The 72,089-nt window shown below is 38.8% G+C and overlaps 1 protein-coding gene and 1 long non-coding RNA gene across 2 annotated transcripts in view; both read left to right on the top strand.

Moving 5' to 3' along the window:
• Positions 1-16,621: 16,621 nt before the first annotated feature.
• On the top strand, positions 16,622-44,755 carry LOC116715601 (uncharacterized). The gene is made up of 4 exons (XR_004338205.1): positions 16,622-18,269; positions 19,507-19,511; positions 33,994-34,005; positions 44,743-44,755. It is a non-coding gene; the product is annotated as an uncharacterized LOC116715601 (long non-coding RNA).
• A 20,314-nt stretch (positions 44,756-65,069) lies between these two features.
• Positions 65,070-72,089, top strand: part of slitrk5 (SLIT and NTRK like family member 5) — an 11,707-nt gene continuing 4,687 nt past the window's right edge. The window contains exons 1-2 of the mRNA XM_032556798.1: positions 65,070-66,022; positions 67,380-72,089. The exon at positions 67,380-72,089 is cut by the window's right edge and continues 4,687 nt beyond it. Of these exons, the coding sequence (XP_032412689.1) occupies positions 67,439-70,063 (2,625 nt within the window). The 5' untranslated portion in view covers positions 65,070-66,022; positions 67,380-67,438 and the 3' untranslated portion in view covers positions 70,064-72,089. The remainder of the gene's footprint in view (positions 66,023-67,379) is intronic.

The following is a 72,089-nucleotide window of genomic DNA, read 5'->3' as shown; positions in this document are numbered from 1 at the left end:
GGTCTTTTGAGTCTTAGTGTTGTCAGTGTGCACCAACAGTTGAAGGAGGACCTGTACTTATCTACAGATTTTGAACTTTTCACACGTCTCCTTCAATAATCTGGAGGAAGCCATCGATGTTGTGAAATACAACATTAACGTGTCGGATCCAAGGATGGAGGAAAAGCTTTTAGTTTTATTGCAACACGTATCTGGAACAAACCTCCAGAAAACTGCATAACTGCTGAAACACTGAGTACCTTTAAATCAAGGCTAAAAATTCACTTGTTCAGAGTTGATTCCCAACTACTGGGACATTGATCAATATATTTGCTTAATGGTGGCATTTAACAAAATGTAACATTTTTTGCTTGTTTCATAATTGTTTTTTTATGGTGTAATGCACTTTGATAATGATGGACATTCAGAAAACCGTCTTTTGGAATGCATAGTTGGTCTTATCTAATCATACATTCCATCTGATTTCTTTCTAAATGTCATCCTGCAATACTGGGCCGTCCTGGGGTCGGCCACAACACCCATTTCTGTCGAAAACATCAAACAGGATTAATTACCGAACCTACTTCTGCGTTTCTCTCTCCATTTCACTCGTCGCTTGAATATTCCAAAATTCCTTTCATCTAGAGCTTCTTGTCATTCTTGCCAAAAAAACATTGAACGTGTTCGCTGGTTTTTCAAATCTAAGCCACGCAGATCAAAAGGCGATAAAAATAGCCTGGAGATCAAGGTGACAGATTGCATTGTATTCTGTATTATACATTACAAAAGAGCTGCAGCGCATCCTTTACCTTCTTTTGCATCCAGCAGGCATACCTTCGCAGTGGGCGGCAGAGAAGGACCCAACCTATGCATGTTCTTTATCTTTGATACACAGACACCAAATGCATTTGTGATTCCCTTTGACATGAACATCACAAACAAAGAAAACCTTAAGAGATTCTTCTTTGCACCACTGAGAAATGAGAAGCCTGCAATGAACAAAAAATTACCAGTATTGGGATTTCTTAAACCTCTCCTTTTTTTTTTACCCACTAGGAAAAACAAGCATAAGAAGGAATGAACTAAACTTGTGGAAACAAAATTAACTTTAACCAGAAGTTGGTAGTCATGTAATCATTTGATTAATCACTACAGTAATTACAGGAAATACTTTGGTCCTCATATGTTTTTTCACCAGTAACTTTATGGTGGATGTCATTTCTTGAATTTGAAGATGTCTTCCAAAACGGATTGACTGTAAACATAAAGTTTTAAAGGGATTTTAAAACCTCTCAAACTAGTTCTAGATTTTTTTGTGCTTCTGACTTAAGTAGAGCAGTGAAAAGGCAATGCCAGTAGGGGGCAGCACCAATTGACAAGGCGCTAGAAACGATAACAAAAAAATCATCAAATAAAAATGTTCTTTAATTCTTTAACCAAATTTACAATTTTGTGAATTTGTAGAAGCTTTTATTCACTTTAAAACAAGCTCTAAAATGATTATAATCACAAGAATCTTTTCTATTTTTCCATCTACATTTTCTCTTTTCTTTTGGGTTCCTCATACTTTCTTCTCCCAAGTGCTGAATAATTATCCTCTCAATAAATCTCATGGTGTATCAGTAAAGGTGGGTGTGATCCAGATCTTAGAATGTGGCTCATACCTTTACTTGACTGAACCAGTTACTGCGGATGTTTTCACAGTAACTGTAAAACTGAAGTTTTCTTCTTTCATTTATTTATTTTTTTATTTTATACAACAATGTATGTCATCACCAAGTTGTTCCAATTTGCTTTAGGAGGTAGGATGCACTTGCGACACAGGGCTTCTCTTTGATAGAACAAACTGATACTATTATTCAATGAGGCAAGGCACATGTGAACTGTGGCGTATCAGCAAAAAAAGAAATGTGCTGCCTGCGCTACTTTATAGATTGCCTAGCAAATATTTCAGGGGGCCATTATACGGGCATGAATGTACAGTTGATACTGTCCAAAAAACAGAAACGGGACGTGATGGATTTCCTCACTCTAAAACTGCACCAGATATGAATTTCGGATGCAGCTGTGCGCGTACTGCTGAAGTGGTTACCTCGGCCTGATTTGCATTTTATTTGAAAGCGCTTCTGCATTTAGCGATGGATGTAACTCCGGCGTGTGAAACACCGTCGGACGAGTATCTGAAATGTTCTGTGAAGAAATCCCATTTCAGGGTTCAATGGCTCTTCTGAAGCTGCCCATCCGGGAAGCCATGAAATATGTGCTCGTGTAAAGCTTGTCTATTTAATCAATTCACCCATTTTCAATTACTGACATTACTGCTCTGTATGCTACTGTTTTCCTGCATAAAATGTATCGAACAAGCATCGGGTCGATAGAGCTTGAGGGCCATAATGGTGGCGGATCATTAGCTTATGTGTTACGCTATTAAATACATGCAGAAGGTGCTCAAACTTTCTTTCTTTCCATCCTTGAGATGATCTAACAAAGTGAATAACATAAACGGGATTTCGATTTTCAATATCCGGATTAATGATCATTCTTGTTCTGTACCAATTTGTTTCAGGTTTGAATCACTAAAAGCAAATATCATAAAAAAAAAAAAAAAAGTTTCTGGAAACTTTGACATACTAAACTTTGATAAAATGTGTAATATTGTCTTTGTCCTCTTGAAAGGTGTCCAGAAACGATGGCTCTAAACGCAGTGAAATTAACAAACTTGTTGAACACTTTGTCTTGGAAGTTCAGATGTTTCTTTTGGTGTGCTCTTGATCTGAGTGGTGCTTTTTTTAATACGGGGATCAATAGCGTGAAATTTTGAGTTTTTCTCGCAACTTTACTTGATTTTACACACATACTGAAAAGGTGCGTGGAAGTTTTGCTTACAAAATGATATAACTGTTTTTGAACTAAATTTGTTGTAAAATGTGGTGCAGTATTATTATTATTATTTTTTTGCATTTTAATAAGATACAGCATTTCAATGCATATTTCCACTTATTTCAATAATTTGTTAAAACAAAGGTTTACTTGCTTCTTATCATTGCTGATCAGTCTTACAGATGTTTCTGTATGTTCTGGTATTGTGAGAATTTATCTTTGGTGAGGAAATCCATTTCTTTCATCACCCTAATCTTTATCACAGATTTTCTATTAGATTCATGTCAGGATTCCGGCTGGGTCCACTCTAAATGACTTACACCCACTTTCAGTTCACAGAAAAAATGCTGGTGAAATTAAAAGAAAAGCCAAAATCTGGCAGGATTCTAAACATGGAGCAGAAAAAAAGAAAAACATTGCTTGTACAACAAAAGCTGCGACTGGACAAACTGAACTTTGTCCTTTTGGAGGCACAGTAGGGTATTTATTTTTAAACCAACACAGTAAAATGTCAGAGAAAATTGACAAGAGTTCAGTCCAGACTGATGATGGATGGTTAGTGTGGACTCTCCAGCTCCAACGCGTCTGTCTGGCGTGATGTACTTACTCACAACTGCCTGCTAATCTTTCAGCAAAAGTCGTTAGAATCCCTTTTATGCTGAGTGAGTTCCTTGTTAGGTGTAAAAGAAGGCGTTATTATTTAAATTAATATGTAATTACATCTTATGGATTGATTTGTTGTACTCATGATTACTCATGACAATTAGTTGTATTGAATCACAGCAGACAGGGACAAATGACGGTGGACATTGTAATGTTTTGTTTGCCGTCTAAACTTTCTGCAGCGTATTCCAAAAGGGTTTCAAGTCACTAAACAGAATATTGACTGAAATCATGGCGCAAATTGTATGAAAAGATGCCTTATCTGGAGGAAAGGGAGAGGCAAAGAAAGCCAGAAGAAAGAAGAAGCTCCAGCAGCGGTTGCCAAGAAACGCAGTAAATGTTTCGCACTTGACATGACTACTTTTTAATTTCTGACCGCCACAAATGTATTCTGATTTAAAACATATGTTAATATTTTAAGCCTTGAATAGTTTCACTTACTAGAAGAGCTCTCATCATGTCTATAACCTCCATGTTTGTTGGTTCAACTTGAATCCTGAGGAACTTTACGTTTTAATTTTACGTTAAACTTTACGTTGACCTCATTTTAATTAGAGATGTTTACCACAAAATGTGAGCTTTTACGAGCAATTTGTGTTGATGAGCGCATCGGGAGGAAGAACACGACAGTCGGTGTGCCAAAGCAACTTAACTGAGACACAAAATCTCTGCTGGTTCTTTCCAGTTTACAATGGTTTGTCAAGGGTTTGGTAATGTGCCAGTTGATCCAAGCAAACCATATGTAGGAGCAAGTTGGGTTCTATCAGAAAATGTGGAATTTTTCTTTCTCTCTTTTTTTTTTATGCCAAGAGCACAGTACACCCAGTTATAGATAAGTGATGAGGTTGGTCAGCCTGATGGATAATGAGAGGCTTTTTGATGCAGTGCGGACTGGCTTATCGGAGGTTACCCCAGCGGGCCGGATGGAGCAGATCCCCAAAGTGACCAGGTTGACTGGCTGTGCGAGGACGCCGCCGGTGGTCCATATGGTCGGCTGTCGTTTTCTGTGTGTGTCCGGCTGACTCACGCAGAGCGCCACCGACGCTGCGGCTGCTCCCACCGCAACAAACCGGATCAGATAGCGGTTTTCCTCTAATGCTCGAGATCCGCTTCAATCTACAGTGTGCTGCTTTAAATTTCACAGGCAAGATGCACAGTAAGAATAGTTGTAGAAGAATATGTTGGTAGAGAGGCTCACTCAGCTTTTCAAAAATTGGGGCTAATTATGATGTAACAAAAGAAGACATTTCACTTTTTCTGCAACAGAAAGTGAAACAGTTTGAAAATTGCTGTCTGTGTTTACTCAGGTTGTATTTGTCAAATAAAATCTGTTAGATATGAAATATTGAAGTATTAAAAAGAAGAGAAAATCTTTAATGATTTAGAGATGCTTTTACAAAGCAACATGCTATGTAAAAAAGGACAGAAAGGAAAAAGTTATATATTGATTTATTTTTTATTAAAATAAAAAAACTGTTAGTTTTTTATAAATTGTTTTGCTACTTAAATCACTTTTTTTCTGGAATAAATTACCAACAATTCTATTTGAGATACTCCGGTGTGTAATTTTTTTTAAAGTACATGTTTCATCTGTTAAAGAACAAATACTCAGGATGTCTTTTTTTTTTTTAGTTAGGACTTGTTGCCAAATGTTTCTTTCTCCGTTTACGACGTAGCAGTGAGCTACATGCTTCTATAAAATTTAAGCGTCCACATTTGCCTCCCATCCAGGCCCTCCTACTGTCGATAACAACAGAATTTACCGCGCCTCCCCCACCAAAATCAATTTTCTACACTCTGCGCAGTCACTGCCAGGCCAGAGGAAGACGTATGCACTGTCAGTATCAAATCTAATCAAGTCCGGGGCTCCGTACCTGTTATGGTTGCTCGCATTCAGAACGGTCCTAATGGCACTGTTGGTGCTGTTTGCGTGTCAGTATTCAGACTCCTAATGTGCGTGATATGCACAGTTGCACTTTCGCCGGGACACATTACATTTTTCACACAGTAGACGGTCAATACGTTTCCATGTAATGTCATTTTGTCTTGCCCGTTTTCTCGTTTCCTCGGCGATGGCTATCTGTTGCGTTCCATAAGGATTTTGGAGCAAAACTTAATCATCGGCGCTTGCACACCCCCCTTACTGTCGATCTACCACTTTGTCTTTTTCCCTCTGTATCTCCCTCCCTCTCCATTTCTCTTTCCGTCTCTAAATAATTACTTAAATGAATCTATTACCGGCCTGGCCTCGGCATTAACTGAAATGCCAGCCTCTGTGGGAAAGTGATGCATTCCACTGCAGGTGTAATGCTCGAGGGGGCGCAAACTGTAGAGAAGATCTTATCTAAGATGACACGAATGTGCTGGGGCTCACAACATTTTCTGCTTAAGACAATTTTTTTTTACTTGTATTAAAAGAAAAAAAAGATTTTGCACATCTGAGGAAAGTGCAAAGGCCTAAAATGAAGCCCAGTGATCACTGTCAAAGTGATTGATTAGTTGCTCAGGTGTTGTAACAGCATCAAAGTTATTTTTTTCTATTAAATGGCGAAGCTTTGATCAAATGGATGTTAAGGCTGACGAGTGCTCAGCGCCTGCTTTGTTCACATTCCTGTGTAGCTTCTTGATCTCATTTTCAACCACTCGCGATGCACACAGATTCCTTTATTGCCTTTGTATCACTTATAAAAGACTCCACAGTCTGAACTGTAAAGAAAAAAAAACCAAGTCTTTCAAGTGAACAATAAGGTGTTGTTGGATTTTCCTTTAACGTTGACAGAATTGGTGCGACTCTTTTTTTTTTCTTAAGCATTTGGAGGATAGAACAAATTATTATGGTGGTATTTGCAATGTATGCAGTGGACAGTTTATTGAAGATCTTAACTGTAATGTGCCAGGTCTCTGGCAACTCTACTGTTGCCTTTAATCATAGCCTTACCCAGTCAACTGTGTGGCTGTTTGTCATCAGCAATATTTCTAAGTTGCGTCCTATTTTTCTGCTTGGCTTTGAAAATTGTTATATATGTTGTCCAGAATAGAGCACATTAATCTGGGGTTTCAGTCTTTTTTTCCCCTTCATGTTATTAGGAGAAGGAGAACCACAAAAAGATATTTGCTGTTAATTGAACTAACTTTTTTTTTGTTTTCGTTCATTTATTTTTCTCTCCACAGAAGCTGCACCTGATGAGGCATTCAGTTTCGGCTGTGGGGCCGTACTGGAAGAGGACATTGGTTGATATAATGCTGTCATCAGCAAATCCTTCTTCATATTCTGCTCTTAACTTTTTATGAACATCTAAAATAATCCAACATCAGTTCTGCTTTTTTTGTTTGTTTGTTTGTTTTTTTCGGGTGTGTGTGTATCTGCTCCAATCCCCAGTCGGTCGCCATCGCTTGTATTGAGCCGGGTTCTGCTGGAGGTGTCTTCCAGTTTAAGGAGAGTTTTTCCATTCCACTGTCACCACTTGCATGACGGACCACTTTAAAGTCAACAACTCAATGCAAGCGGTTTCCTGCTGTTGCTACGTGCTCATCCAGGAGGAGTGAATGATGAAAATCAATAACTCAATAGCCTACCATCTGCCAAATTAACCTTACTGTATTGTTTAACTAGGATCAATTGAAATGTATCTGTGATAGAACTGAAATGATTGATGTACTTTTTGTGTTGCAGATGCTGCCATATCACAGTGCAATTGGAGCTATCTGAACATTGCACTGATCAGATGGAAATAACTGGGGAGCAGTCTGTAAATATCACCAGAAACACTCCCACTTGAAAACAACCGATGCTTATCTGCTCAAGGACAAGTTTAGGCAAATGAGTTGGTCCTTTCTGATCAAATAAAAACATAAATTTCTTCTTTTTGTAAGCAGAACGAGCAATGTAAAACAGGCAACTAGCAATATACTGCTAAAATCGGAGTCTGTAGCATATTTTATGTCACATGGCTGCAGGTGGGATGGGAACTCGGGTGCCAACACTGCAGCTTGAGAGAATAAGGTGATGCCTGTGCCTGGCTGGTTTTGTCTCTCCAAAGACAAAAACTAAAGCTGTTTGAGAATATTTCTAATTGTTTCACACCAAAGAAAAAAACTGCTGCGCTCTTCAGTTAAGTTTGATTCTATGTATGTATGTAATCAATGCTTGTTTTTTTTTCTTGGTGCAGGGGATCATACCCAAATATAGCTTTACCAACCTTCTTTTTACGATGACGTTTCATAGAATTGAAGATGCTGCATCCATCGACTTACCCAATGCTGGAGCCCTTCATCATGTTGCTGATGGATCCGCTACCAACATCAATAATCTATCTACAAATCAATGTCACAGACGTTTGCCATATAGAATATTTTTTTAATGTTTTCTCATGTTGAAAAACCTAAGGTTTGTGCTAACCATAATATGTACACAACCCACAACCCTGTGCATGTTTTGTTCTAACTCTGAGTCACCAAGAAACCAGGCCATACATGTCAAAATGAACTGCAGAATAGCATGGTGCCTCTCAACTTTGCTGTGATAATAATATCAAGTCTTTTTTAGCAATTACATTGGCTGCTTTGAGTGTGGTAAGTACCAGAATAGCAGTGGTTGTCAAATTTGCTACTTAAGGTATTAATGAGCAGTGACTTTTCTCTCCAAGATAAGTGCTCAACCATAGTTACAACTTAAATGTTTAAGCACATGTACACACAAATGCTCCCCACTTTTTGTGAACGTAAGTGGGAAAACAAAAGGTAATTTGTTGTTTAGGAATGGTGCAGTATGAGCATACTTCAGCCAGGGATAGAACTTTAAATTTTTCCAGTGGAAAGCAACTTAATGAACAAAACTATCCTAACTTGGAGCACCTAGATTGCTAGGTGCTTGGCTGGCGCAGTGGATTACATATGTGCTTAGTACCTAAAAACACTAGGTTCAAGTCCTGTTTCCGACAGACACCGACCTTTAAAAGTTGGAGTTCTCCCAACTTTTTTGTAAACAGGACAAACAAAAAGTCATGTTTTCATTAGAAATGCTCAAATTTGCACTCCCAACATTGTGGAAAATATTTTCAGGAGAGATGAAGATGTAACGGGTGGGTCAGTGACATTAAGCATTTGTTGTAAAATTGGGTGTTATCTGCATTGTAACTAATGTCATAAAGAGTCTAATATCTTTTTCTACAACCCAGGATGAAAAAAAAGTCAATGTGTAGTGAAACTTTACGAAAAAATACAAAACCTTTATACTTGCTGTTAATTGCCATGAAAGCATTTCAGCCAGAAAGAAAATCAAAGGATGACAGTGAATCACATTTGTGGTATTTGTAGAAGTTTGAGCATCTAGGTTCCCAGGTGCTTGGATGGCACGCTGGATAAAGATTGTCCTTTGGTCCCGATGATTCTTAGTTCAAGACCTGCATGGTTTTAAAATTTCACAAGGAAAACTGAAGAAGTGGAGATGGTTGAGGAATATGAATACCCTGGTGTTCACCTGAACACCAGACTGCAGATGCAGTAGGGAGGCCGTCTACAAGAAGGGGCAGAGGAGAATGTAATTTTTGAGGAATCTAAAGGTCTCATCTCTTCTCCAGGCAGCTGTTGGTGTAGCAGCATCAGACCCAGAAACATAAAAAGGCTCAAAATCCTGATAAAGAATGCTGGTTATGTTTTGGGGTCGACTGTATAACGTTTGGAGATAATGCAAAGAAGGATCAAGAAAATTATGGACAACCATGACCATCCGCTTCATGAGTGTCCTGGAAAAATGGTGTCTTCAGTCAGAGGCTTCTTCAAATTCGATTTCAGACATACCGCTAGGAAAGATCTTTAATGCCAACACCCAACTCTTTGAAGAAGTTGAATTAATGAGGTAAGTTTAATTTCCCTTTGGAATCAATAAATAATTTTTGAATTTCAATAAGGGATGGCTGAAGATGGTTTTTCAGTGTTTCCAGCCGCCTTCAGCTAATCACATTTATTGAACTGCCCCCTTTTATGATAACTCCCGGCACAAGGAGTTATATTTATGGTGTCAACTTGGTAAATTTTTAGTAAAAGCCTTCACCAGGTAAAAAGGTTAACTTACGTTAACAATCTACTTTAAGTATTCTCTGTTCATTAAAAAGTCTGTATGCTAGATGCATGGTGTGGTCATGATTCCCAGCATACATTATGCCAAGAAAGATTTTGCTGTGTCAGAAGGAAAGCAAAACAAAATTTTAATTCAGGAATTTAACCTCTCTGATGGTCAGATTGGTTTTTTTTTAAATAGTCATTGAATGGAAAAAATATATACATATACAGTACCTATTGCAACATTTTCATTCTCTGATGTGTGTTGCTTCCGCATCATTTTAATACTAAGTACACATGACCAAAAAAAACAAAAAAACAGTGATGTGTCTGGAAGGAAGAATTAAAAACAAATGCCATCCTATTTTTCAGAGACACTTTAAACAATCGATGGCCCCTCCAGAGTAATCCATATTCTCCAGATCCATATTTGCAAGTCCTGAAACATCAATTATCGTGTTGAATTAGTATTCAGAAGCCAGAAATGACGAGTAAGGCCTGCATATAGCAACACACACAGACTCCTCTCCAAATACTGAAGCTTTTAATCATGTATAAATCACACACACACACACTCCAAAGCAAATTCACATTCACCCCAAATAGCAATCCTTTTGTGAAAGGGGAAGTAAGGGCCCGAGACGGGGCGTGAAGCGCCGCTCGCTACCTAACGTACATAATGAAAAGTGCAAGCTCCGTCATTTTCTGGAGATAAAAGTGTTCTGATGAGAGCTGGAGACAATAGCAGGACATTAATCTCCTTGACGTACCAAGCTTTTGCTTTAAAACACTCGCTTCCCCCATTCAGGCCCGCTGTACGCTCCAAAAGCATATCTGGTTTTGTCACACACACACACAGAATAACCTCTTGCAAATAAGATGGGAAATTGTTCAAGAGACAAAATACATGGACTGACTTACATCATAAACACATGTGCACCCCATCAGACTTGGATGACAATAGACATATTCACATGGACAAACTCATATGCTCCTGGAATCAGCAGAAGTTTTATAAAGCACAAGAAAAAAAAAACTCTTTTAATGGGAGAAATCAAGCCATGTGGATTTCACTTCATTTTCAACTGGAAAACATTATCAACCAGTTTGCTCTGTTTAGTATGGAAAAATGTCAGGCAATTCTGATTGGTCTCCAGGTACTTCAAGCTTGAATTGAGGTACCTTTGAATTGGGACATTTGGAAAGACTGAGATAAACGACGGCCGTCTCTGAGCTGCCAAACGCTTCCCAACTTGGAATAATGAACTGAATTAAAGGTTTAGAAAGTAACAGGTCAGACATTTTCTGTACACTGCTTCACAAATCAACAAAAAAGACAGAAAGAAAGAAATTCAAATCCAGACATATGGTAGCCTGGTAGCACAATAGAACCCTGCTAAATCTGAAAAGTGGGTTAAAGGCATGATTGGTGAGTTTTACAGGTCTTCATGGACCAACAACACTTTCTAAGTTATCACTGAAATATGCATCATGTATGAGCAGCAAAAGTTTATCCAACAGGCCAAAAATAACTGCATCTTCCATAATTCAAGTTTCATCAGTTTGGATGTGAACCCATTTCAGTCCAGATGAACAGTTTTTTTTTAAGGTTTTAAAACATAATAACTGTATATATTGTATATATACACACAATGATACATCAGATGACTGATGTATGCAAACCCGATCTACCAAAAACAGTACAGAATATCTGTGTACAGGAATATCTTAAAACATGAATGACGCAGAAAATCCATTTTTCAAACGACAGTGTTACATGACCCAATGTTCTGTAAATCACCTTGAAATTGTCCTATTTACTTTTGGAACATGTACAGTATGATAGACAAAAAAAAAATGCTAACAAGACAAGTCATTTTCTGCCGTTTCCCTTTTCTTCTCGAACATTTGAAGCTCCATCTCTTCCTAAGGTTAAAATAAGCTCAAAATGATGAGTTTGACCTTTATATTTCTGAGTTGTTTTGTTTTTTTAAATGTTATGCAGGGCAGATTTATCGTAATATTGCAGGACAGCATACAGTATGCGGTGCCTGAGAAGCATCTCATTCTTCCACCTTAGAAAATACTCCTTCATATCACCCTAAATATGAAGGTACAGTATACAGCTTTTTCTAATATTTTGCCAAGTGATTGATGGTTTGCTTAGCTGTACAGATCGCTGATTCTTGGGCATAAAGCGACGTGACGGTTTGACAAGCTTGAATAGCTCATGATCAGATGTTGGTATGAAATCTCTTCAGTTGGAAATTGCTTCTTCTCCATGTGGTTCCTCCTCCTCTCCCCGGACCCTGAGGTTCAGCACTGCTTTGCATACTCTGGACATTTTCCTGCTGATTTTGCAACACACCGATTTGTGCTGGTGCCCTTTAGTTGTGCGGACCAGATAGAGTGTAGCCTTTGTGAGCAACTAGCCCCTTCGCAAAGTTGAGTACAAACTAAATACAGACTTCCATTTTATGTCCTCATGCGGGGTGAGGTGAAAAAGTTTCAGGTCTCATCAAATGGAGAATGATCAACTTACACTGGAAGAAAAAAAAACACACACAAACAACACATGAATTATTCATGACTCAGCAGAAGATAAGGACCTCTTTGGCTGTTAAGTCATCCCTCTAGATGCCAGGCAACATCTGTTTGAGCAATTGGTCCCTTGCTACCTGAATGGTTAATTACCCAATGATTAAACTGGTTGACCGTATCGACACGGGGGTTTTTAGAGCCTCAAAAAGCAATTCCCAAGAATTGCTCAGCCTTTGACCATACATGGCATCAAAAAGCCCTCCGACCCATCCGTGAATGTCTTTCTGACTGGCAGAGGCAAAGGAGAGTTCATTGGAACCTCCTAATGGGGCCCCTGACAAGTGCGTCCAGGCCTGCTAACGATGACAGAGGAACTTCCCACGCAATCAGCCACTGCATCAGTCTCCCAGGGAGAAAGTGGTGGCGGAGGGTGAGGGTTGGGGGGCGAGCAGGCATGAGGTAGCAGAAGGGAGATTGTGCATGCGTGTGCAAATGTGTGTGAGAGCTGGAGGGATGACGGCAGGCAGTTGACATTTGTCTGGCGGAACACACAGGCTTACGATTTGAAGTAAGCAAAATGTGACATGTTTACCCAGCATGTTTAGTTATATCAAATCATCTCTTTAATAACACTTGAAACAATGAACCAGTTTAAAAAGAAAATGGCAATTTTCCATTTTAAGTTAACATGAAGAAGTCTTTAGTATTAATCCATTTTATTTGCATTTTGGTCAACCAACCAAGTTGACCAACCATAGACCAGTTGAAGAAAACGTTGTTTTCTACGTGTGTGTGACTCACAAAAGATCAACATCACAACACAGCAGCAAAGCATTAGAATGAATGAGCAGTTTATCTGTCCCTGCAGGCGAGTTCCAGCAGACTTTTGAAGCTCAAAAGTCAATGAGAATTACTATGATGGTCAGTTTCGACACCAATAGCTGGGTGACCATGTCTTGGTAGGTTTCGTCCTCCCCAACTTCAAAACTTCCACATAAAAAAGCAAGCCACACTTTTCAGAGTCTTATGTTTAACTGTCTGAAATTCATTCAGATTTATGGTTGCAACCCTGTCAAATATATACGCAAATCAAAAAATATATTAATGAAAATTTAGCAGGTACTAAATATGATGCAAGGCAAAGTAAGAGCTAAATGTACAGGGATTGTAATCAAGAGTCAGGCCTACTCACACACTTTTTAACTCGGTTCCTATTTTTGGGTCAGCTCCCACAACTGCATGTGTGTGTGTGTGTGTATGTGTATAATTTTCAGTCGCAGAGCTTTGAGGAGACAAATGAGGCACAGCTGATTTCTGTTTTACTCAGACAAATTCGCCACGATCCCGGACATCCGATTTGCTTGCATCACACGGCAGCGAGTTAAAAAAAAAAAAAAAAGAAAAGCTTGAGCGCTTCCGACGACTGTTGGCAGCGAAACCAGAAAGTTTGTTTTCACTCGTCTTCCGCTGTCTGCTCTCGTTTATAAATCAATGTGAGAAACCAGCCGTCATGCAGCCTATTGCTGTTTCGTAACAGGCTTGTCTTGCTTAGTCAGGCTGCATATTTTCCCCCTCTCTGCCTTACTGTTTTTCATCTTTCTCGCCTGGCTTTTGATTCCTCTCCTCTCACTCCGCTCCCCTCTTTCTCTTTTTCTCCCTCTCCCTCGGGTTTTGATCCGATCATTTGCGATGATGTCAGAGGCTGCATGCGATGCGTGCGCGTGCCCTTTGATTACTCGCCTGGTGTGAATCTATCCATCCACGCCGCTGGTGAGGCACTGCAGCTAGTTTGCGTTATCTGTGATGTTGTAAGTGATGTTAATAAGAGGAACCAGCCACAAAATAATTAATCATGTGTCAGCTTTAGTACAAGGCAGGATCTGAGTGAGTAAGGCTTTAACACACACATACACACCAGCAGTGATATTTAGATACAGCAGGGTGCAGTCATTCTGCCTCTTGGAGCCTTGGAAGATTGCGATTGGTGGTGCCGCAGACTTCAAGGCAGTGTATGTCTCCCTGTGGGATAGGGCCATGCGACAGTCCACGCGCGCGCATGTGTGTGTTTGGGAGAGAGCGGGCAGCACGTGGCAGAATGAGCGCGTTTGTCTGCGCTAAGACCTGCCACAAATGTCAAATGTGAATTTTCTGCCCCTCTGGTCAGTCAACACACATTTATGTTTCCTTTCTTGTCAGTCCATCTGAAAAGTAGCGAGGCTGTTTATCACAGCTTTCACTCTGACCAATCCTTTATGCCCTTTTTTTTTTTTTTTTTTTTTGCCCTGGCTAGGTCCGGAGCAAAAAGAGGAAAATAAAAAACATATTTGCATAACTTTCACTGCTAATCTCAAAGCTGCTCCAAGCAGAGGGCGGAAGGAACAATGAGCGTTAAATTTGCCTCAAATAGAGGCTGACCGCTCTAAACTCCTGTTTGCAATCCTTGCAATAAAAGGCATACATTAGTCCCTTTCTATTCTGCTGGCAGAAGCATAAAGTTGGCAACGGCCGGGTCTGTGGGTCCAAATGTGGAAACGTACTGACACGGGGCATTTGTTTCCTGCCAAAACAACATTGATCCTTCCCTTGGTGACAAGGATTTTGCTCTCCAAATTGTAAGGCACCGGCTTCTCCAAAAAGTGACATAACTGCAGATCTATTATTCCATTTCAAGCTTTTGACAATCTTTCCATTTTAACTTCTTTTAAAGCACTACCAATGAACAAGATTTCTTTTTAATCAGTTTAAACTTTTATAGATCTATTGGCATTTATTCAGAATTTTGGACCAGAAAGAGTTGGACAAAAGAAGGGGAGCATTGCAGGAACGCTCCCAAGCGTTCAAGGTGCAGGAGTTATTTTTATCCTGTGTTTTACATTGTGAACCTCGTTTTCACCAAAGGAACCATGGCAAAGTCGCCTTTATAGGGCTGATAAACATTAGAAATTTATCTGGTCAAACTCTTGTAGTAAGCAACATAAATTACTAATTTGTTTGCCCTTCAAACACTCAAATGTATATCGGCAAAATTTGGGTATCACTCCACAAAAGATCTAGACCAGGGGTGTCAAACTCCGGTCCTCGAGGGCCGGTGTCCTGCAACTTTTAGATGAGCCTCTGCTGCACCACACCTGAATAGAATAATTAGGTCATTAAGGCTCTGGAGAACTGATCTACACAAGGAGGAGGTAATTAAGCCATTTCATTCCACTGTTTTGTACCTGTGGCACATCTAAAAACTGCAGGACAGCGGCCCTCGAGGACTGGAGTTTGACACCTGTGATCTAGACTGTCATAGATTCAATCAATTATGTCCAAGGTCTTTCTCGTCACAAATGACATCCGATTCTTAAAACTCGGTTTAATAGTTCAGAGAGATCTAGTCAAATATCAGTGACTATTATTTCTATGAAACATATTATGACAGAATCTCACGGAGGCCATCAGACTTTTTCAGGCCACCGAACCTTTGAAGGCAAGGAATTTTTCAAAGGATCATCTATTAACTAGGACACCAAATCCATCATAAATATAGCCCCCCAAAAAATGCTGCAACAAGACATCTCTGTTATTGAGGCTTCCTTTTGGAAACCCATTATGTCTGACGCTTATTATTTTCATTTTGAATCTGTCAGCATTTGTTCCCCAATGGTGCAAGGCTGACTGCAGCTCAGCCATCAAATAAGATATCCTGCTTCTCTTTCTGAAAGTGCTGAAACTGTCGGCAATTACCTTTCACCGAGGATTTATTCCTCAGCCTTCAACTGGAACAAGGCTTTTGACTTATTCGCATGCTGGTGTTGTCGGGGCAATTTAGCTTAACTGGTTCTTGACTTCGTTCGGTAGAAATTAAACAGAGGTCAGAGGAATCTGTTAATATCCCCCTGTCGCCTCTGCACCTTAAAGCCTAATGAATGCATGATGATGCCAAAGCAATAGCAATTTTGACCAATTTTTGAATTAGCAGCCAGCCAGTTTCCATTTCTAATATGTGATTGTGTCATCAAGACCCCTCTGCCTTTAGGTGACAGTGCATTTACAATGGTGTTAAATTGTTTTTGCTGTTCAAACAAGTATTTGTGCCCAGTTTGACCATTTTTATGTTAGAAATATTTCTGAGTAGTTGCTTACAAGCTAGTAGTTAGGCATTGAGTGTCAGCTACACAGATCACTGCAAAAGTATTTCTAACCAAAGCTGTGAATTTTAGTATTTGAACACATTTCAATGTTCTATTCAAATTTATTTGTATAACACATTTAAACAAAAAAATCTGTTCAAAGTGACTTCATGCAGTCACCAACTGGTAAATGAGCAATAAACAGTACATCTAATCAAAATGTAATTACAATATAATTACAATAATTACTGAGCTACATAAAAACCCACGAATATCAGATTTTAATTTAGAAAAGAATTTACTCCCACTTTACAAGTGCCTGTCATAATGATTATATATTATACAATCCCGATATACTTTGTACAATCTTCTTTTACTACTTTGGAAAAAAAAAAACATACGGGGTCTACATAGTGCGTTTTTGAATTATCTCCCCATCAGACAGTGTTTAGATGCTTTTCTGCTGAATTTGTAAAAGAACGCATGTTGGGTTAAACAGTAAAAGCAGAAACATTTTGCATTAACGCAACCTGGGAGTTCATTGGAAAGCAGGACAACCATAAACCTTTATAAATCACCCAGCCAACCCACACCTGGGATGCAGGTGTAGTTGGAAAACTTGTGGTGTAACAACTGAATGTGTAAACAGTTCCATTAACAGCTATTATACTTTATTTGCACTCCACATTTTATCTCTGCACATTTTCAGCAACTAGGAAATTGACTTATATATATATATATATATATATATATATATATATATATAAAAACAGTATGAATGACCCATCAGTGTCGAGGCGACCTGTTAAGTGCCACCTGAACATCTTTTCTGGTTCTTTTCAGGGGCTTTACTTCCTTTAGCTTCTCAAGGTCACTCATATCACACAGTGCCAAACAGCAGATGCAGGGGATGCAGCAACCAGCACCTGATCCAAGAGTCCAATTTTATTCATTTAATCAATTGATTAAAACAATGCACATTAGTCAGGACAGGAAAATGTACTTTTTTTTACATATATAAAAAATGACAGGCGAACGTGGCAAAATACATCACTAAAGGTACAAAACTGTCAGTAATGGTGTTAGTGTTTAAAACCGTCAGAAACAGTTTTGGCTGTTATCTGAGTTTGTAAGGTTCTGTGGCGCCCTTACTCCCTATATCAGCTTTTGGCTTCGGGTATCAGCCTCACAAACCTGTGCATCATTCGGCTCACAAAAGAAATAGCTTGGTTTATATCTCTCCCATAACCATTTTCCAAGTGTCATATGTATTTTTACAATGAAGAGAAATGCTTGAGGGTAGTGGAACTGCCCAATGTTCTTGCTGGCCTCAGTGAATAATGGAATTTACTGGAGAAAATTGACTTTTTGCCTTGTTGGGCAGGAAAGCGCATAAATGTAAATGGCCACAGCAAATAGTGAATTTGGGACTCTCACACAAGAAGTGGACAGAGTTACCCCAGGGAGCCACACGGAAGAGGGATATTAGTAAAACACACCGGGAAGTGATTAACTCTAAACTCAGTCAACAAGGCTTTGATTAAAACAGGTTTTGAATAATCCGTAAATGTCACTCTTGAAAGCATCAAGGTGAAGCAAATGCTTCACAGCGAAAGTTACAGGTGAACGGGCCACAAATGAAAACTGCTTTATTTCTGCCATGATACAAAGAGGGGAAAAAAATATATATATATATAAATTTACAACACTGATTTCTCAGAATTCTTCCTCTAGAACCTCCAATTGGTCCAGAAAACAAGTTCATTTCTTAAAACATTTTAGATTTTCTTATTTCCTGTCAGCAAATTAAGCTAACCTGGCTGTTTTCTTTGACTGTTCAAGGTTTTAAGATTTTAGCTCTTAAAGCCTGAATCTTTCTTGTTTCTGTGAAATGTTAAAACACTCCAGATTTAAAAGTTTATTTTTTTCCCTCCTTCAGTTATTGTTGAAATCTTTTCTCATAGCACACCGTAGACATTTTGGAAATTAAATGTTTGAACTGTATTTTTTTATCAAGTTAGAATAATAAAAGTTGTTGGCTACAAAAAGGACATAATGCCTTCACCGAGAGTGGCATTACATTAAAAAAACTACAAAAAGGAAAATGAAAATCTTTAAAAGAATAAAATTCAATATCATAAAAAAGTCCTTGTATTTATTATTTTGCCATTTTACTTTGTGAATTATTTTCTGGTATCTTCTCTGGTATACCCAAAGAAGATAACAGATCTGGCCTTTGCAGTTGAAGTACCTGTAGTAATGAATTAAGTGAACAATTGTTCACTTAAGAACAAATTTTCTTTCACTTTAGAGTAAAAGCACAGAGGTAAACCAAAATAAATAAATAGATGCAGTTGTAAGGTCTTTTGCATAACAGTAATGTGATGTTGGTCTTTGAAATCTAATTGTATTTCAGAAATACTGCAAAAATTGCCCATTTTCTAAATTGTGTCTATAGACGTTAAAAATCGTGATTGGCCAAACAAAATGCAAACGGTACGCCGCTACTGTCTCATAGGAACAGCAATCATGCTGTAAAACAATTGATTTGTGCAATCAATGTAGCGACTATTAACACAAGTAAAATCAAACAGTTATTGAAGAGCTTGGTGTGTTCAATTTCTACATATTTGACAGAACATTTAACAAAAACAAAAAAAAATACATTGTGCAGCGTTTAAAGTGGATGGAGAAACAGTTCAAGGGATTTAAAAGCCAAGGGTAGATTGTGTAGCAAATTTCAACAACAAGGTAATTCAAAGATGATGAAAACATCAAACAACCAACAAGTGAGAAACATAACATTGCAAATGTTGACTATATGCCAATGTAATTACAAAACGGCATTAAAAATACCATTCCTACAATTATAGGCTACTTACTAATTTCTGAGATGTTACGTTGTTAGATTATCCTCTGCACTGGAAGAATGTCTTCCTGAAGTCAGTGTTTGTATGTGGCTTAATTTGTGAGAACACTGATTTGCATATGCTTTTCATCCCATTGCATAGTTTAGTGTGTTTGATGTACTACACACCAACTGCATCGCAAAAAAACAAAAGTAGATCAAAAGAATCCGACAGTAAACACCACACAACATACTGCTTAATGGGATGCATTAAACTAATAGCTCGCAAATGTCAAACGAGAAGTCCGGCTCGTTCTGACAATAGATCACAAATCCAAAAGCACTCCTGGACAAAGTTCAGAGGGGGCAGCTACAGAGGAAGTGTCAATTTAGCCCTTCATCCATCTTTATTAGCCAAAGCAGCAGTGCCAAGCAATGTTCTTTACCACCTGGACCAGCTCCTTCTGCAGGAGAGGTATTTTATTTCCCGGTCCTGAATCTGTTTGTTTTACTTACGGACGTGCTAACTGTCAGTTTGTTGCAAGCATTTGCTGCAAAAGAGAATCTCAAGGTACAATTTGTCAACAAGGGGAAAAAGAAAACTTTACTACTCTGTCCAACAGAGCAAACAGGAACAGGTGGGGGAGGGGACACTACTTTACATTTATGAACGGAGAAAACCCCACAGCTTTTGGAGGCCTACTGACAGAAGTTTACATTTGAGAAACCATTTGGGCACAGGCTTTCTAAAATGTTGGTACACCTTAATGGCCATGAGTAGTTCGTACTGATTGCAACAAGCCAGAACTGTAGCCGTGTGCATGTGTAATCAGAGCAGCTATTTAAATTGCCTCTTTTATTTAAACTTATCTCCGCCTTACTTTAAGCAGACTCTCAAGGGCTCCATTGTGCATTAAACAATATGTGCCAGAGCATAAAAACAACACACTTCTCATCTGCAAAACCCAGGCTGATGCAGGTTATTACTCTGCTGTAAAAGCCGCAAATACTTGACCACCCACTCGGCACGTCTATGTCAAGTACACAGGTAAAAAATATTGATGCTATGTAAGGAGGAGTGTTGCCCCCACACACCGCGTGCACAATCTAATGCAATCAATATAGTTTAAAACCCTTTTGCTGGTAATCTTTATGTTCATGACCCAGAAATATTTCTCCCTTAATTATGAGCCAAGCAGAATCTTAAGTGTGTTCTCCTGCCCAGCTCACAGGTTGCACCCTTTTATAACGTTTTTAATAGGAGAGTTTTCACTCCTGGGTAATCAATCTGTAATTCATCATTATTTATCCAGCACAGAAAAAGCCCCACAGGACCTCTATGTACACACGCAGATTTACACACACAGACCGAGTTCAATTCGCCTGGGAATGGACGTGAATGAGCGCGTGCGTACACACACTCACACAGGCCCAGAGGTGTCTTTCTGCACTCTGAGGTATAAAGGGATCATGGTTGAGAGGTAATTACAAGCACAGAAGAGGAGAGAGGAAGACAAACAGAGGAGAGAACAACAGCAGACTGTCTCTTTTACAGACCTGCAGACAGAACCGATAGCGAGCCAGAGAAAGGATTTAAGACCTCCTTAGTCTTAACAAGTCAGAATGCCAGCACAGGGAAATTGGCTTTTTATTGAACATAGACTGAATAATTCCTGTGACATCAATGCAGTTGTGCTTCATTTAAAGTGGAATGTGTTTAATTGTGTTAAAAAGGCAAAAACAAAGATCCCTGTATGAAGAAGCAGGTATTTCCTGTCAGCAAGTCTAAAATCTAGGCCAGACTTTTGACTTGAGGTGTTTTTACACCCGTTTCATCCATAGATCTGTTGGATTGAGGACCAAAATTGCAATATTTGTTGCATTTTCAGCTGGTGCAGTTTGATTTCACACTGCACTGTGTCTAGGGGAAAAAAAATCCTTTGAAAAAAACAGTTTCCCACCTCATCTGTGGGGGCGATGCACCAAGAGTCACTACAGGAAACAATATGAATACCTGTGAAAAAGACGCTAAATGCAACTTTCACCTTCACAAAATGTAAACAAAAGTGTTATGGGATCAGAATTTAGCTGGGCAAGTGAAAATCCAGCTACAATCCATCGGCCTGACTACGAGGTGCCTTTAGTAGATACGACAGAAATCAAGTGTTTCTCTCACACCCATTGGCAACATCAGTTCAGCTTCTGCTGTTTCCTTGAGTTTTCTCTTACCACACAGTAATCCATGCGTCCCAGGGATCCAGTCCTGGGCCTTGCAGACCAACCATGCCAACGTGAGATTGTCTTGGTTCCATTCTTACCTGCTTGCTATCCGTTTGATCATCCACAGTTTCTCTGGATCTCCAAGAGTCTGTCGTTCTGAATCTGCACTCGCTCACTCACCTGCCTTTTCACCCTCCCATGGTTTGCCTTTATCATCCATTGCTGTAGACGCTCTACACTCAGTCACTTACCCACTCACTGCCAGCCTCCGAACTTTGTGCATTGCCATACTTCCTGAATCAAGTTCTGTCTCTGAAAGTAAGACCGTTTCACCCTTCGGTCATGCCTGTGTTCATCTTCACTAAATCACTTACCTCTCTTCATTACAGTGAATTCCCCTCCACAGTTCCTTGCTGACTAGGCACTCAAAATAAAACATTACTTACCATTATTTGTGTGTGCGCATCAATAATTGAGTCAAAACTGCAAGCATGACACCATGAGTCATTCCTCAGGCTACCACTGGTTGTATTTACCCAGAATGGCTTTCTCCATAGTCCACTTCTTGCTTTTGAACAGTCTCTGGTCTGTTTGGCAATGACAAATGCATTCAATCTGGATCAAAGTTTACCTTTATTGGCCTGCCTAGGTTTTTAGGCAGATCAGAGTTCAATTGAGCATTCGCACCTCCCAAACAAACCTGCGTGTCTAGACAGACAAACTATAATTTGAATAGCAGAGTTTATGTGAATGCACCCTTAAATAGGGATGCACTGATATGAACATTTAGGCGGATGTCAATATCCAATATTAACATTCCTGTTATGGCCGATAAACCAAAATTATAAAGTTGACATTTCTTTACCCATTCAGCACCGTTACAAAACAACCAGTTAAAATCTCCACAGTTTTGTGCTGTATCACAATCACCGTCACATGCCCAGACAAAATACTAAAACAAACAGAAGTGGCAACAAAATAGAATTAAACATTGATTGTTGAGATCAGCTCGGTTTTACTGATGGGGTCGATAACAATATGTTAAAAGCGACTAACGTCAATACCAATGCAGATCCATTGTGTATCTCGAGAGTCAGACCACAGACAGAATCAACCAATCTAAGGTACAAATATTGAACTTTGAGTATGTCAGTCCAACAATGTCATATACTTGTTTTAAAGGAGATTGTTTTCTCCATCAATTTGGAGTTGCCATCATAGAGCCCTCATATCAGTCCCATAGAATAACTTGTTGTGTTTTGGAAAGAATTACTAGAGTTGGTGCTGAGGGAAAATAGAGCATTGGACTTTAAAAGTTTGTTAGAAATTCACATTGTGAATTAATAAGAACCGATACAAAAATGTAAAAGTAGCACTGTGATTTAACACCAAAAACAATTTTCTCTTCAAATTCTTGCAGGGTGAAAAATAACATGCTGTAACATTTATTTGATATGCTATTACAGCAGAAAGGTGTATTTGCTTAAGTTACAATAATTAGAAGTGCAATCTGAGAGAGGTGTCTGAGTCAGTTTAGCTGAGTGTGATTATTCGCAAGGAGTGAGTCAACCACTGTGATATGCTGTGAAGTCAGAGTTATTTATCTGGCATCCACACAGAGGATTTCAGCAAAACACACCAACTACAAAGAGAGAGTGAATAAAAATCCGGCAAGCACAAGTATAGGCTCCTTAAAAATAAAAATAAAAATACACACTGGATCAAAAAAGCATCCAATTTAAGGCCATCAGAGCACAGCTAAGGCATCAAAAACATTTCTATCCCATAAATTATCCATTGAGCAGAAAGCTTACTGCTGTTCTTGATTTTTCAAAAAGCAAAAGAAAGTAGTTATATGGGATTAAACAGGCATATATAGAGAGGGAGCGAGAGGAGGAAAATGGCTCCAACTGTAATGAAGCATGCATGGAGTTAGCCATTAACTACAATGAGATAACAGAGCTGCAGTTGGACTAATGTCATGATATTAGTGATTCACCATTAGACATTCCCTGCTACGAGGGGGTTTCACTTTTCGAGGAGCTGTTGCACAACGCAGCAAGCCAAACAGTGTCTTTAAGAGATGTGATGATTCCCGAGGTCAATGTGTCATTGATTTATCGGACAGGGCTGCCGCTAATTTGGGACAGAATGTGGATGAGGTGAAGGAGTTGTTTCTTCTTGTGCTGCCCAGCAGCTGTGCCAGCATAACTGACAGGAAGAGGCCAAATGCACAGTCTGCCACTGTCCACTGTGATTATTGATTTCCTCAGGGTCCCTGCCTCTGTCTCGCTGCTTCCTCTGAACAGCCTTTTCACACCATGCGAGCAGCCATTGTTTGTGGCCGTGGCTGTTCCAGTTCCTCTCCGCTCAGTTCAACTTGTTGCTTTAATTCTAAGGACTCTCTAACACAACGCCCATGGAAAAACACTTTGATTTCCAATTGATCCGAGTGTGGAGGAACTTTCAATCAGTAGCCCAAGACTTTCCTGCTGGTGTCAGTTTCTCTTCAAAATGGAAAAGAAAAGTAAACATGGCATTAATTTGAACCAGATGTGTGCCAACAAGGCTGCACAGATAAGGTTAAACACTACACAATCCTGTTGGAAAACTGCAACCATGAGCAGAATATAGGACTCACCAAATAACAATAGCTACCAGTAAAAGCAATTGAGGTTTTTATGTGGTAACTGATGCAAATTCAACAGCAGGCTTTGTACTTCTGTGACATAAAATCCAAATAAAATGAGACTGAAATTTGTAATTTTTGAGGACATATTAACACTAAAAAGGCGCTATATGTCCTGCTGGCTCAGAAAAATCTATAGAGAGAAAAACACAGAAACAGTAATGGGGAAATGAAGGCCAGAACATTTTTGCTGATGTGTAAAGCTGGAATATTTAAGACACAACCCCATCATGAATACCTCTATTTAAAGTAAAATCCTCAAAGTTAAACCTAAGTTCCTTCAAAAAATCTCTATCCATTTGTGACACTAAGTTAGGAATAATTCAAATTTTATTTAAATGAAAAAAACCTATATTACCGAGTCACAAACATCTCCAGATAAATCTAAAACTTGTATTTTTGTCTGTGTAGGCCATGACAGAACTTCTATCATACGTTTCGTCCATAAAAAGAAAAAAAAACAGATCTCCCAACAAAGACTGCGCTTGCTGTTGTGAAAACTTTCTAGATGGAAGAGAGTTTAAAAACTTGTTTTCCTATAATGGAGATTTCACAGAAAGAAAAAGAAGGAGAATGGCTGCCGCACAAACCCTCTCCATCGCTTTCCATCATCCATCAGCCTTGAGATGAAGACTTTTTCCGGAGATGAATCGCCGTCTTTCAGCTTTCGACAACAAGCCTCTCCATCCTCTACACTTTTTTTTCTTTTATAAAAATAAATCAATTTATTTTATTTTCCCTTCTATCTTGGGAAGGACTTCTCTCTGTCTGCCTTTTGTTTGCGAAACAGAAGTGTGTGGCATCTCTTCTGTACACAACCGTGTTTAAAACAGAGACAAGAAAATATGAATGATAGAAGTACCATCCTTACTTTGAAGAGCATATTTGTCTTCCAAATGTTCAAGTAAACAGCTTAATGGCTTGGCAGAACAATTCTAAAACTGTAGTTGATTTTAGATGTTTATTTTTATTCCATGATGTTTAAAAATCCAAGTAGAATTTCGACAAACCTCTAAACCTTTCTGATGTTTTCCTCTCTTGTACTCTTCTAGGTTTTCCATCATTAAGTACTCATGTGAAGTTCACTTTGACCAAAAAATTAATTTTCAAGATTTGTCATTACTTGCCTGGGAAACGATGTCTGTCCAGGTAAAACTTAAATCAAAACTCCATAAAAGCAACAGGTAGATAGAATTCCTGCTAAAATAGCCTTATAAAATGGATTCCTTCTAACTACTTCAGTAAAATGCTTCGTTTTTATCTCGTCGAATAAGTTTACGTCACAAGCGAATACGCCTTTGACCTCTGATCTCCCATTGTAAAGGGAGTCATAAAAAGTTACTTTTTGCATCTAATGAGTTAAATTCATACAAGATAAACACATTCAAGCAACAAAAAAACCTACATTGTGTAATGTTTGTTACACAAAAACGACTCACAGTTTTTACATTTTATAAAACTAGTAAACCCATCCCTAAGGCTGAGTCAAAACTACGTAACTCCTTGCTGCTTTCTTAGAATTAATCATGTTTACTTCTATAATGGATTTTGTGAGACCACCTTTCTAATCGCAGCATGCAGGTAAATTTCCACAATGCAAAAATGCAAAGACAACAACAATCCTCTTAGTAAAACAACCGTTACTGTCCCTCCACCTGGTTAGAGTTATAAGACCACAAGCTATTAGTTATACAGTTAGAGTCAGAATTATTAGCACCTCTGATGAAATCCCACAAAACTATATTCCCATGGAAATTACCACATTAACATTAACAACATTGAACTGTGAGATGTTGAGAGAAAAAGAGCTCCATCTCAGACACTACACTGTTCAGCAGGGGTCTTCAAATCCAGGCCTCTAGGCCGGTGTCCTGCAACTTTTAGATGCGTCTCTGCTGCAACACACCCGTGTCAAATAATGAGGCCATTAGCAGGACTCTGGAGAACTCGACTGCATACTGAGGAGGATATTCACCCATTTGATTCCAGCATAAACGTCACAGGTCATCGGACCTTGAGGATTTTATTTGTAGAACCCTGCTGTACTCCATGGCTAGGAGTGTCCCATTGCCTTTTTCTCAGTTTTGTGGTTTTGTTTGTTTAGTGCTTCACTTGTCTGAGGGCAAGAGCGAAGTGGATTCTGATAAAATGGCAACACATTTTATCACAGGGGGTTTAAATAGGTAAAATTACCCAGAGCTCCACAAATACCTCAGATCAGCTGCAAAGGTTGAGGGGTGATGATTTGGGCTTCTTTTTTCAATTAGAATCTAACAATTAGTTTAAATGATCTCCTTCATGAAACTTTCTCTAGTATGACTGTTTTAAAAGGAAAATACCATTAAAAACACGTATTTTTAATGGTATTTTAATGATATTTGATGGCCATAATATTAAGTGCTTGGTTAAACATGGATAACCTCAAGCACTAATTACGAGAAGCAACTCTAATTTGAATTTTTTAAAAAGATGATTATGTCTTTGCATGCAGATTGACACAGATAGAAACAGATTTTAGGGAGTACCACAATTGTAGCTAGAGTTCTCCCTATTTTCAGCACTCAACAGATATTGACCATTTGCTACTACGTCACTTAATCATGTGAGGCGCCATTATGGATGTCAGTAGCAAGGAATTGGAGCATTGACTAAAGGAAAAAATGTTTTTATGATGATTTTTGCCTGAATTCATGTCACATGATTCATATTGGCACAAAAGCCGTTTCCCCTTACGCTGGAGCAGGCTTGAAATCTGACGCCATGCTTACTAATGATTTGACACGTATCTTCACTATAATGTAATATATGATTGCATCTGACTAATCTTAAGTGAATGAAGGTTAATCTTACGTTGTAAAAACTGTTCACTGTATATCCATGAATATATATTAAGGCTGCAAGTCCTTATGATTGACACGACCTATCTATCACCATCTTCTTTTTATCAAAAGTAAAAGCAAACTTCTCCGTGTCACCACCCTATGACCATTTATTCAGTGACATCAACAAAATAAAAGCAATATTAGGCTACCGACCTTTTGTTTTTTGATGTGTGTGTGACATATGGTCATTCTTAAAAGGGATCTCAATAACAGACAACTAAGTTTAGGTGGGCATTGAAAATGAAAAGACTCCTAAAAATCATAAACTCGTCAAGATTTTCTGATGTGTGCCTCGGAGTTGAGCTTATGCTGGTTACTGCAGCACAAGTGTTTCAGAAAATGTTTTTCACAAACATCATCTGGGCAGAGCGAGTCTTTAACACACCACATGCATTTGCATGCACACCCATACCTTCCTATGCTCGATGGAGAAGGGGGTGTTGGGGAAAACCAACACCTGACTTATTTCTTGCAGCCGTTCAAATGCCTGGCTCCTTGGCTGATGTGTTCTTCCTTCTGACTCCCTGCCGAGCACGCTGGGAGAGAAACAGGTCAATGCAAATGAGATACAGACTTTGTAAAAAAAGGATATTAGGCTCTAAAACAAACAGCTAAGACAAAGCAAAACCAATAACATTTTTTAGGTTTAACAATACTCTTAACCTTTTTCATCACATGAAAGCACAAACTAAATATATTCATTTGCATTTGATCCAATAGACCAACACCATAAATGACTTAGTTGGTATTGAAAGCTCTATTGTTCAAGTCAATGCCAAGAATAATGCATAATATCAAGTTTCATAATTGTAAGAATGGTTTTATAACTCACTGGGAGTTCAACAAGGAACAGAAAACGTGCTCAAAATTGCCTCGACACCCTCAATTTGCACAGTTAAAGTACCTGGTTCTACAATACATAACTAATAACCGCTTTTCAAGAGCTAAGTAGAGTATTTTGCTGTTCTAATTGACTGTTATAGTGAACCCACCGGAGAGAAATAAGGACCACTGAAAAAAACAGTCACCCATTTGAGTCAAAAACCGGCCAATGTGACAAAATAGTGTAATGTCTTTTGCAGTGTGGAGCATGTGTATACACATCCTGCAATTGATTCCTCACTTTGGAAAATACATAAGCAAAGCAACACTGGCTAGATGTGTCAATCGTACTGATTGAACAAATCCCACAACAGCAAACACACACACATTGGAGAATTAAATTAAAAGTAATTTAGCCACTAAAGACTTTGGCCATTTGGATGAATTTTAAAGACGCTAGCGAATGCATCACAACGAAAACCCCAGAGGGCGGGAGTGAACACTCCAACCCTCAAAACAAACTACTTGGTATACAGAGCATGTAGACTGCATTAAAACTGGTGCAGTTATTTGAAAAAGGAGAAAAGACTAATTTACTGCGGAAGACAATGTCCTCCTTCGTAGGTGACACAACTAATGCTAACTGGCACCCAATATTATGATGACCCGGCAAGCATGGCCAATATTGTACCAGCTCATTTTTACCAAAAATTACTTCTAAATTCTGTCTGGCCAGATGCAATGTCTTTACACATCCAGATGTTCTGCAGAGATTTGACTGAAATTCAAGTTGAGACTCAGAATCAATTAGATTTATGTGACTACACCACACCTTGTTAGTGATGAGGTCACAAGATTTAAGAACATAAATAGCAAGCCTAAAAACTGGATTTGTAACCGTTTTGACAACATTTCCAAGCCTACTTGTACTCTGTTTCATAAGTTCTTCTATCTGCAGTTAATGATGCACTTTGAAAGGCAAAATAACTTCCTCCCAGAAAGAATTAAAGGTTAACTTTTTTGTATTCAAAGAGATCTCTGTTTGGGGGCGACACATTGGGTTTGCAGAAACTCCAGGTAGCCATAAATATGTATTTGGTAATGCTTCCAGCAGGAAAAAAAATCCAACGTACCAAGACCCCCTGCAAGGTAGTGTGCCAGACAGTCAAATCCATTCTAGGACTTTTATGTCCAAACTATATTCAGCAGAAAGAAATGAGAAACAAAGATTGTTTTAGAGAATGGGGCACAGTATTAAAATACATCCGAGGGTGGAATTTCTAGAAGGTAGTCGAGTTGCATAGGATGAATTGGGTCAAACATGGAATTTTTTTCTTTCAATCAGTTTACAACTTTTCACTTTATATTCTAACTTGTTTTGAACAAACTGAATATTAGAGTTGTGTTCTTTGGCATGGATATTTAAGTCCTGCTACTTTAAGACTCAAGTATATGTTTTTAACTGACTGCAAGTGAATGCAGCTCACTGAGGCAGAAGTCTCACTTTGAAGTCCATCATATTGCTTGGAAGAACACTGAGAATACCTAATGTGCAATGTACAGTATCTCAACCATCACCAATCTTAAATTTTTCAACTGCAACATTTTTCAATTTCATCTCTTATATTTAAAAGACTGCTTATTCTTGAGATAGATACAGTTTATTATGGTTACAAGGCCTTACAAAAGTAGTCTTTTATTATTCGTCACAGTACCGTCACCAATGTTATTGTATTTTTAGTGCATATCTAAGTCTGTTGGGATCAGTGTTGCCATCTTGGTGCATGAATTATGTTTTGTTTCTTTTCCCCTCAAGTGGTGGCAAAATCTAATTTCAATATTTCTCAGCATGAATATCGCCTTTGAATTTGTTTGTGGTTGCATCTTCCATAACCATGTTCCTTCCAAGTGTTGCTCCATTTAAAAGGAAATAAAACCTTTCCAATAGGAAACAACCATTGTTATAACAGAGACTTGACAAAACATCAGAACTTAGGAAAAAGAAGTAAGAACATTTATGTTATGTTTGATTTTTTTCTCCCTATGTATCAAAATCAAATAGCCAAACATTCTAGGTAATAATCTACTGTTGTCAATATGGTTGCAGTAGCTACTGTTGATTTTTGATTTAAATAAAAGCCTCTTATATCATGTGATGTTTGTTTTTGTGCAAATACTGACATATTTGGAACTTTTGCTCAAAGGAAAACCTCAGAACAGTCAACTCCTTCAGTCCAAGTGTCTTGTGACAAGAGAATTAGTTCATAACTTAAGTAAAGTGCGGTGAATAGGTTGCATTTTTATAGTCCAGAGTGGACTGAAGATCTTGCCCGCAATCACATTTTAAGGTAAATGTTTTCAAGTTTTGAACTGTGGGATAGAAACTGGTAATACCTGGGTAAATTTGACAGATTTGGCACGTTGATAGTGCATAGCCTGCGGTCTTATTAGACTGCCAGCCTCACTCATCATTCCATATTTGGGATTTGAGCCAAGTAGACTTCCAAGTCTGAAATGAAGAAGTTCAAATCAAACCATCAGCCTACCAATGGACAACAATCATTATAAACCGCTCCAAGGCATGGGTCATATTAGTGGAAAAAAAAAAAAATCGCATTGCTTCAAATTGGTGTCTCACTCTATGAAGGAATTAGTTCTTATATTTTCCTATTAGCTTCTCGGTGAGAGGTAATGATCGACTAAAATGCTTTTTCCAGACACAATGGCTCCATTTAAGAACGCATTTCCATTGTGTCTATAGAAGACTTCTAAAGCACCTGCCGTTATCCTGAAACAGCATTTTCCATCTATATTGCGCTGTTATGGAGGTATCTACATTCTATTGAGGCCCGTTTGAATTGCCCAGCATGGGAGCAGGATCTAAATTTAAAAGGCATTTCCTAGATTGACACATTCAGCATGCCGGCCTGATTTCATGGCCGCTCATGAGTGTCCCACATGATTACATGCACAAATCAATGTGTTTGCACCGTCTGACGTTCAGTAAACTGCAGAAAAACATTTTAGTAATGCTAGTCTTTATTTTCGACCATAATCATGACCCAGCACTGTGTCCTTAACTAAAAGGACACTGGGTGAATATGTACCCTTTACACAGACTTATAACATGTGGTGTCTTGGACATTTATAGGCACGACTGGTGTTGGGATCCAGATGTAATAAGGAGCCACTCGGCTTGGGACCAAAGCAATCTGGTTGAGGACCAGATCTTTACTATTTTTAAGATTGCATGACCATCTGAGATTCCTCTTTAAGCAATCACTATAGTTGGTCCAAAGTCCTGGATTCTCTAGTGCATTTTTGTTGATATGGCAACATATTTTAAATTGTAATCTTGTTCAAATTGAATGATGACCCATTATTAGTTCACTGGAAGAGTCCAAAAGAGTATATATTTTCAAGTGACTGAGATTAATATTACATTCATAGCACGCTGTAGTCCAGAATGAAGAAAAAAAAAAACTTTCCCATTTTAATACTACTTTAGTACACTAAGCTGTTATTTTTGCTGAAAGAATCCCTTTTGTAATCTCAAGTCTAATGATGCATTCTGGTTAGAGTTGAAACTATTTTCACGTCAGGAAAATCTCAATTAGCTCATCAAAAAATCCTATTTTAGGTGAGAAACTATCAGTATGAAGACAACCTGGATGGTAATATTCTACTTGGTAAAAGGAAGTTCTTTACACTGTTACAGTGATATGGCCAAGGTAGAATTGAATTAATTGGCACAAAGTCATTGAAGTAATGATCCCAAACAGAACTTTTCAAAGACGTCATTTATCTGTTTTTCCTTTCCAATCCTTTCTTCAGATGAAAGTAAAGTTTGCAAAGTACTGAAGATATAATAGTGAAGATGCATATTAGAATGGATAGAACAGGATGTAATTCTTTGGAAAGTTTACATACCTCATTGTTTGCTGTACAATGCTGCATATCTTGCATACAACTATTGTGGTGCATGCAATCTCCTCTGCTTACATCTATTAGGGTAGCTGCATCGGAGCCACCGACTCAAAGAAGCTGATGAAGAAGGTTGGTTCTGTTCTGGGGAATACTCTGGAAATCTCTCCAATCCAAAAGCCTTTTTCACAGTGGACCTCCATCCAGCTCGCAGCCATCACCATCTACTATGACCTTGAAGAAACTTGGATAACCAGAGTTAGATTTAAGTACATTTTCTGAATTAAAACCCCTTTTTCAATTGAATTCAAAGGGAAAACATTTGGATATAAGTGCAGACTAGTCAGCATTATTTGCCGAAAAGATGATAATGACTTCACATTCTTTCATAGCGAATCAACTGGCAAACAATCAGGAATATTTTAGAATGATAGAAATCTTGTCATCCATTTCTGGAGTGGTTGGACAAATGTGGAATTCACCAAGATTGTCTCAAGCTGACCATGACCCTCAATCATTTTATCCTATTTTAGGACTGAATTCCTCACCAACAAAAGGACTAACCAGCTGTAAATGGTACAGTAGGTAAAGGAGGGGTAGTGTTGTCATCTGAAGGGGAAAAAAAATAAATCAGCTCAGGAATCCTGAGATAATTTGGTCTGTTTAATGACTCACGGGCCCGCAGATCAAAGCAAACAACAAAGAAATGCATCAACACTGCAAATCTCGTTTCATCTGCGATATGAATCGTGCATGAGCGGTAACAATGTTTATGAACAGAATCTTTCCAGCGTGCACAGTATGCAGGCATCAGGCTTGTGACCGAAACACTAAAATAATCACCATTTGCGCACATTAGCAGATAAGGCTCAGTCCTGTTCAGGGAGATAAACTGTCTGCTGCGGACATGTAAACAACGTCCCATGAATTACCAATATGACAGTCAACCTTTGTAGTTTTGAACATATTGGAAACACTAGAAAACCCTATTCACTTTCAGGACTTGTGGCTATGGTGACTGTGTCGATATTTGAGGCAATAGCCACCATTGAGCGTTTGTAATCACTCGAAATGGTTCTTTTATGTTGCTGTGGAAGAATTTGGGTCCAATCTTTGCAAAACTGTCTTGATTCAGTCACGCTGGAGGAGTTCTGAGCATCAACAGTCCTTTTAAAGTCATACCATCTCAACTAAATTTAAATCTAGACTTTGACTTAGTTTTACATCTTTCGGAAAGTTTGTATTTTGTCTCGGACCATATAAATTATATTTATACAATCCTCGTATTAGCAGTGAAGATTTTAGTTTTTTTTCTGCATCTTCGGAAGCACCAACAACCCTAAAAAAAAAAAAAACTATTCCATGTATTTGCTGCAATGGCAGCTCAAATTCTATCCAAGTCAGATTGCGGTGCCGGCAAGCATTTGAGGATTTTACAGATCTTAGCGAGAAACCCGTCGGAAGTCTACTGGGCAGCCTGTTTTTCTTGATATCATGTTATCACACCCTGAAAAGCTCTCTCACAAACAATCCTGCACCCTGTTGAACTTAGCCACGCTGTTTAGCTGTCACCCTGTGATACTAATTGGTAGTGTGTTCAAAAAGATGTTCCAGATATCAATACAGGGAGTAAAAAGGCTACAGAAATGTTCTTATCTCAGCTGTGTGCAAAAAGCAGCAGGCATTAGGAAAATTGCACCTTATCACAGGTTTTTTGAAAAAACAGAACAAAACAAAAAAAAAAACATTTTGCTGCGCGACAACCAAGATTAAACATTTTCCCAGAGTCTATTGATGTATTTCTCTGTGTTAAGTTGGGAACTGCTGGAAAGTTTAGATGAGAAGAAAGTCAAACAGAAAAAATAAATAAATAAATGTTTGTTTTATTAAGCAGATGTGGTTTGACATCAGTATAAGCAGATAAAATATTAAAGAGCAGAGACTCGGGCAGTATTTGTTGCATGTAATTTGTATAATTACATTGTTGCGATTTAAATTAGCTATTTAAAGGTAAACAAATATAATATAAAACACTAGCAGACTTCTGAGACTCCTAATGACTGAAATTATTTACATTTCTTTTTCTACAATTGAAGGCGTATTGCCATAAATTAGGTTAACTGTTAGCGTGACACCTTATTTTATGAATTCATTATTCAAAGCGTCCAGATAAGCACCAGCCTAAGCAAATATAGACAATCGACGGATGGATTTTTTTTTTTTTTATTGCTTATGATTAATAGCAGGGAAAAAAAAGTTTTACCGTGTCAGAACATTTCAAAAACTTAGCACCAGCAAAAAACATTTTAATTGAGAAAGAGTTTTCATAGTCAGAAACATTCAATTAGATATTTTAATTAAAGAAAACAGCTCTGGTGTTGAGTTAATTAAAAATAGCCACTATTAATGTTTCTTTAATACTAATGTTTAACTAAAGCTTGCCGTCACATTGCAACGCTTTCAGTTAAAAAAATAAATAAAAAATACTTGCGATAATAGAGTGCGGTTTAAGTGCTCCTCACAAAACAGCTCGTCAATGCTTGGCTTTTATACATTACTGCGTCAACTGCTGATTTATTTATTTATATTTTGAATTTTTTTGCTTGGTGTTTGTTTTGCAGCTTTTAATCTCATCTCAAATGATTAACGATAAATATAAATGTTTGTTGTTTTTTTTATTCATGTACTACATACTGTTTTCTTTTCAGAGGACACACATTTTTTTATGATTATGATGATGGAGCTTTAGATGCGAGTCCACAGTTGGGCCACTAACCTTATAATAAGGAAAATGGCCACAGCTACACTTTCAACATCCTTCAAGCCAAAAATAAACACAAGTGAACCCCAGCAGTTTCCTTTAATGTGATGAGTGGAAAATATAAGTGTGGATAATGCATCCTATCAACCAGTGGGGGACCAGTTGCTCCAGCCGAGCCATAAAGCTTCGCCTACCTGCAATGTACAGCCATGCAACGATGACATTGTTTCCATTGCTGTCAGCGTGAAGCCGAGGACATTAACAGCTCCAGACAGCCATTGTTCCCCATCGGTCTCTCAGAGAGGCCAGTGCAGATGGGGAACAGCGAGGGCTGAATGTGCTAACCGGCAAACCTGTGAGTGCTCTCCGAGTGGGAACGCGTGCGTTTGCCAAGAGCCATTTGATTCGTCTTCTTTGCTCGACCGAGGAGAGAGCCTTAAACACAACACAATCACACCTATGAGGCATTCAGGCTTCAGGAGGCTTAAAGCCCCTTTAGAAATCAGAAACAGGCAGGACTTCCACTGGTAAAAGAGAGTCATCTCTGGTGACGGCTGATAGGCGGCATCTTGGAAGGAACACCTTGGAGCAATTATACACATTTTTACAAACTGCAGGGTTGGGGGAAAATGTGTAAATATGAGGTAAGACTTTTGCTAAACTGTGGTCATTACGCTTACCAAAGTTGTTCAAACACAATCTGTTTACACATAACCTTCAACATCCAAGTATAACAGATTATTTTCTAAATCATTCTTAAGTATGGCTTGTATGGGTTATAATTTTTTACTTAGGGTATTTATCTATCCTTTAATTATTTAATATATTTCTTTCTTTCATGACAAAATAATCAAATGCCATGTTAAGAAATGATCACTGCTTACATTCATCTAATGTTTCAGATCAAACGTGACAAAAAAGTGAGTTTTCTAAATCATTTATTTGTATAGAAAGCTGTCTAAAAACCGATGCACCGTCTATGAGTAACGAAACACTTTTGGTTGACCACTTCAGATTTAGGGGGCAATTACATTTTTACAATGGTCCAGGTTGAAAAACAACATTTGAAAACGGAACTTTGTCAAACATTGACACATTCTAGAAAAACCAAAACATATTAAAAAAAAATTAAAAAAGGAACAGATCTATTTTACAGCTAGGCAACAATACATCTAAACAAAAAAACAATTACAATAAATGACAATGTCTTGACTCAATGTATACACTATACGTTCTACAATAGGCTGATCTCAGTTGATTCAGGTTATGGACTTCCATCACAACAATTTCTTTCTGAATCCCTTTAAAGCTGATGGCAAGATAATTCCCTGCAGCGAAATTACTCCAAGACCCTAAGATTTTAAGAGATCAATTCATAATTAAAAATTCTCCCCTGCCTACTCCCATATAAATGGCTTTCCTGCGAAGTTATCAACTGCATTTTTTATATCTGCAAGGCTAACCTTTGGCAACTATGCCCAGAGGGAACTGAAATACACATGAATAGAGAAGGAGGTCCACTGCAAAGGGAATGTCATTTATTCTTCTATTTAATGACTCCATTTCTCATTATATCACAATGATATCTACATGATGAATATGGATATCAAATGTCAAACAGTATCCAAGAATAACTCTGAAGTAGCAAATTAACCGTCCAGTGATTACCTTACAGATTACAGACCTATGGCTGTGCTCTTAACTGAAGGAAGCAGCAACTCTAAATCCATTATGAAGCACAAGCAATAATTAGGTGTCTAGTGATTAAAGGGAGAGATAAATACAATCAATATTAGTTTTTGAAGCCTTTTTATGTACTGAATTGATTGTTCAATGAATATTCCATGTGAATCTAATAGTTTAATGAAGTTGGTGATGACCACAAAACACTGATACTGCTTTGACTTTTTCACTTTTGCCTTAAATTACAACCATTAACGTCAACCTTTTGGAGTATCCTCCTGACCTGCTTCTAAGGTCTGAAATTTAAATCTTGCCTATGACTTCTAATTGGATATCGGACACACGTTTAGAATCGCCGTCCTGCTAAAAAAAACTGAATATTTGCTTGTCTCCCGAGCGTCTGACACGATTTATCCACATCCCTATTCACCTTTCCAATAAGTCAAATGAGATTCTGAAGGACGATCAGAAGCTTAGAAAGTTAAATCATTTCATTCCTGTTGATGCATGTGTCTCACTTGCCACAAATTGCACAATTATCCATTTTCCACCATATTGCAGTCAGCACTCATTTGCATGGTAAATTCTAATGTACTATTTTGAAAGTACATCTATCTAATTCACAAACTGTTGGGCAGCAAAAACATTTCATTTTTGGGTTGGTGCCAAACTTTTAATCTTTGGTTGATGCCTTGAACCTTGACTTTCAGTGACTTCAAAGCCACATGGGCCCTTTGAAAAAAAATAAAAAACATTTCCCCAAAATTTTTATTTTAAAGCCTTACATGCACGCATTAAAAACAATGCATGTGACCACAGAGTCTGTTTTAATTCTGCAAATGAGCTGTTGCACTGGAGATCTATTAAACTCGGTTCCACTCCAATGCTAAACCAAATTAGCTGAGGTCCTGAACTTCACTCCGACTAACGTGTTACCATTTACTTGCTCGATTAGTATTCTGCAGGAATGTAGATGCTGTAATCGGATGGAGCGCCGGCATTAAGGAGGGGAATGAGAGAGATTTCATGAGTGTGATAATGCTCGCTCTGCATGTGGAGGAATCTTAGAGCCAGCATTGCAGAGGGAAACAACTCTCAGCAAAAGCCCCTCTTTAATAATGTTCCCCCTCACTCCTGCTCTCCTTTCGCTCTCTTTTCTTTCTAAATGGAACAATTAAATAGAATCCTGCAGGGACAAGGGATAAATCAATTTTCTAACACTGTATCTAACACTTTGCTCTATTCTGCCGTGAGGTTTTATTGGTTTTAAAGGTTTCTTTTATTCTTTCTCATGTCAATATGAGGAAGAACTGACCTAATAATTAAAAGATGGTTGGAACACAATCTAATGCTCTATAAAGAACATTTTTTAAGAAAAAAAAAAACAGTGCAGAGGAGAAAGTTAAAGCGTGAAATCAGTAAGGCACACAAAGTGCTCCTCCTGAACCTCCGTGTCCTTGTAGAAAATAGCTTCTATTACTGCTTTAATTCCTCAAATATTCGCAGAATGTCTCACATCAAAGATGTATAGGAAGAATTATTGCACGAAACTGCAGGGGAAAAAATGTAGCCTAATCAATCCTCTGCCCTCATATGATTTGCCTCTTATCATCAGAAAGCAATACAGCAAGTTTTGCTTCCTTTTTCTCCCGCAGTCCCTCTGAATGGGCAAGTGGACCTGCCAAAGGCTCTTTGGTACCCTGTCAGTTACAGCTTATGGGCCCCTCAGAGGAAAAAAGGAAAAATAAATTTTAAAAAAAGGCACACATCCTGGCTGCCACTTTTTGATTAGACCGCCACATCCGGACAGCAATTCATGTTCTTGACAAAAAGGAGACTGTGCAGGTTTTGATCGTAAATCCAGTTTGGGGGGGACAAACATTCAAGAAAAATAAGTCACAACTTCTTTAGTTGGATGTCTTCCCTTCAGAAATTTACAACTGAAAACCTGACTTGCAAAAAGTTGATAATAACAACCAGCAGGAGCTTCCACTTTTGGAAGTCCTTTTGAAGTCTCCATGTCAGGAAGGCAAGCCAGGCTCTAAAAGCTGTCCTTTGTACTGCGGGTTTGGATTTCCTTGAACTCAATTCGAAGCCTTCCCTATTTTAAGACGTGGAAGTTTTATTTGCAGGGGTTGAGTCAAAGTCAACGCAACAAGAAAGTCAATGCAATGAAACAAGAATACTGATCTTTATAGATTAGTTTCTCTGACCTCTCCTTATTCCATATCTGTGTTTGTAATGTTATATTCATTCTGTGGTTCTCTCCCTTAGGATCTGTGTGCAATCTTGTTTTACCTTCAGCAGAGACTTCATCACAACAATGAGTGTGCAGTCTTTCTAATGACCTTCAATCTCATTTTCCAAATCCTTCTTGTTCACCTGTAAAATGATCCGTGGATACGGAGGCCAAGGCCTCCGAAATAACACTGATGTGCCATTGGATGCGCATTTCATTCTTTATGTGCTGCTGCCTTTGACTAAACTTCCACAAGTTCAAGATGCCATCCAGGAAAATGGAGCTTTCTGTTTTTGTCTTTTTCCTTATCCCCGGATCTGGTGTAGAAAAAAAAAAAAACACGGCTTTTATTGCAATATGTTTTCTTATCCGTTTGCCCTTAGCGAAGGACGTCTCCTCTTTCCCCAAAGCTTATTTTCTTCTCCCTTTAAATGCTCTTCTAAGAAGAGGCAAGTTTGTTTGTGTACCACATTTCAGGAACAAGTGCTTAAAACAATGAAAACTTAAAAAGAAGTACATTGCAGTGGCATAATGAAGTAAAACCTTTAACTACAAACTGAAGTTAATCTGCTAATTTTATAAATGGAGCTCTCAACGGAAACTAACATTGATTGGACAAAACTAAGGGTTTCTGCATTTTTGAAGTTTTCCGGAAGTTTTTTTTTCTAGTCTGCATTTAGGCAGATGTCATTGAACACTTTCACAAGGGTAACAACGGTCCTCTGGTGAGCACAGAAACCTAACTCAAAGATGTCAAAGCGGTCAGTCATTGTTAGTAAAGTACATTGCCTGTCTTCACCTGGTAATCTATTAAGCACCTTTGGCTGCCATACAATGCATTGATATTAAGTCGAGCAGAAAGGGCTGAACTGTTCACATGGAATGTTAGAAGTATTTTATTAGATGCAGCTGTATCCTTTGCTACAACTGGACACTAAATTCATGCAGGTGTTGCATTTTAGACAATGTTTTTCTTACTTTAATGATAAATTGATTTGTTTATTTGCAATTTATTATTTCTGTCTAATATTGTACAAAATAAGCTTAAGTGGTTAAATTAAAAAGTCTACAAAAATCTTTTATCCAATTTATTGTCAAAGTAATCAAAAGAATAATCAATTATTAAACTGTTCACTGCAGCTCTATTTCAGAAAACAGTGAATTAACTAAATAGGTCAAAATCTGTGGAGAAATATTCGGAATGGGCTCAGGAATGTTCCTGAAACCAATTGTCAGTGACCATCATACCTGCAAGCACAAATGTAAAGAAAGCAGAAAACTATCTTGCGGACTGTCAAAGCTAAATTTGAAATGCGAATGCCATGTCCTCGAACCTAAGGTTGTCTGTGTGCAGACATAATAAGCAGCTAATATCCTTTAAAGCCAATGACTATAAAGAGATTAAGGGAAACCTTATAATATATTACAAAGAATTGTTCACATTCCACTGTGTTTATTCCATCCTTAATGTTGCAGAGTTTACTTTCCGTTTCTCAGCTCTGTCATTTGCCGAGGGAAAGCAAATGACAACATTCGCGATGATGAAAGATCTTTCCAACATATAATTTTACTTGACAGTCTTTCCCCTGGCTACAGGAACTTTTAAAGCATTACTCACTTTAGAGTTGGTGCCGAGACAGTGTGTGGGAGAGAAATGAAAGACAACGATGTGCTGGGGGAGAGGGGACTTGCATGGGCTGGAATCTATTTTTCTACAGCACTCAGGCAACTTACCCAAAATGTACAGAGCATATATTAAAATTACACACAAACTGATACGATTTAAAAATCCCTGGCTGACAGGCTTGTGAACAAACATTTGTTTTATCTCTCATCGTTTAAAGCTGCCCTTTGTGAGTTCAACTGTTTTGATTGAAACTCAAAGTAAATCTCTGCACTCCCTCCTTCAATGTCACTCAAAAAGTGCTGGGGTTTCTTTAATTTTGAACTTCTTACCAGTAATCCTAGATTTGTTGCCTTGAGGAGGCAGATTACTCTGAAAAGATGCTATTCTTTCAAACAGTTGTGTTTTCAACCATAGCAAATAAACACAATTTGCCCCAGAGATGTCAATCTCTACCCATCTCTCCAATGTCAGGTGTCTTCCGACTTGAAATGTCTCAAGAACTACTGGAGGATTTGCCAACTGTCATTAAATTCTGTGTGGTCCCAAGTGGATAAACTGACTGCAGCCATTTTATCTACTGCCACTCTCAGATCCATCGATGATCATTGTCTTCCACTTATCTAAGGTTGGGTCTAGGAGGCAACAATTTGAGAAGGGGCATCCAGAAATCCCTGTCACTACCTCATTTTGAGATGTCATTGCTTTTCTGGGACAGAAGATACATGTAGTCCCTACAGTGAGGTTAGTTTTCTTTAAGGTCTCTTCCCACTAGGAAGTTAACCTAAAAGACGGGATTGCTCACAAGACTACCTGAACAAGTTATATTGCAAAATCTCAAACTATTTGATCTTGTTTCACCCCCAATTTTTTAGTAATTGCCAATAGTGCCTTCCAAGTGTGAGCCAGACCCTCGCCGATCCCATCCAGAGTGCCAGTGAATAACACAGGGACACTGACTATGTATTGCCCAGTTCTGATCTACATTGGATCCCTGCCTTTTTACAATTGTTTGTGGAGTTACCTATTCCACAAATAGGTGGAATACTATTTGTGTGTAATGTCACAAATCTGGAGATAATTTGCATAACTGCTGAGATATCTAGGCACAATGCCACATGAAATGCTGCTGGGTGGTGTTTAGCTTGGCTGTATCCCCAATAATATGTTCCAACATGATTTCAACTGTGTGAATTAATGCATATTCAGGTAAGTATTATTTGGTGTTATTACTAGAGGCAGGTATAAGTTTAATGCAAGTATTTGTGAATTTTTAGATATTTGAGATTTTTAATATCGGGTTCACTAAACTCTGTTAACGATTATATACAGATTTTTTTTCCTGTAAATAAGTTTTCTATTTTAACTTCTAGTAGGTCCCTCATTCTACCACATGCTTAAAACCCAAATCAAAAGGGTATCAAGAACAGTTCATATTTAAAATCAATTAAAAGATGCATTGTTTTTTCTCAAATTGATCAATAATTTTAATTGTAATTTTAACATTGATAATTAGTTTTTTTATATAATTGAAAAGTTAATTAGAATATAATTAACATATAAATTAATCTGAAAGAATTTATTTCTGAAATTAGATAAATTTATACAATATCGATCTTAAGTATTCAAATATTCTAAGAAACTTAATGTTAGTCTCCATCATGTCATCAGCCCTGCACAACATATCGATCTACCTGACCTTTGCCTGAAACACAGCCTCATGTCTGACCCTTAGGGTATGCATTCAAACGTTTTCCCAATTGAGAACCATAAGAGCCAGCCCCTGTAAGGCTGAGGTCACCCACAGGCATAACACGTGCTACATACATTGAAATATTTTACAACTGCAGAATGGATGGTCATGAAATTTTTAGCAGTCAGTGTTCCCGGAGGATGAATCCTGATCAATGAACTGGTGATCCACTGACCTTTTATACTGGTAAATATTTCACCACATGAACATCACTTTATGCTGTCAGGCTGCTGGCATGGAAGAGTGCAAGTCTCCACTTAAGAGCAGAGCTGCAACATAGCACCCCCTTGATAATGCATCTCATCAGGAGAATTAGTGAAATGTGTGTTGACGTCTGGTTTAGACTCTCAGGCTTTGTAATGGTCCCTCTTTGGGGCATCATACCATGCACAAAGTACATTATCAGTCTACCCTCCCCTTTAGAGAGCACGGCTCTATCACCCTCTTGACAAGTGCTGCCATCCCTCATTTGGACACCAGCGTTATCCAATTGGCAGAGCTCACATTACTGAGATGCCGCTCCCTTCTCTGGCTTGCTTGATGCTTGCCCGCTGATGCTGCACAATAGCAACTTTCTCCGGGCCGCTAGACAAGGGAGGATTTTAGATGAAGTCCCATTGAATTGGGATAATTCCAAATCAACCAGGACCACTCCAAACGACTGGGTTCATTGTGCCGTATTAATCTTCAGGTGAACTGATGCTGAACTCTTTATCAGCAAAGCGAGGGTGTATAATTACTTGCCAAACAGACTGGGAAGAAAAGAGAAGGCAGGGCCATTCCACCTCTCTTTTATACTGCCGTGCCTCTAAACAAATATTCTGCTGCCGTTTGCCAAACACTTTGTTTTTCCGGTTGTGTGAAAAGAAGCCTCAATTTGTCAGAGTTGGGATAAAAGCACTATAAAGTAATTAATTCTATTCTAATCATCACACTAATAGCAGCTACAAAAGGGAAAGAAACTGCATCAGTTGCTACTGCATCCACATTCCCTTATTTCAGATCAAAGAAACTTGAATATAAAAACACAATGCAAGAAACAATGCTCATGAAGTCAAACATGAGTGGCAATGGAACCTGTATGGACTAAGGATGGACTTTGACTATGACACTCCAAGCTAGTCAGAGGTAGATTGGTGATGTTAATGCAGATACATCATCATGCACAGTTTTAAGCTATGAATGCAACGACTCACGAGACACCAAATTAAGGACCAAAGAGCTGTTTTGCCTCATCATTATAGGGTAATTTGCTCAGTTCTTTGAGTAAAACACTCAAAATTTCAAACAAAATGTATAAAACCAGAAGTTGAATGTGACTCGTTTATGGTGACAAAACATTATGCAAAACCTAAAACGGACATTCGCGGATACACATAAGGACATGCGCTTCAATATGTGCTTTCATAGTGAGCCGCCATGCTTAGTGTGGTTCCATGTCTCCTAAAAGCCTTCTGTGTGGAATGAAGGGAGGGTGAAGTGGAGGAGGTTCGAAGAGTTCTGTGGTAACCTAAATAATTACACGCCCTGTTCTCCCAGAGTGATTAATTATATCTGCGGAAGGGGATTTCTTATTTTAGAGCCCTCCACAGACAAGTGCTGTTGGTGAAAAAGACAAGAAGTAGAAGGGAGACAAAAAAGGCAAAATACAAGGAGGTCCTTTTCATACCTTTCTTGACAGATTTGGGCTGTTTGTAAGACTTGCAAAGTAATATATTTTTCTCTCTGGTCAGCTTGCAAGAGCAGCACTGAAAACATGATGGATTTAAAGAGGATCAGTGTTTTACAGTGGGTATAATTAGCTGCTTTTGAGGATCTTGACAGGACACTGGGAAAAAAAATTATACCCTTGCATATAGCATTTGGGAAGGATTAGTATTTCTCATGCCCATTAGGTCGCATAAATTCTTCATTTCTCTTATCTGTATGCAGCAGAGTGGCCTTCCCCAAAGGTTTTGCAAACATACATGCCGCCTTTTTCTGCCTGGAAGGGTATTCCCCTTTGGAAGACTGCATGCGGCCCGATTTGCCACACTGGGAACCTGGATTTAAATTTGTTAGGATGCAGCTTAGCATAGACGTGGGATGCACTAGGTCACACCATGATGAGATGACTGGTGGAAATCTCATCAGGCTCCAACATCAATATATATTTATATATAGCAGGGGTGTCAAACTCCAGTCCTCATGGGCCACTGTCCTACAGTTTTTAGATGTGCCACAGGTACAAAACACTGGAATGAAATGGCTTAATTACCTTCTCCTTGTGTAGATCAGTTCTCCAGAGCCTTGCTAAAGACCTAATTATTCTATTCAGGTGTGGTGCAGCAGAGGCATATCTAAACGTTGCAGGACAGTGGCCCTCGAGGACTGGAGTTTGACATCTGTGGCCTATAGCATTGAAAAGCACATTTTAGGATACAAGTATCATGAATAGCCAATAAAATCAGTAGTGTTGAGAAGCTAAAGACACCACTGTTGTGCCAAACATGACTAAAATATCTGGAGGGGTTTGAAATTTCCAAATGATTGTGTGATTTTGACAAATATTTTACAGTGTCTTGCAAAGTGTTTTAAACCTTAAAGATTTCGTCACTCCAACCACAAATTTATATTAATCAAAATTTGTGCGATAGACAAAATTAGTCTTCATGTTTGTGTTTTTAGCAAACTATCAGAAATATGGTGTGCATACACAGTTCTTCTATTTAAGCTTCAGACATTTAAAATGATCAAGGCCGGTCCATCCACTTGAAAAAGGATGATGACCTTGGAGACGATTAATCAGAAAAGCAGTCAAGAATACATTTTTAATACATTGAACTTGAGCTTTGCGTCAACGTTGCAATGAGAGCAGGTTAGGCAAGTGAGTGCAGATGACAGATCAGTGGCACCAGGCATTTGTCTCTCTCCCCACAGCCTCTACAAACCAAAGCATAGTTTGCATGCTTTGCCCTCACTTGCTTATAGTGAGGGCAAATTTAGCACTATGTCTCCACAGCTTCACTAAAAGGGTTATAATCTCTGAAGTGCTTTTAACCTTTTCATGGATGTAGGAGCTCTGACGACACAGTTAACCTGTTCATTAGGTAGTGACTGTCAGTGATTCTATCATTTTCCCACCCTTCACAAATCAGTCCTATTAAGCATTGCTTATGCCAAACGTCCTCAACGTTGAGAAACACTTTGGCTCAAACATGGCTTACTTGCCTCTTCTCTGCGCTTAAGGGGTGAAAGGGCTGATCATGCTCCGTATGCAGCAAAACGATAGGCCATTTTTTTACTTTAGGGGATCAGACAAATGAAAAATGCAAAGACCCGTCCTTTTTATTCAAGTAGAGCCGAAACAAAGTATATCTTCAACAGAAATCTTCTTGACTCAGCAATAAATAATAAATTGATCATCTTTGAGTAACTTCCTTCTCAATCTAATGCTGTTTGGAAATGCATTTTTCACAACTCCCCCCAAAAAGCCTGGGGAGTCTGCCACTCGTGACACTTCTGCAAAGGAAAGTTTTCCCTGCGAGCGAAACCTAATAATGCTAAATAATGTCGTTTCAAAGAAGTTGTTCAAATGAGCGATAATTCGGACACTCTGTTGCTTTTGCTCTCTAAGCCATTCAACTGAATTGAGAACTTTCAGCATAAGGGAAATGGTTCTGCTATGTGAACATTAAAAATAAACTCATTCAACTATCATTTTACTTAGATCTCACTTGCAGAGTGGTGGGTTGTTTGGCGACTTCACCTGAAAACAACCCTTTGGCATGTTGTGTAGGATAATTGTTTGTCACTTACTTCTCACTCAGTCCACACTTTCAAACAAATGAAAAGTGCTTTTAATTATCTTCTTCTATTGGCCATGGCCAAGAAAGCTCCATCTGCCTTTTTTTCCACCGCAAGAATAAGGGTATGTGATGATCCAAAGTTGAATTAGAGCTTGCAACGCAAACTGCCAAGAATCTCAGGGCCTTACTTAGAAAAAGCTCTCAGGTTTAAGTTGCCCACTGGCGAAACGTAGGAAAGCAAGAAGTTGCGAGTGCTTCTAATGCCTTGGAGAAACAGAAAATGTACAATGCCAACTTTTAACATGTTTTTTTTTTTTTTTTGGAAATGAATACACTCAGTGGCCCCTTTATTGGATACACCTGTGCTGTTAATAGAAATATTGAGCTCAGGAAGATAAATGTAGCTTCATTTGTTATGATTTTGAGAAAAAAAGACTTTATTGATATTTTAGTCATTGTTTATATTGATGCATTTTTTGACAACCCTAACTGGGGGGGTGTGATATAATATTACATTGTAAAGGATTGCAATGCCTCAACAATATGCAAAAGCAAAGAAATCATTTTAAAACAGCTTAGAGTATCCAATAATAAAAAAAGAAAAAACTAAATTACTGCTACAAAAAATAAATTAGAAGAAAAGATTGATGGCAAGAATTTTGATTACATTTATGCTCAAGTTAAAATTATGTTCTTGATAAATTAGAAACATTTCTCACATTGTTACATATTGTCCTTACTATGTAGCCATAATATTTACAGTGTTGTTGCCATTTACCATTTAAATTAAACAAGATTTCTTAAGAATCATTATTTTATTCTAAATGCCATGTTAGATAATTTTTTTAAATAAAAATTTTCCAAAAACGTAATTTTAGAGTAAAATTGTTTTCCATTATGCTTTTATGTCTTGATCATAAATCCTGGATTAATATATTACCATATAGTCAACATTAAAAGCTATTGAGTAAATGAATGAAATCGGAATCTTCCCTTAGTTTGCCGTTTCAGAAATACCGGGTATAATGGTATTTCTGGAATCTATTTTGTCATGAAAAAATAAAATACTTTCCAAGAAAATATGGAAGCTATTGTTTATTTTAATTTAGGTGCTATGGTGCTCAGATATGATTCTCACCTGCTGGAAATGATAGACAATTTACCTAGAAGGAATGTGTAGGCAGAATTACATTCGACAGTCTCAAAGACATCCTCAATCCCTTTTTAGAACAAAAGGTGATGGAGTTCAAGCAAAAATGAAAAGGATTGAGATGGAATGTGGAAAGAAGACAGACATAAAGAAGGCTTAAGGCTTGGCTATAGGGCACTTAACAGATAACGCCTGATATGTACCTATCATTGAAATTAAGCTTAAACAGCCAGGAGTTTCAAAGAACAGCTTCACTATATGGATTTTAAAGAACTACCAAGGTGCTTGGATCTTTTAAGGGTTTTAGGCTAAACTGCAAAATTAAACTGAACAATTTAATTTTTTTAAATAAGATTGCTGATTTTAGACACAGATTAGTCTTTTTATGATTAAAGCCAGAGTTTTACTAAATCAATGTATCAAGAGAAAACAGCTTTGTTTTTTGTGGTAATGTAAAATATCGTATACATGAGCTAATTATAATAGTGTTTGAAAAGGAAAGACCTCTGAGCACCTGCTGAGATGAGTCCAACTGAATTTTCTATTTTACTTTTAGAAACACAAGCTTATAAAATGTGCCTACTTGTGGGCTGCAAGGTAGAATTGTCACTAATCTCTGAGGAGCTTGTATGTTCTTATTGTGCACGCACATTAACTCACAAAGTCTTTATGTGAAAACGGTTTGTAAAGTTTAACATCTTGACCAGAACTTTGGGCCACTGTCTCAAAGAAAAACTCTTCAGGCATCTTCTCCATCTCTCTGGCCTCTTGCACCTTGAAGAATCTGGAAAAGATTTCTGTCAGGATGTTTGATGGGTCACTAAAAAAAATTATGAAGCCATCTTGTGTTAAGCATCATCTTTATATAAGGCCCAAGAATGCCCAAAGCCATGCCACTATGGATAGTGCTTTGAGGTTTCTACTGAAGTCCAACTGCAGACGAGTACGGTCGATCTAAGGAAAAGAAAGGCCTCTATATTCACAAAGTAAGAATACTCTGAAAACAACAAAACATATAAAATAGTGTAATATTTTATCACAACCCACTTAAAATCCAGATCCCATCACAAACATATTTCTTTTAAAATGCGTGGATTTACTATAAAAACCAATACACACAAATATGCATCCAGAAAATAGTCATAGATCTTCAGTTTTTTCAGATTTTGTTACAGTAATATTATAAATTGTATTAATTAATCAAATTTCTCAAAATTCTTCAACAAAATACCCAATTGAGGGAACGTGGAAAAATGTTTGAGATTTTTGCTGATGTAATAGAAACAGAAAACCAAGAAATCACATTTACACAAGTATTTTCAGTCTTTGGCACGAAGCTCAATATTGACCCATCTCCACTATTTATCCTTGAGATATTTCTACAACTTAATCGGAGTCTGCCTGTGATAAATTTGGAAAGAAACACATCTGTCTATATAAGGACCCACAGTAACATTGAAGGTCAGAGATCAAACACAAGGTATGAAATCAAAGGAAATATCTGTAGACCTCTAAAACAGGATTGTCTTGAGGCACAACTCTGGGGAAAGAGATGTACATGCTGAATTAAACCCTGCTGAGGAGCGATCTTGACCTGAGACTGAGGTGATGGTTCATTTGTCACTAAGACGATAAGCCAAAGCACATGACCAATATCTAAAGGGAGTGGATTCATAACCACTCTGTGAATTTCCTCAAGTGGTCAAGCCAGAGTCTAGTCTTGAATCTCTGAAGGAATCTGAAAATGGCTGAACAGACGACCCCCATCCAACCAAATGGAGCTTGAGAAGTACTGCAAAGAAGAATGGGTACAACTGCTGAAAGGTTGGTTTCTTTGATATTATATTCAAAAAGATTTGAGTCTGTAATTGCTGCTAAAGATGGATCAACAACACTGAATACTTTTGAAAATTTGATTTCATGGTTTTTCAAGTTTTAATCATTTACAAAAAAAATTATGCATTTTTATTCCACATCGTCTTAATGGGGTATTTCTGAGTAGAATTTTAAGAGATTCATTTATTATTTGGAATACAGTTGTAACATAAAATGTGGAAAAAGTAAAGTGCTGTAAGTACTTTCCGGATGCACTGCAGCCACAGTGAAACAAGAACCCCAGGCTATCCAAGGATGACGTTGCATTAAGGACACAGGCCTGGAGGCAAATACTTTTGCCAAATGGCTTCCTGGTGTCAGGATAGTGAGAAGGAATTGCATTGCAGGAGTATTTCAATTTTAAGATTTAACAAGTACTGCTGAACAAAAGTTAAGGATAAATTACCCAGCTGCAAAACAACAACCGATTACGACTTTCAACATCCCCTTTGGTTGGAGAGAAAGGTGATTTAACAAGATTATTTAAAGCTGTTCGAACACAGGTAGATAAGACCAAGCAGCACTTTCTGTTATGGTTTGGCACCTTCCTGATTGGGTAATCAGCTGAATATACTGAAAGCTGACAGACGCCCACCTCCCTCTAGTCTTTACGATGGTAGTCGACATCCTTCAAATGAATCCTGAATGTAAACAATAAGATATATGTCAAGATTTTAGGAGACAAAATGTCTACAAACTGGGTATGAATGGATGGCAGTCTGAAGTGGGTTCCACCAAAAAAAAAAAGAGTTTGGTAAAAAAAAAATGGCCAAACCTGCAAAGATACAACTTGGTAGGGGGTTGAAATGACCCCCTCAAAGGAAACTGATGAATCCTGGGTTTGGAGGGTACAACTTTGTTTGTAGCAGATGGCTCTAATTTTGATTTTCAAAGTCCGGTGTCCTGAAACTGTCAGATGACTTTTTTGGTCCAGAGCCTCCTCAACAGGCAGTCAAGTTCTACAGAGTCCTTGTACTTACTCACATTTGAAGTTGATACTGAAAGAAAACGTGTGAAGGTCAGAGGAGAATGGTGCTCAAGGACTGAAGTTTGAGACCCTCATGCAGAGGTCCAAGAGGGGCAAGCTGACCCAGAGCAAGCAGTGAAGATACCTGAAAAGGGTGTTTCATATTATTCAAAGTATTTTTCTTTGAGTCAGAAAATTCCATAAGACTTCACTGTAAACTAACCTTTAGTTTTGTGCTTAATCACAGTTTACAAAGCAAGGAAAAACAATTTCAGTCAATCTTTTTTTTCCCTTAAAAACACTAGAGCTCAGTGACTACCTCTTACAGGAGACGACGCGAAACTGCTAACCGTTATTGCCATGCGAGTGGCACGATAAGATGTTTTGTGAGAACCACGTCCAAATGGCAGGAATACACGCGCGCACGTCTGCTCATCCACACTCCGAAGCTTTGTGATGCAACACCTCGAACTGAGTCACACATGCAAGCGTAGTGTGAACCAGACCCCAGAGAGCGAAGGGAGATAAAACACAGAATTTAAATTATTCAATTCAGACAGGGCTGGCTTTTTTTTCTTTTTTTTTTTTGGCAGAACTAAAATAGGATATCTGAATTTGAAAAGAACTCCCTTTCATTTTGTCCGTCTCCTCCTTTGCTGATATGACTGTATGAAATCTGCCAGCAACTCCTGGAACAAAACATGAAGCTGTAGAGCTTCATTCATTTCTTTTTGGACCTATTTAAGTATTCAAAGAGAATTTTCCCATGATTAAAAAAAAAAAAGGAAGAAGTAGCTGGCCTCAAGATGCAGTTGCGTTCAGTTTGTTAATTTCCCACTGCTGAAAAAAAAGTATACTCTAAAAAGAAAAATTCTCCTTTCCTTAGAGAAAAAAAATCTTTTTATTTGCCAGTTGCCTTTGAATCCTCCACGAAGGCCGCAACCGCCAAAGAAACTCTTTTAATTCATCAGCGGGGGGAGACATTGAAGGCTGTTCTGGATCATTGGACAGACAGCGTCTGAAGCCTGAAAGACAGGGAGAGGGAGCGAGGTGCGAAAGGCGGAGAAAGAGGAGTGACTTGGTAATTTAAAAAGTCTCCCACACAGAACGAGTGAATGACTTTGCAAACAGTAGAGTAGAAAGGCTCCGCCGTTTAATTATAGAATAATTGTGAAGTCCATAACGACGGAGACCTGCGAGCTGGAGACGGGGGAAGAGGGACAGCTCTGTGAAAATGTAATTAGCTGAATATCATTTCTCTTTACTCTCGGCCACTGTCCAATGCAAGAAGTGGAGGAAGACAAACACAGAAGAGCTCTTTTAGAGATAAAACTGAACGCACTGTCACAGTTTAGATCTTCAGTGACTTGGATCAATATGCAATTACCTATGGAGGAAGGAGCACCTTCTCCACTCTCTGCTTCTTCTTTCCCATGAAGGGAAACAGCCATAGAGTGTCGACGTGTCCAAACCAGGCAACAGATGTGTCTCTTCAATCTTCTGTTTCAATTACCAATTCAAAGCGGCAACGGAACGACTCATTTAGCTTTCCTTCTGGGTGATGGTTTCTTCTCACTGTGATAACTCAAGTGGATAACAGTGCTGCCGGTAAGGGGAGGTCGAAATATGAGGCTTGTGTCATCAAATGCTGCTCAAGCTTTTGGAATGGATAGAGCTGGAGACGAAGGGGCGTGAACCCGCCCCACCGTTGGAAAGACCGGCGGCGCTCTCCGCAGCACCACTTATCCTGGGACTCTAAGCAACCGATCCAATTTGTGTGGCGGAACTGTTATTGCAATGATGACGTTACTGCAATGAGAAAGCATCCTTCACACCTGTTAACTCTCCTGGTGAAAATGGTGCAGTCTTAAAAATACAAGTTTTTAAACAGATTACATTTATTCAGTGTAGTTCTAGTTCAATTCCACTGCTCTCACCCTGAGATTTGAGAGGACTTGGGTCTGAATTTGCTTTTATGTCTGCTTAACTAGTTCTGTGTTTTGAATCAGTATCCTGCTGAAACATCAAGGAATGACCCTTTAATTTATTTTTCTTTTTAGTTACTACATCTTTAGTTAATAACCTCGTACAGCCTGGAAGTATTAATTATATACAAAGGTCAGAAAGAGCGTAAATTAGGTTAACATTGTTTATCACAACATAGTCATGGTACAGTAGAGGCCCAAGATTTGCAGGGCTAAGGCACCAAGTAGCTGTTTCCAATCATGCACAGATGATTGTATATTTCCCCTGCTTGGCCTGTAAAACCTATTTTGTGAAACATCAAATAGTCAAACCAGTTGCACATATTGGAACATCATGACAGCCCCATCCTCAGCCTAGCTTCCAGATTAAGCAGCTGCTCAGACCTGATTGTGTCCTCTCAATAGGCACCAAATGACACGTAGTTCTTCTAAAGCCACTCCAAGGCGACGCACTCCCGAGCGGGTAAACACTACACTGTGCATTTTACCAGCTCGTGTTATTGTTCTCAGAAAGGATGGAGCAAGACAAAGCATAAATGTGAAGAGAATCAACAGATTTAATTAAGCATAGGATTTTGAGAGATGAAAACTGAATAATAAAAAAATTTTAATCTAACCCCGAATGGGGTTAAAAAAATTGTTGGATCATAAAAATTTTAAAAAGTTGGATCGTATAAATTCATTTGTGTTTAGTGAGTCAAGTGACATGCTAATGTGCCAAAGGTACAAACCCTGAACTACCTATTCCTTCTCTTTTCAAGCCTTCATGCCATCTGCTGATTTTAGAGCTTTCACCTGGACTGCTCCCTGTTTTTAAGACTCCAGCCCTCCATTTATCTAAACAATACAGAAGAATCTCATAAAATTTGAAGTAAATATTTAAAAAAAAAAGTAAATGCACCTTTTGTGAGTTCATGTCATCCATCGTCTTTCATCATTAAATCTACAAACTCAACACCAAAACACTCATCTAACAATAACTGCTCATAAATGACATTCCTCACACAAAGCCTTCTTCGATGTAGAACTCATTGCAGCAATGTCAGGGAGAAGAACTGTACATAAACTAAAATGCATCAGAAATTATGTCAACGGAATATAATAGGTGACAACCTCAATTAAGTCAACAACTGCTAGTTGTTGGCATGGATATTTAAAAACTGGGGGTGAAAAGGTACAAGCAGTCATAACCCAAGGAAGCAACATTCACACCCATTGTGGTTTCTTGGATTTTGCTTCATTTCTGCTTTTGTGAAATAATATAAAGAACGTGGAACTCTGCTTTCTCTTCTCAACTCCAGTGACTTTTAATGAAAAGCTTCCCTCAGTGGCACATCTCTATCAAACAAATTGCCTCCAGTCCCACCGCTACAAATAGTGCCCCCAACTTTCAGTTCAAACATGCACTCTTGCTTTGTTTCCCCCGTTACGTGTCGAATGGCACGCCATTCAAACGCTCCAAGTGAGCCACAGCCTCCCTTCAGATCCTCTTTTAAATTACCGACTTCCAAAGCTCTCCATTTTTAGGATGCAGAAGTATGAAAATGAAGAGAACTGCGGTTTGTGCTCGGAGAGCGGTGGTGGCGACCTTACATTCAACATCAGTATGACTCACTGAAATAAAACATTATTCTGGCGTCAATGTTATGTTTTAAGAACAGAAGTCTAAATATAAATCCTTGCATGCTGAGGTATTTCAGGGGAATCACTGCTGTATATATTTTGACAGAGTGGTATCAATTATTCATTATATGTGTCATAAAATAACACAAAAAGTAAAACATTTGGATAAATAAAGTTACAGAATGGTATCTAGTTTGCAAATTTCTTCTACCAAATTTCAGAATGCTCTTTAGAACACAAGAAGTGGGGATTTTATGACAATAAAAAACTACAAACATGGACAAATTTAGTCACCGAAAGCAGAATAAATCAGTTTCTCACTCATTTTCAGCTACCGCCTCAATCCTGTTTGAAGCTGCAGGGGAGCTGGACTGTATCCCAGCAGTCAACAGGTACAGTGTTGACTGCTGGTCAAGTACACCTGTCCAGTCCATCACACAGCCAACACAAACACACAAGTCATATAGCGGCACATGCACACAGCCATGCCTTACGGCAACATAAAGTAACAAGGCAAATGAATGGGAGAAAACTGGAGCGTCAGGTAGAAACCCACGCATGGATGAGAGAAACATGCCAACGCAGAAATGTTTTGACGGTTGTTAAGGACCTAAATGTACTCAAACTAAAACGCTATAGTTATTAGGTGAAATGAGAGAAGTCAAAAAACTACTAGCGGAATTATTAAAAATTTTGATTGCGTTAAGTACAGAGTCCAGTCAATCGCATTTTACTCAAAAACTTTTTAAATTTTTTTGCTGCTTCATTATTGAATAGAAAGACATGTGAACTTAAATATTGTTTTTAATAAATTATTTAGGTTATTCAACCCCCATGCTTGTTGCAACATATTTTGCTTGCTACATTTGAATTTAGTGGTTAAATATATTCAGTGATAGATCAACTCGCTTGTACACAATTTGCACACAACATTGGTCTTTTCCAACTTCCTGTCACATTGTATGTTGAAGCAAAAATTAACCCTCAGAGGGCAAAGAGAAGTGTCTGTATCATCCACAGCTGGTTGCAGATGTAACTTGTGTGTCAGATTTATAGGTGTACCGGAAACACATAAATATAAACTTTGTGGCCAGTTTTTCTTTTTTTATTATTATGTAATCAATGCATATAATGAATCAAATGTAATGCATCAAACAATCTCTACTTTGAATACTAACATTTTCCTTTTGCTTAATCTGCTTGGTGCTCATTTGGCACACACAGTCCCAACAAAAAACGCTGTAATTTGTGCATTAATGTGGTGCTACGTATGAAAACATTATGAAGCTCCATGTAGGTCGGTCTAAAGTAGTTGTTTCTGAAGCAAGAGGAAAGTTTCATTCTTAACCTTGTTTTTTGCATTTAGTAGTTCAACAGCTGCTATAAGAAGCAGCTTAGAGCATTACTGTTGAAGCAGTTACTAAGAAATGCAGCAAGAACTGTAAACAAGTCACGGTAGGCCTAACTTGTTGAGATTTATTTTTCTAGGCCATGGAAGTCTTCTGTTTGTTGAACTCTCCATCTAGGCCACAGAGTCTACTGGGGGCTTGACAAAATCCTGAGTCCAGACGGACTGACACACACACATATTGGGTCCAGTATGAAGCAAGTCGCTCCATCAGTGCACCTCGGGGGGACAAGCTTTAGCCACCAGCCCCCAAATCCACTGACTGATCCAGTGCCCGAACTGTCAGGGCCTGCCTAGCCGCCATGCAATCTTTTAACCTTCGCTGGCTGCTGCGAAGCCTCCGGTACTTCACGCTGCGTCTGTAAAAAGCCCGTTCAAGGGAGACTAGGAAAACAAAGTAAAGGAGGAGAAATATCACAAAAACTAAACCTGTACCGTGGCAGGAGAGATTCAGGCAGGCTGAGTGACAGAGACGGAGTTTGATGGAATATCAAGCGGTTTATTCATCAAAGTGCTGAGAGTGTCTTCAGACTGACAAAAAGGAAAAGGGTTTTGTTGTTCAAGTCTAAATGTTACACTTCGTATTGTAGTGAAAGCTTCCTGTAAAGAAAGACATCTTTTGACTTAAAGCAAAGCTTGATTTTTTTTTTTATGTTCAACTGCTTTTACAGTTTGAAATTAGAGCAAGTAATAATTGTTTTGCTGCATGTATACAGAGCAGATAAAAAAAAAACTTTTTCATTCAAACTTGTTTGGAGTACCAAATGTGGATTAACAGGTTCACCAAATTTAAATGTTCATAGGTTAAAGTATCCCATAAAGAGATTTAAAATGATTAATCTATTAGTTAAGAAACACAACACAGTTATTTCACTTGGAGAACAGTGAAGTGCTCCGAAACAGAAATATTAATGTTGTTAAAATGGCCTAATCAAAATACAGTTGAGAAATATCCGGAAAGTTCAGAATAGTAGCTCTCAATGCAATTAGACTGAGATTGAGCAATTTTATATTTAATGTAGGACAAAGATGTTTACAAGTTAAGTTTGATTAATTACATAGACTAACTTGATAAAAATATCAAAGCAGTATTTTGATTTTTATTTATTTATTTTTACATACAAAAGTCCCAAATCGGAACCTTTGTATTGTGTTTCCAGTACACCCTTAAATGTGATGCACAAACAACTTCTGCAAAAAAAAAAAAAAAGCAAATTCTCTTGGGCAAAGAGGTTAATTTTTTCTCTTAAAAACGAGCCGATGGGATGTTGGACAAGGCAATTGTTTTGTCCAAGCTGTACAGAAAGGAGATGGCCTATCAGCGAAGCTATTCAAGCCTAAAATACGATCTCAGTGCTACAGATGTGACAGCATGTATCAACATCCCGAACGCTAATGTCAGAATCTACAGTCTGCATTTCTTTTTCAAAGAAGTTACATGAATGATCAAGGGTTCTTGAGACACTCGGATGCAGAATGGGTATAACAGCACTTTTCATCAAGCTGATGGTTTAATAACCTAAACAACAGATCAAATGTTTTTGTTGTGGAGCTCATACATCTTTATTCAATAATTTGGCAGCAAAAAAATCAAAGAATCTAGACATCTTACACTAAAAACGCTTTAGAGTGGTGCACACTAACCAAAGGAAGGCTTCCTTCTTGTGACTTGATTGAGAGGATCTCATTGAGTTAATGATGTGTTGATGGTGCGCCGCTTTTTTGGCAGGTTAATTGAAGGCATTTTCCTGGTTGGAAGAAGATTAATATAACAAGATGCCTCTCATTCCATGGGTTTTATTTAGTTATTTAGCGAGCATGTGCTCCACCTGCCAAGGAGGTTATGAGGCTGATAGCGTTTGTTTGTTTGTTTGCCTGATTATGAGTGGAATTGCTCAAAAGGTTACGAACTGATTTGCATTTAATTTTCCCAAAGGGTGGCACAGCCCGATGCAAAATTCATTAACTGGTTGGCTCCTCACAAGTCAGGATTTTAATTTTTTAATGAATTCACTCCCTGTTCCAACATATTTTTTACTTAAAACAATTATTTTATTTTTTATGAAAAAGAAAGTCTGACCCTTTCTAAAAAACAACAAAGCATTAACCCACTTTGTTAAATCACGATTTCACTCTAATTTACCATTTTTGGAAAGCTGAGTTCGGTTTCACTTACAGCGCTGAAGGTCGATGCCCGGCCTGTATGATCAGGAAGTCACTTTAACAGAAGCTGCCGACATAAAGTAAAATAAGAGTTCTCAAAACTCAACACACCATGCCTTGAGCTAAATAAATTTAAGAAAAGATGAGGACTAAATCCTTCTGGAAAGTGTTACAAAGGCATTTCTAATGCAAACCGACTCCAGCCATAATGCACAGATTGTAAAACACGAAATGTAGTGAACCTTTCTTGGATTGTTCAAAAAGTTCATAATTGAATAATCAGAAACAGACTAGGAAAAATGGCATCCATTGAACATTTACAAGATAAATTCAAGACCACAGGAAAAACTGTCCTGTTGACAGATGAAACTAAATGGGAACATTTTTGAACCTCTGCTTCCCATTATGTACGGGGTAAACTTAACACCAATCACAAAAAGATCATACCTAAAGTTGAACATGGTGGTGGTAGTGTGATGGTTGGGGTCTTCTGTCCTCTTACAAACATGGATGGCGACTTTTAACCACAAATCCTGTGCTCCGTCAGAAAATCAGGAGATTCTCCACACTTGAACAGTTGCTCCAAAATATATTAAGAACTTCTGAATGGTTTAAAAAGGAACAAAAAAAATTATTGAAGGGGTCTTAAAAACATCAGACATTAAAAATGACATTCATGGCCTTAAATAAGCCATTCATGATCAAACAACGCTCCAAAATAGCTGAAATTCTGTATAGAAACAATTATATATATATATATATATATATATATATATATATATATATATATATATAAAAGAACCTATGCTTTTTTGATAAGGTGACATCTAATGGCAATTTGTTGTAAGATTTTATTTAAGGGTTTTAAAGAAAAGGGTGCTGAATGCATACATACTGTACATGTCTTAATAGAATTGTTTGATTTTAGAAAATAAAAACAGAAAAAAATGCAAGACCAAATTTTTGTTCCCTATTCCTACTTTATATTCCATGAAATCCTAAAACACATTGAAACGTGTGGATGCACCATAGCAATGTGTGAAAAAATATCCCGGTTGAATAAACCCCAACAAGAAGCTGTTAATAATAGAAAGGTCAACACCAGTTATAATTTGTTGCATGTTTTTCATTCCAGCAACTGTAGAATTTAATCGCACTAAAAGCCTTGAAACTACTTCATCTGATGTCAAATATTTTGTTTGTTTTTCAAATTATTTGCACAATCCCTTTTAAAAACAAAAACAATCTTTTGTTTAGTTTTCTGCTCAGTTGACGCAAATAAACCACCGACTGAGTGTATTTACTGAGTGTATTTACTTAGTCTTATGCAAAGAAAACACACTAATCAGTTCTCCGAGAAACAAGTCAAAAGTCCCAAACAAAACAAATAAGAGACAAAACTTCAGCATTAACCCAATGGGATATTAGCTGAACCAACACGGAACACACTTCACGCTATGACAGGTAATAACATAACGCTTTACTTACCATAAATAGTCGGTTGGTTAAGCGAGTCAAAAAATTATCCACATCCTCTTTAAAAGTTGGAATTGTTGCATCGTCTGTTGTGAAACTTTAGTAAAACAAGTAAGAGCCTCAAAAATGATTCCTAGTCTTTTTTTCTTTTTTTTTTCCTTCCTCCGGCAGCCTGAAAAGCACACCTGTTACCTAATTAACGTCCTTTTATTCTGCGTGTTTTTAACCAGTGGGCAACTAGTGTTCTCTATGGCCTCCTGGAGGACTGGAGTGACACAGTCGATAAAAAGTTAAAATAAAACTACTAGATTTTATTGCACAGACTATATGCTAAAGTAAAGTTTTTCTTGAGTAGTTTTAATTTCTCCATTTTGTTTTTATACTGTATCTGTTACAATCCAGACGAATATAGCCAAGTTTGACGTTACACTATTTTACAAAATCACCATTTCAACCCTGTGTGTGTTTACCAACAAAAATGTGAAAATGGTAAACGGTGCCTTCAATTATCACTGATATCTCAATATGTTTTTTGTCATAACAGGGTCCGAATTTCTGCTTTGCAATATTTATATATATATATTTTTACCTATGCTACTGACGGTTATCATGAGAAAATGACTCGTGATAAATAAAGTTCTGCTTTGGGTGAATAGCGACCACCTGCTGTTTGGCATTGAAACAAGTTAGTTGTAGTTTCTCAATGACTTAACCATCTTTTTTTCCCCTTCTAAGACATTTTATGCTGTATTAAACAAATGTCACGAAATATATTACATACATAGGGTGAATAAATGCATTCTGTTTAAATAACTAGCTAATATTTGTTGCAGTGAGCATAGGAAATGGATGAATGGATGCGTTTTTCCTACATTAATGCAGACCAGTTGCATGTTTTTCTTCAACCACCAAGACTTTTTACTTTCCAATGTACAGTACATCATAGTTTTCTTTACCACCTACTGTATATACTAAGCTGTCAACTTTTCCCTGCTCTGCAGTTTTTCAGTCATTTTCTACATCTGATTGGCTGCTTAAGAACGAACACTGATGCCCAGTTTAACGCTGAAGGTATCCAGATGAGGAAGTGAAATTACCCCATACTAGATCAACTCCGCTTAGCTACTGCAGAGAATCTATTTCTGATTGGCTTGTTAGTTCCCTAATCAAAAATGGAGTAAGGCACAATGTTCAGAAAGACATAACCTTTTATACTCCCATATCACAGAAAAGAAATCATCTGAATACTTAACTTCACATTTCAAAATGACTGACAACCAACCTGCAGAGAGGTTTGGCCTAACACCCGTCTGTCAGCTCTCTATGAAAGAACAGCAGCATGCAATTAGTGGTTCAGTGTTTATGCTGCGTTTGCTTGAGTAAATCCAAGACTTTACACTGATCCTCGTTTTCACCCTTTGAGAGTGCCAAGCAGACTACAGCCAAGCAGTCAGTTAGTTGAACTCACAGAAGGTTATTTTATTACCAGTGCATCCAACTCTTGAGTGCACCATAACCTTAAAAGCCTTTCGCGCTTGCTGACTACAGTTAAATGAACGGGCTCGACTCGGTTATGGTTCACCGCTTTCGTTCCCCCTCGCGAGGGGAGCTAATAAGTCAGTCTGATCCACTCGCAGATACGGCGAGGATGCACTTATCGCATTGTCAGCAGCTCATTTCATTAAGGCTCCTAGTTAAGTTTGCATGTTACGCGTTCGACACTTTTAAATTACCCGAGTCCCACTTGGCTTGGGCCGAGGGACGGTGGTGGAAGGGGGGAAACAGAGGGAAGGGCTCCCTGTGAACGCCCACCCCCCCGAGCTGCTTTGACCATCAATCACGGCTGTCAGAGCAGCTGGGCTCCTGTTCTACAGTGGGAGCTCACAGCAGAGCGCTACATCATCTGGAACTGTGATGGAGGCGCAGGCTTCAGCTCCACGTGGTTTGATTAGAGGCTGTGCTTTCACGACAAAAAGCAAACGTGACGGATATCAGCCTTCATGACGAGGCTGATGCGGAGAGTCGCCAAAGTAATTTTAAAAGGAAAAAAAATCTAATTTTTGTAGCAGTAAAGCGTTTAACCACACTGGGTTGGGAAAAAATAAGTGAAATTTTTGGAAGTCGTCTGTGTTGGTCTATTTTGCAAGGCTGAATCCCAAAAACGACATCCATTTTTTTCCAATCAGGTCAGGTTTTTAACTCTAATTTTGATTTAGAAAAGTCCCATCATCTGACTACATTTTTGTGACATTATCAAGATCATTTCTGTTAATAACTCTCATCCAAAAAATATTTTAGGAGAAATAAAAAAACATGTTTTCTAACGTTGGAAAAACCCAAGACAATTTTTAGGCCGTTGCCCCGTGACATCAGTCATCTCCATCTCTCTTTCTGTGAAAATGAGGCTTTCCAATATAATTTATGGCCAAGAATTGTTTTAGCAACAAAGAAATAATCTACAAATTTTCCCTCTTTTGTTATTTCATGTGAATTCTACCTTTTTGGTTTCGTTATCTTTTGTACAGTTATGCTTGTGTAATCATTTGTGATGATTACACAAGTTTGTTACAGTCTAGAATATCAGCGTGCAGGGAGGCTGCTTTTAATAATAATAAAACAAACAAGGATTGTTTCAGATAATAAGTGTTTGTATATGTTAAATACAATATTCAAATGGAGATAAAGCTAATGGGCTTCTGCTATATCTTTTATGACAGATGCATTAAACGCGACACTGCATGAACGGAATTATTTAGAGGCATGATTGGTGAAGTGACACCGGCGCCGAGCAACAAAACACTTTCACTTTTCCGTCCTATCCATCCTTGCTTGTCTCATTAGCCTTCATTCCATTACGGGGGCCAAAAACTACATCCAGGCTTGTTTATGTAAAGCAATTTCTGTGCCGCATCTTGTTATCAGCAGAGGAGATGTGCCAGTTGGATTGCTCCGTCAAACCCGAAATTGTTTTTTAATTCCCCGATTATCAGCGTTTTGAATGGATTCTGGCCTCCAAGACCTGTTCGAGACCTACTGGGTGAGGACGGAAATTGCTCACGGCATCAATTGGCCTCGAGACAGGCGAGTCAGACGAAACCTCACAAGTTAATCACAGCACATTGCATGTCAGACTCTCTACTGACAAAAGGATTCGTGAGCCGTTAATACGGACAGACGGAATGTTTAAAGAAGTGGTTGAAAGCTATGCTTGTCTTTAACTTGCAAATGTTTTCATATTTACACAAAAGAGCAACACAAAGAGGTGAAGTGGGAGGCAAGGGTTACAGGTTTTGTCATTTTTAATAAATACAAATCAGAAAGGTGTGGCATGCGGAGAACACCTACTTCAAAATGCATAAATACTTGAGGACGGCAGGAAAATGACCTTTACAGATGCAATGGAAGGGTATCCAAGCTGAAATGACCCAGTCAAAGTTCAAACCTGATTCCATTTCAAAATCTCTGGAAAGATCTAAGAAAGGCTTTCCCCAAATGCTTTTTCCACTTCTTCTGACTGAGTTTGGCTTATTTGCTTAGAAGAATGAAAAGAAAAAAGAAAAAAAAAGTTGGTTGCAGATGTACAAAGGTGGTAAAGGTGTAGTCCAAAAAAACCATTCAGCTGTAATTACACCAGACTACTTATGCAGATTTGGGCTCAGAGGGGCTGAATATGAACACATTATATGCTTCTCCAATTCTTTTCTTGAATAAAAAACTGCGGTTTATCTCAGGTTTTTCAAAAATAAATTTTTGGTGCAAAAGGAGAACGGTAACCAATACCGAAAGGCAACTCTGTAGGATGTTTTCAAGTAGATGAACTCTGCTAATTCCTGACTGTAAGACTAATTTCACAATTTCACAATGGAACTGCATTAAATAAAACTTCCAATTTCATCGATTTTAGTTCTACTTTGACAATTTTTACTGGCATTTTCTTCTTCAGTGAAATATGAGTTAAAACTAATAAAGAGTGAAGATAGAAGTTATCAGAGTTGATAGACGGATGTCTTTGTTGCTCTTTCGGAGCAGAGTTTGGAATCACTGATAAAGTCTGAAAAGTCATGAATTTGCAAAAAAAATTCTTCAGTTTTTAGTGATTAAAGATAGAAATTTATGTAATTAAAACTAAAAGTTCTTAAGTGTACTGAGATTATAAAGTTAATCGTGAAAACATGGTCAATTTTTGCACATTTGCCAAACTTACCACTTCAGTCGGAGAACTTTTGGCATTTTTATGTTTTATTACAATTTTCTGACTTTACAATGTCAGAGAATATTTTAGCTTTTTCTTTGCAAATTCACAACATTTTGACAGAAAATATAAGCTTTTTCCTTGTAAATATGTAAAATTAACTTCTAACTTGCGTTTTTTTTGACAGAAATTTACTTTGCGCCCTCACACTAATGTCTGTCATCACGTTTTGATGCATGGAGATGACCTTTTTCTTTACTTTTAATGCTAACTTGTCAGCGCGGCATCAGTGCAGATTTCCACAATCTTAAAGCAACTTTGATCTCAATTGATCGAGGATCATTTCTAAACCTCACAATTATCACATCTAACATTTGGTGATGATCATTTAAATTAAAACGTGCAACTGTTGTTATAAAAATGAAACTTACTATTGGAATGTTTCTGGAACTGGTCCCTCGCTTAACTATTCAGCTTGAACTTTCTGCAAATGATAGAAAATAATCAAGATGGGGTAAGACACTGACTGCCAACAACCTCTCTCCTTGCTTTGAAAACTTCCTTTAAAGAAGGAAGAAAGAAAAATTCCCATACAGCAAATATATGCCAAATTATTTAGCTAATAAAAAAGAGCTATTAATGAAATATATTTTGCAACACGTAACAGCCGCTGTGCTAATAAGTTCGAAAGAGGAAGGTCATATATATCATGTTTAAAATCCATTAAGATCCGCCAAAAGAGCCATGTTATAAGCTCACCACAGCGTGAACTTTCATTTGCATTTAATAACTTTCTTATTTGTCCAAGACCCGATTAGAATGTTGCGTGCTTCGTGCAGCTGATCTACGGTAATGGCACTTCGTGTCCGTATGAGGCCATTAGGCTTTTGGAGGAGGGAAGATTCACATCGTCTGCAGGCGGAACCCCGACACGTTTGTGCAAAAATGTCGCCCCCTCTCCTCTCACCCCCCCCAACCCTCTCTGAGCTTCAAGAAGACACTTTTGATCCAACAAAAGTTTAATTCTGCAAAGTTTGCGATGCGAGCACCCAGGCCTATCTACCTTGTACATCAGCACAAAGGCAAAAAAAAAAAAAAAAAGATTTAGGGCATCTACACCCTTCGCTTTGATGCCACAAAGCCTCTCCGGGGAGCTACTTCCTCTACAGCGAGGGAGTACCCATCGCTGTGTCCCAGCCTGATACCGATTTACCCATCCCCAAAGGATAGACCGCTCTTAATACGATTACAGAGCAACAAGACTTTAAGATAATTCAATGCGTCCTCCACGGCTAATTTTGAAAAAGCCGGCATGGATGCCACATCCGCTTATTGTCGCTCCCCGCATGCTAAAGACGGAGAGCACCAAGAGTTGAATTATTACCGCACAATACTGACTAAGTGGGAAATCTCTTTGGACATGGGCGGCCCACCATATGCCTCGATTTAATTTGATTTTCCGTCCGGGGCTTTAGTTATAAGTGTCTCTAAAGTTTCATGTCTCTGCAGCGACAGAGGGTGAAAGGGCAGCTTCTGCTTTGACTTGACTTCAGCAATTAGAGGGTGAGGTGGGGGGTAAATAAACCGTGATTTGGTTTACAAAAAAAAATAAAAAATTAAAATACAGATAAACACGAAAAGAAAACATGGAGCTCTTGCAGATACATGGCAGCATTAGTGGGCTGGAGTATTTGGTGCAAAACTGGATTAAGCTTAATCCTGCAGTAAATTCAATTCTCCGGATGGAGATCTCTTGTAAATTTATGTTTGCAAGCACTATAGTTTTAATCCAACATGGATTTGCAACGGCCTTGGCGCAACTTTGAACTTTTTTCGCATTTTGTCCCTGCGCAACCGGAAATTTCAAAGTGTTTTATTGGGATTTTACAAAAACAAACATACGTAACTATAAAGGGTAAAAATCTGACAAATGTGGAAGGCATTTATACTGTATACAGTGATATTTGTTCTATTTTTACCTGCATTTAATAAAGAAAACAGATATTTTTTTTTGGAAAAACAAACTTTTGAGAAAGACAAGCATCTATAAATTAAGGGTCTCGTACATTTGCCTTATTAAAATAAAGGCATAAAGCTTCCAAAATGTGTTCTATTTTGTTAAAAGAAGAACTATTCTTTGGGGTATTTTGGAAGTCAAGGTTTACGTGTTATGAAACAAAAATATTTTCTTCCGTTGCTCTTGTATTTAGCTTCATCCATCAAAATCATCTGAACAAACTCATCCCTGCAGCATGATACTGCCATCACTATGTTTCACATGTATCACTCCCCTCTTCCATCAGCGTGGTGGCAAACTGTAAATTAGACACTCTGACGCTTCTAGCTTTAATGTGACAAAATCTAACATCCAGAGGGAGGGGAGTCACTTTCACTAAATCATGAGTCAGCTAAAGGTGACACAGGTCAGAGGGGATGTTTCCGGTACACAATTGAAGCTAAAAACGAGTACCCCGCGGGGCAAAAGAGAATAAATAAAATAAAATAAAGAGCTCTCTTAGTGCAGGAGGATCAGTCATGATGTATAAAACAGCTTCACGCACACAGCTGCGCCTCTCAGACGCTTGTTGCTGCTGCAAAGAATGCCTTTTTCATCATCGTGCTGCCCTCTGCGGGTCTTCTTCCAGCCTCCTCCTCCTTCCCCCCTCTCACCACGAACCTGCCCCCGTTTTCTCCCCTCACCCACCTTCCTTATCATTACCAGACACCCTTTAAGACTATTAAATTGCGTTTCATTCCCTCATTGAGCGGCAGCACACGTTTTCACGTAAGAATTGCGTTTGTTCTTCTTCTTAGACTATATTCTCCGCAGACGTAGAACGTGTGCGCCGCCTTTGCTTTGCGCCAGCCTGATTTTAAGTTCCACTAGTTAAAAAAAAAAAAAAGAGAGAGAACGGTTTTGGTGGGAAGATCGAGCTTGTGCACAGCAGCAAGGCTGGATATCGCATGACCGATGCAGAGCTGCAGAGGAAGAGAGAGAGAGAGAAGGAGAGAGAGAGAGATAATCGAGATTCTTGCATTCGGGGAGAAAGCTGGAAGAGCATATTCGCTGATCTGCGCTCGCTTTGGACGCTCTGGCAGCTAAAATAAAGAGGCGCATTTGTCATCCGCTTCAGGTCTGTGCGCACTTGGAGGAAAGTCACGTTCTTTAAGAAAATTTTTTAAAAAAGAAAAGAAAAAATGCATGCGGCAAGCCCGGCGTGATGTTCTGAGATGTGGGATTACAGCGCTCTGTTCTCAGCCATGTCCGAACTTTGGTTCTGGCTGCTCTTCCGAGATGACGCCGCTGATTTCGGCCGGACGGACTCGGAAGCCGCGCTGGCGTGAATGAGATCTACCCTCCCTCCTCCTCCTCCTCCTCCTCCTCTTCCTCTTTCCCCGGATCAGACGGCACTCTTAACGTGCGCCTGCTGTATGGAGCCTAACGCGGAGGAGACTTGACTTGTTTTTTTTGTTTTTGTTTTTGTTTGTTTTGTTTTTTTTTAATTATTAATTTTTTTTAAATTTAATTTTCCTTTGTTTTCTATTTCGTCCAATTTTTGTTGTCATATCTGCTTTGGCGATCGAGTGAAGGACGGGTGACACCATAGGAGAAGGCGAGAGAGAGAAAAAAAGACAAATCAATGTTTTCCACTGAGGTTGGAGAGAAGACCGTGATTTTCGGGATGCCTTGGCGTTCACACGGATCGGCACGGTAAGATGTCTATGATTCACGCATTTATTCACGCATTATGCTCGAATTCTGAGGATCATCTACTGTTAGGTTGGAACATTTTTTTATGGGGATCTGTCCGTGGTGCTGAAATCTCTGTCTGCCCACCCCCTCCTCTCTCTGCCCTTTACTGCATTAGCGAAGTTGATCCGATTCAAGACAGTTTAGAAAAAAAAAAAAAAAAAAAAAAAAGGTGTGCGCGCCGCTTCCCTTTACCTTGACAAAAAAATGCCTCCCAAGTTAGTGATAACACCCATTATCGTTTTCCACCCGCGTCTGCAACAGACGTTTACACTAGACGTGACTTTAAGAATCGATTGCAGCGCCCCGAGATATCTTAAATAAGACTATTTGGATGGAGATTCGGTGTACATAGTCTAAAATGTACGCGCGCACGGTGCAAATCCGCGTGCACGCGAAGCAAAAAAAAAAAAGGGAAAACAATATGTAACCCCCTCTTTTCCCTCACCCCCCACTCTATGGCAGTAGAAGCACTGCCGCCTCATTTCTGGTTATTTACCAGAGATCAACAGCCCCTCATGCCGTCTTCGTCTTTGATCAACTTCTCTCGATCATTTCTGCCTGTAGGCAAAAAGGAGGTTCTGTCGCCTTCTTAGGCCGGATTTTTTTTTCTCTCTCTCCCTTTCCTCTCTCCAAGATGAGCAGTGCCTGCTTTATTTTTCTTTCCTTTTCTCGATCAATTCCTTTCGAGAGAGAGAGAGAGAGATACGCATTCTGGTCTCCTTTTCAGTTTCCCCCCCCAACCCTTCAAATAAGAGTCGATAAAAATGACACTGTTCTCGAATGAAATCCCCGTGTCCCCGTGTTGCTGTTTGCTCCCAGCCTGGAAAGGGAAAAGAATCCAGACAGTTTGGCCACAGTTTGCCAGGGGGGGCAGTGGAGGGGAGCTGAGTGAGGATTCCTCATTAGAAAACGATGGAAGATTCCTGTGTGAGGTACATTGGAGGCACCATTGGAGGTTGGTGTTTGGAAATCCAATGATGAAGTCTAGACTTCCATTTTCCAAGATGGATTGGTTTTAATTTAAGCAATCCAACAACTTACGCACCTATCCTTCATGTTTATAGTTATTACGCACTGAAGTTGCGGCACATCTTCACGCCGAACAATCCTCAATAGGCCTACTTGTTTTTTTGCCTGTGTGCCATGAATACCCACAGGGACTCAGTTCATTTAGTAGGCAGCTATGCAGTTTTAGGAATGTTGCACGTGTCTCATGCATTTCCTGTGCAGTATAAAAAAGAACCCCTCCTTTTTTTTTTCTATTTTCTTCTACCCACCCTTCTATACCCCCCACCCACCCCCTTCCCTTCCCTAGATGACACTTCACACTGGCACCACACTCGAGTGAGCCGGGGCATCCTCTCCCAGGACAAAATGCATATCTGGATTCTAAAAATAATCCTTCTGATTGCATCATCTCTGAGGCTGGTCGAGATGTATGACAATTATGGGGAGATCTGCCGGAGCCTGTGCATGTGCGACGAGAAGGAGGGGATCCTGACGGTGAGCTGCGAGAACCGGGGGATCATCAGACTGACAGAGATCAGCCCGGTTCAGTTCCCGAAGTACCACCTCCTACTGACAGGGAACCTCCTGAAGAAGCTGTCAGTCAATGATTTCATCAATTACACCGGGGTAACCATCCTGCACTTGGGGAACAATGATATCTCCGAGATCGAGTCGGGTGCCTTCAACGGACTCCAGGGATTAAAAAGGTTGCACCTGAATAACAACAAGATTGACCTTCTGAGGGACGACACTTTCACAGGGCTGGAAAGTTTGGAATACCTACAAATTGATTATAATGACATTACAACTGTAGAGCCCAATGCCTTGAGCAAACTGCACCAACTGACAGTGATGATTTTGAATGATAACTTACTTTCTGCCCTCCCCTCGAATATATTCCGGAATGTCCCCCTTACGCACTTGGACCTGAGGGGGAACCGACTAAAAATGTTCCCCTACATTGGCCTCCTGGAGCACATGGACAAAGTTGTGGAATTACAACTGGAGGAAAATCCGTGGAACTGCTCCTGTGAGCTCATTGCTCTCAAGGCTTGGCTGGAGAGCATAGCCTACACGGCTCTGGTCGGGGAGGTGGTGTGCGAGACGCCTTTCAGGCTGCATGGCAGAGACCTGGATGAGGTGTCCAAGCAAGAGCTGTGCCCGCGGAGACCCGTAGAGGACACGGTCAGGCCTGCACCACCCAGCAGCACCAATGGATATTATCAGACCACACCTTCTGCTGTCACGGCCTCTGTCACTTCATCAGCTGTTTTTAGGTCCTCCTCCAGGCCTACCAAGGGCACACGGCAATTTAACAGAACTAGGTTAAAGCCCACTTCTCGGTTACCGGGCGGTAACCCGTATAACTATGGCCCCATCATTGCTTTTCAGACCAAATCTCCTGTGCCTTTGGACTGCCCCACTGCCTGCACATGTAATCTGCAGATTTCTGAAATTGGGTTAAATGTCAACTGCCAAGAGAGAAAGATTGAAAGCATTTCTGATCTAAAACCCAAGCCATACAACCCTAAAAAAATGTATCTCACTGGAAATTACATCCCTGTGGTGCGAAGATCTGATTTTGTCGATGCCACTGGATTGGATTTGCTTCACCTGGGAAACAACAGGATAAGTGTGATCCATGACAGGGCTTTTGGGGATTTAACCAACCTCCGTCGGCTGTATTTAAATGGTAATCTCATGGACAGGCTTACAGGGGAGATGTTTTTTGGCTTGCAGAACTTGCAGTACCTTTATTTAGAGTACAACAAAATCAAGGAGGTGGAGGCTGGCACTTTTCGCTACCTGCCTAATCTCCAGCTGCTTTTCCTCAACAACAACCTCCTCAAAACTTTACCCATGGGCATCTTTTCCAGCCTCTCCCTGTCTCGACTTAATCTGCGTAACAACCAATTCCAAAACCTGCCTGTGAGCGGTGTTTTAGATCAGCTCAAGTTGCTTGTGCAGATAGATCTGTTTGAAAACCCCTGGGACTGTTCTTGCGACATAGTGGGGATGAAGATATGGCTTGAGCAGCTCAGTGCAGGCACGGTGGTTAATGAGGTTGTGTGCGAGACGCCCATACGCCACAAGGGGGCGGATCTGCGTTCCATCCAGTCTGAGCAGCTGTGCCCAGATTATACTGACTCATACGTCTCACCAACTCCCCCCACGGAGGAGCCCATGGACGACCATGTTGTCACAACAAACCCTCCTCAGAAGTTCAGCCCCTCAAGCAGCACAGTACCCCTCTCCGTCCTCATCCTTAGCCTCTTGCTTGTTTTCATCATGTCTGTTTTTGTGGCGGCAGGGCTCTTCGTTGTGGTGATGAAAAGGCGCAAAAAGTCTCAGAGTGACCGCACGAGCACCAACAATTCGGACGTTAGCTCCTTTAACCTGCAATACAGCCTCTACAGCAATCGCTCCTGCCCTAAAGTCAAAGCCCCCGCCGGTCACGTTTACGAGTACATTCCCCACCCCATGGGCCACATGTGCAAAAATCCCATTTACAGGTCACGGGAAGGAAACACGGTGGAGGATTACCGAGACCTGCACGAGCTCAAGGTGACATACAGGAGTACCCCTGATGAGGAGAGGGATAGTAGCACGTTGAGGAGTCCCGCGTACAGCGTCAGCACCATCGAGCCACGTGACAACCCCTCCCCCATCCAGGATGCAGACCACTTTTTCAGGGGCATTCTGGAGCCCGATAAGCAGTCCCCGCATCAGTCCATCCCATCCATCCCAGCAGCCAATTTAGAGTACAAGTACACTGGGCCTGTGTCGTACACGTACAACCCAAATTTCGATGTCAGGCGGCAGTTCTTGCACCCGGAGAGGATAAGAGAAACGATGCTCTACAGCACAGCACCCAGTACTGTTTATGTGGAGCCCAACAGAAACGAGTATTTGGAGCTAAAAGCTAAACTGCAGTCTGAGCCTGATTACCTCGAGGTCCTTGAGAAACAGACCACCTTCAGTCAGTTCTGAGCAACGCGGTTGCTAATGTTAATGAGACACTTTGTCTGCTGGTCCTCCTTGAAACAGTGGCTCAGTTTATTAAAGGGTGCCTTGGCACAGAAACACACGAGCAAACGCGAAGGAGCTAGGACGGGGTGTGCCGAACAATCAATTCTTTCTGAGACGCGACAGCACGAAAACGGATACAGCTTTCTGACAGGTAGACGAACAAACTCCACTGATGATGATGCAAATTTTATTTTTTTATGGTGAAGATGGAATAACACAAAATGTAAGTGTACTGGTAAATCCTATCCAACTTCATTTTCAGGAATATAACCATACATAAAAAAAGGTATATTGTGAATCAGAAGAGAGGGAGAGAAAAGAAAAAAAAAAACATTTATAAAATCCCTCTTGGACAAAAAAAGAAAAACACTTGTACAGCAGATGATCAGAACTGTGTAGGACTATTTTCTGCTGTAGTCTGTAAGTAAGTATTTATTGATATAATCTGCCATGTCTTTTAAAAAAAAAGAAGAAAAAAAAACAAACTTTGATTCTACATCAGATATTACCTGTGTCATCATATTCCATGATCCTCTGGAAAAAAAGGCTTATGTTTGTAGTTTCATTTACTGTAGCTCTGCATTGTAACAGTGGCTTTTTCTTTTTGAAAGTGGCACACCCCCCCAAATGTTCAAAAACAGACTGCGTCATTTGAAGATTTAAAAAACAAAACAAAACAAAAAAAACAACGAAAAATAGTGTCTTTGTATGCTTTCTGCACTTTTTGAAATTGGAAGGCAAGTTTGCCTTCATTGAGCTCTCATAAAGGAGATTATTATATTAAAAATGAATATGAGTATTCATTCTTAATATGTAGAGATATGTTATCAAAACTAAATTCATAAATGATATTTGAAGTATTCATTATGTTGTGTAATACTGATATTTTAATCAATGTAACACCTATTTTTATACGAGCATTGGCAGATTCTCTATCCCTTATTGGTTCCTTTGTTTTGATTGCTTTGCACTTATTGCACTATATTGACCAAACTATGTTATTGTCATCAAATAAAACAAGATGTCAGGTTCATACATTGTGCTTATGAGGAAAACTGAAGTGTTCTGGTTGACATTACTAAGAACATCAGAGTTGGGTTGGCCGTGTACCCTTTTAATTTGGCAAATCAACTGACAATGTCTTGGCTAAGAACCGACGACTGACGATACAGTCTGTGCTTCACTCGCAGGGCCAAGCTAGCGTCTCAGAAAGGCCTGGAATCAATGGGGATTCAATCAATGAGCATTAAACCTTTGCAATTATACAATGACAACTGTATCCACATTACTGCCTGCCAAGCGACAAGGAGGTCATTTATATAAACATGATAGGAGCTGACTTAGAGCTCCTGCAAAGCCAGTGGGTATCAACTTTGGCAGTGATGAAGACATACAGACTGAAGGTAGTCATAATAGGCTTGTAATAGGTATTTTTTTTTAAATTAATTACATGGGTAGTCATAAAAATGCTATAAATGTAAATTTATTTAATTGTATATTTCAGTGTGGTTTTATATAACACTATTTTTTTATATCTGTTTGGGATTGTCGAATATTATCAAATTACGACCACTGATTCGACCAAAAACAACAACTCCCAATTGGTAGATAACTATTCATTATAGTAATAGAATCACATTTCAACTTGGTTTTGCTAACATACAAAATTCCAAATGTAATATTTTCTTTCTTTGCAAATGAATAATATTTTTAGCTAGTTGAATGGACTCCTAACTGCTCATATTGCCCATATATGATGTGCTTTTTAAGTGGCTAATGTTTACAGAGAGTGGTGGGGACATTGTGGAGTGGTCCTCATAACAGTAGAGAATAAAAGCATAAAAAATTTCCTTAAATCATCAATTGTTAAAGTGGGTAAGACATGCATCAAGTTTAAAGCAAGTGTAAAATGATGCACTGGTTGGCATGAAAGGTTTTGTGGCTGACGACTTCTTCTGACCAACATTGTGATGGTACAAAATGACAA

Source organism: Xiphophorus hellerii, chromosome 24 (genome assembly GCF_003331165.1).
Source record: "Xiphophorus hellerii strain 12219 chromosome 24, Xiphophorus_hellerii-4.1, whole genome shotgun sequence".
Taxonomy (NCBI): Eukaryota; Metazoa; Chordata; class Actinopteri; order Cyprinodontiformes; family Poeciliidae; genus Xiphophorus; species Xiphophorus hellerii.
This window is presented reverse-complemented; position numbering and strand designations above follow the sequence as displayed.